Source organism: Cryptomeria japonica, chromosome 4, assembly GCF_030272615.1.
Source record: "Cryptomeria japonica chromosome 4, Sugi_1.0, whole genome shotgun sequence".
NCBI classification, from domain to species: Eukaryota; Viridiplantae; Streptophyta; class Pinopsida; order Cupressales; family Cupressaceae; genus Cryptomeria; species Cryptomeria japonica.
In genome coordinates this window covers 325,224,847-325,296,935 of record NC_081408.1, presented here as the reverse complement: position 1 = coordinate 325,296,935, position 72,089 = coordinate 325,224,847, and the positions used below count along the sequence as shown (strand labels likewise).

The window sequence follows — 72,089 nt, the reverse complement described above, 5'->3', positions numbered from 1 at the left end:
AAGAAGTTGGGATTAATCTTTCCTCCTTGATTTTTGTGATAACTCAGAGCTCTATATTGCATAAAAGCTCTACGGTTCAATGATTCTGAATCAAACTCGTTTGTTTTACCTTGAAGGTAGAGATGCATGCGATGCAGAAAGACTCTATGTGAGACAAAAATTTGTCTATTGAGATAGAAGAATTTCCTCCTTTTGATCAAAGCCTTTGAGCTTAATGGTCTCCTTTTCAAGTTGATATTCTGATGATACTTCTTCTTTCACAAGATGTGAAGAATGGTCATAAAATTTGACTCTTTGTTGTTTGCACTTTGTTTTTGGTATTTTTGGTTGTTTTTGAGAAATGTTGGATGAATACTTTGTTTTTGGGATTGATCTTCTGACTTTTCTTTGACAAGAAAACAAAGCAAGCACACAAACACAAGAATGTTGCCGAAAAGGCACAAATGAGTTATGGGTCTAGATCAACCCAATCCTTGGACTTGCATATGACACTTCCTTTAGATGTGTTTTAAGGTGTATTTCCAAAGCCTGAAGTCGGCTCAATTTGCACTTGGTCTTTAAAATGAACACACTTCAAACACTTTTTATCCCTAAGGTCAAATGGCCAGTTGTGATAAATTTAGCCCACATCTTGATATTTCTTCGACTTTGGTACTACATACCTTATGAATCCCGCCGTGGCAAGTAAGGATGTGATATACTAAGTCTTGCACGAGTATAACAAATAGATGATCCCTATGATGGGGGAGTCACCACTTTTATCAAGCCACAAGTGACTTTTCAAAAAGCTATGTTTCTACTCAAGGAAATATGTATGGTGAGTATCTTGGGAGCAAAACGATCTATGCTCTTGCACTAAATTATATCTCAAATATCCTCAATCAATGGAATGGGTGGGCTACTACTTCAAGGTGTTTAGTCATGTTCGATGTTTTTGGACATAAGTTCATTCTACAGTGACTCACTTAAGAGCCTTGTAACTGGTGGTGGGGCCCATTTGTCCTTTCAGCCAGTTACACTATAGGAACAGCTATACCCAAGGCTATAGCTTTCGCTCTCACCTGATTTCTATAGTGACTCGAAGGATTTACCGCTCGAGGTCGTTCCCAAGAGTATCGATCCCTTGGCAGGCCTCTCTTAAAAAGATAAAATTTGAGTGTTACTAACACTTTTCTCTTGCACCTAGGACCACGAAAGCCAAGGGAGAGGATAGTGTGTGTTAGAGGTATGACCACTCGACTGACTTTTTGCACAAGTGTGCCAAGCACAAAAGACACTTGTTCTTTTTAATCCATCATGGCAATGTGATCTAACTATTTGGAGATGTTGCTCCAACAGTCATGGTGTTCTTTTTAACTTCAAAAGCAAAATATTTTGTAAACTAGGAACTTTTGAAATCCTAGTCAACTGAATTGAAAACACGTCTTGCTTGAAGTAAAATTGTTTTTGAGCTTGAAAAAAAAAAATGGCTTGTTCTTTTTAGATTGCCCAAAACAAAGTGTTGATTGTAAATTTCTTTTAAGTTGATGCAAGAAAATAAATTTTGTTTTGTTGATTTTAAGCACCAAAACGAAGTTTGTTTCCTAATTTGCAAGAAATAAAGTTGTTTTGTATAAGTTTGTGGTTCTTTTTACCTTGGAACAATGAAATTCTTTTTAAGAGCCCCAGCCAAATGTGTGATTCTTTTTAAAAAGCCCAAATTTGAAATGTGAAGTTAATTTTAAACCAAAATAAAAAGTGAATTCATTTTTAAAACCAACTTCAAAAACAAGTTAGTAAAAAATATAAATCTACTTTTTAATCTAATTTATATCTACACAAAAGAGAAAAATAGTTAGTAAAATCCACCTATTTGGTGGGCTTCTACAAGCCTAAATTTTTATTTTTTTTTGGTTTTTTTTTTTTGGTTACAAGGTGATTTGTACAACGTTCTGTTACAATAGTGCTAGTCTGCGTTTGAACAGAGGCGCTATTTAACACAAACGCGCTAAAAGAAAGGGAAAGACAGAGAAGGCAAAAGCACTGAAACAGGGTGAATAGCGCCAAAACAGTGTCAAAAGTGCAACCTGTGTGACATTTTCAACATTCAAACATGTTATTGGTTTAAAAAAAAGGTTGATCTTTTTGGTGTTTGGATTCACGTCGGGTTCACCAAATGATGCTCTGCAAAAAGGATTAGAAAATTTGTTTGATGGCAACACACACAAGAGCACAAGAAACAAACGTTAGTGTTAGCAACAAAAGATTATCCTAAACAGGCATATCAAGAGAGATATTAAGCATGAAATAGAAAGCATATAAACATAGAATAAAATAGCTAATCAAGATGCTTATAGTTGCTCCTCCCTTGTTCCTCTCCTCTCCAAGTTCCAAATGAGTGTAGCTCTCAGCTTTTAGCACTAGCCATGGATGCCATATGGAGATTCAAGGTGGTTGAATATGATAAGCAAATGCTATGCAAGTGTAGATAGTGATGCTATGAGAAAGCTCTATGCTAATGTCAGTATAACAACAATACTCTAATGCTTCCTCCTTTTGCTTGAGGAGAAGGGTTCTATTTATAGAAGAAATGGGGGAATGAAGGGTTAAGATTGAGCAATCTTAACAAGGGTTAGGATTGAAAGATATTTAATCCATGTGAGACTTTCAACCCAATCCCATGTTGACAAGTGTCACCATGAGGAGGCTTGAGAGGAGAGATAAGGAGCATTAAATGCTTGAGGGGACATGATGGTTACCCTAGTCAAAGAAATAAATGCTTTGAAGAGACACATGGGTTACATGAGGGTTAAGTTAGGGGTCAAAGTCCTTAACCATGGGTGCAAGTGGAATTAACCATTAATGGTCATGTAAGAGCCATAAGTGGTTTGGAAGACTTTAGAGGTTAATTTGTTGAACACACAAAGCATTAATTGCTTTTCAAAGACTTTGGAGTCTTTGAGAAGTGACTCCAAATTGCTTAGGAATGTGACAATATTTAGGGGATGTATTAGGTTAATTAGGAAAGGTTTAGAAGAATCTAGAAGGGGTTTAGGCATGCAAGTGGATTTTGTAGGAAAATGCAAGTGGGAGGAATTTTTGTATTTTCAATTAAAATAAAATCATTTATTTCAATTAAATGGTGTAATTTGCATTTGGATAAATATTCAAATAAATATTAATTTATTTAAATGAGAAAAAAGGAAGATAAAGCATTAAAATGCTTGAAGACTTGCAGGGAAACCATTAAAAGCTTGAAGACTTTAAGGAAAACCATTAAAGTCTTAAGAAGACTTTAAGGGAAGCCATTAAGTTTGAAGACTTTAAAGCCATCAAGTTTGAAGACTTTAAGGGAAACCATTAAAGGCTTAAGAAGACTATAGAAGGAAGCCATCAAGTTTGAAGACTTTAAAGCCATCAAGTTTGAAGACTTTAAGGGAAACCATTAAAGGTTTCAAGTGGGTGAGGATAAATAGGATTTTAAATAAATAATTTATTTAAAATAGTTGTGCAACTTGCTTTTGTAGGAAAATACAAGTGGGTGGAGGATAAAGGTGATTTAAATAAATTATTTATTTAAAATAATTGTGCAACTTGCATTTGTAGGAAAATACAAGTGGGTGGAGGATAAAGGTGATTTAAATAAATGTTAATTTGTTTAAATGTGAGAGGTGGGATTTTGGGGGATTTAAATAAATATTTATTTATTTAAATGTGAGAGAATATTTAATTAAATAAATATGATTTATTTATTTAATTAATGGTCTGAATTTGTTAAGTGAATTAAATCAAATAAATTGAATAATTTATTTAATTAATAGTAGAAGAGGGTTAAGATGAATTAATTAAATATTAATTTAATTAGTTATTAATTGATGGTTAAATAATCAAATAAATACTAAGTATTTATTTAATTAAGTGGACAGATTTATGTGACTACAGGAAACACCTATAATTTATAAACCGATATCAAGTATGACATTGGAAGTCATGGGGACAAAGTGGATTGCAATTAGTGACTAGACATATATTAAATGTCCGGCATTATCGATTGAGACATTTGATACGTGTCTATTGAATCCAATTCCATTCTAGGCATTTTCTCCTAAACTACATTCTCTTTAGAAATTTGGGCCGAAATAAAACTTTAGCCATTGATCTATGATCATCGAACAGTTTTAAATCATTAATGGATTTTAGGTACGTGTCAAAGAGGCTGCGCTTATCGATACATCGTGCAGAGTCTGGACTTAATGTGATGTATTGATGTGATGTGATGTATCATGTGCCTTGTCTATTAATGGCAATAAATTCATGAAATCGCCAATAAAATATATATTTTTTCATAAATAACAAAATATTAGTTAAATAATTTTCAAGCGGTGGATAAAAATCACCAATACGTTTAAATAATTTTTCTTTCGGACTAAAATTTTTCGCCCATACAATTATATATTTGTTCCTTTAAACAAAAAAATATTCACCTCCTACAATATATATTTTACCCACAGAACAAGGTATTATTCACCAAAATTTTATGTAATTTTTCGTACCTTAGGGAAAAATTGTCAATACAAAATAATTATTTTGACTACTTTGAAACAAAAATTCTCCATATCAATATGAAAATTTCCCCCAAAAAATAATGTTTGATTCGCTAGGATTTTACACTTTTAACCAGGGAGTGGTTTCTCAAAGTTATCCCTGCTATGGGGAGCCATCCCCACTGTCGTGGGGTTGGGAATCCCCATGGCACCCCGTGTCAACGTCATGGCATATACCCTGCATCGGTCGTTGTGTGATAGTTTTGTCTTGATTAGCTCGATCAAAATATATGTTTAATGATTTCAGTTTTGCATATTGTATAATAAGTGTGTGTGTTTGTGTGTGTGTGTTTATATACAAAAGATTTTCATTTATGTCTTATGGTAGATTTTAGTAAACTGAGATTAAAATCTAGATTGTTTGGTTATATATATATATACACATACATATATATGTATATACATATATACATACATATACATACACACACACACACATATACACACACACACACATGTATATATACATGTATATACATATACATATGTATATACATGTATATACATATATATATATAGACACACATATATACATATATATGCATGCACAGAAACACACACACACAGACACACACACACATATATATCTATACATATATATATGTATACACACACACACACACATATATATATGTATATATATACATATACATATACATATACATATAGACACATATACATATATATATATATACACATATACATATATATACATATATGTGTGTATGTATATGTATATGTATATGTATATGTATATGTATATATATATATATATATGTATATGTATATGTATATGTATATGAATATGTATATGTATATGTTTATCTTTATGTATATGTATATATGTATGGATAAGTGCAAAAAGATGGTGGTCAGAAAAGTGGACAAACCAAAGAAATAACATTAAAAAACACAAAACGTGCACGGGGTATTTCAAATTTAAAAAACCACATATGCATTTAGGCTCGTTTTGCGAAGCCTAACTGAAGCTAAACCGCATATGCGGTTTTAAAACTAAAACCCCGTACGGGGTTTAGAAACTAAAAACCCCATAAGCGGTTTTAGTTTGTAAACCACATAGGTGTTTGTCTATCAATAAAATGCAATTCATTTATCATTCCATTAGGTTTTTTGGTAGGATATATACATAAAATATAACATTTTAGTATAAGTGGCATAGACGAAAGAGAGAAAGAGGGCGAAGGAGATGAGAAAGAGAGGGAGAGATACCCAAGAGAGGGAAGAAAGTAGAGAGGGAGATGCCTAAGAGACAAAAAGGTAGGAATTAAGGAAGAGAGAGGGGGAATGTAGGGAAGAGACAAGAGAGATAACGCTGATATGAGCATGTTGATTACTGAAATTTGACTGTCTGAAATTTATAAGAATACTCAAAAAACTAGAATCTGCATTATAACTCTTAGAGATCTGGAACCACTCTCAAACATCCTGACAATATATACATAAAATATAACTTAAAGTATAAGAAAGATAAAAGACAAAGAGAAATTCCAGGATGTTTGAGAGTGGTTCCAGATCTCTAAGAGTTATAATGCAGATTCTAGTTTTTTGAGTATTCTTATAAATTTCAGACAGTCAAATTTCAATAATCAACATGCTCATATCAACAGTATCTTTCATCTCTTCCCTACATTACCCCTCTCTCTTCCTTAACCCCTAGATTTTTGTCTCTTAGGCATCTCCCTCTCTACTTTCTTCCCTCTCTCGGGTATATCTCCATCTCTTTCTCATCTCCCTCACCCTCTTTCTCTCTTTCATCCATCCCTCTCTTTATCTCCCTCTCTCAAATATCTCTATCTCTTACTCTCTCTCCCTCTCTTCACTTTCTCTCTCTCTCTTCATTCTCTCCCTCTCCCTCCCCCTACCTTTCTCTTCCTTTGTCAAATATTTATTTCCCTCTAACTCTCTTTCTCTCTCCCCCTCTCGCTCCATTTCTCTTTCTCTCAAGTCTCTCTCCTTCTCTCTATCGAGTCTCTATCTATCAACCTTTATTTATCTCTCTATCCTCTTCTATCAACTCTCTCTCTCTCTCTCTCTCTCTCTCTCTCTCTCTTAAGTCTATCTCTTTCTCTACCTCTATTTCTCTATATCCCTCTCCTCCTTTATCAAGTGTATCTCTTTCCCACTATCTCCCTACCTCCCCCACCCCTCTCTCTCTCTCCCATTAATTATCTATGAAGTCTCTCCCTCTCACCCTCTATCTCTGTATCTCACCCTCCCCTTCTCTCAAGTGTATCTCTCTCTTATTCTCTCCCTCTCTCCTCCCCCTCCCTCTCTTCCTTTCTCATTACCTCTCTTTCTCACTATCTCTCTCTCTCCCTCTCTTTGCACCTCTCTCTATCTACTCTCTTCTACTCTAATTCCATCCCTTCCTCCCTCTTACTTAGACTCTCTCTATCTCTCACCCTCTCTTTCTCTCTCTCTCACCTTCCCTTCCTCCACCTCTTAGGTCTCTCTTTCTCTCCCAATACCTCTATCCACCTCTTAGATCTCTCTATATCTCCCCCACTCCCTATCTCTCTCTCCCCCTCTATTAGGTCTCTCTCTCTCATTTATCTCTTGTCTCTCCCTCTCAGTCTCTATGTCTCTATCTCACTCTCATCCTCTCTTATGTGTATCTTTCTCCCATTACCTCCCTCTCCCCCCCCTCTCTCCATCTCTAGGGTCATATGGTATTCTTAGGGATCATGTGGTATCCTAGGGATCCATGCATGTGTCCTAAGGGGTCAAAGGACACCATATAACTCCTTAGGACACCATATGACCCATAGCAACACATAAGAGGTTATATAAAGTCCTAAGGGGTCATAGGACACCATATGAACCCTTAGCACACCATACAACCCATAATGACACCAAATGGTGTTATAAGGGGTCATAGAATACTATATGACCTCTTAGGACACCATACGACCCATAACAACACAATATGGAGTCCTAAGGGGTCAAATGGTGTCCTAAGGGGTCATTGGAGAACATTTGACCCCATAGGACACCATACGACCCCTAACGACACTATATGGTGTCCTAAGGGGTCATTAGGTGTCATAGTGGTCATAGGACACCATAAGACATATAACGACACCATATGGTGTCCTAAGGGGTCATAGGACACCATATGACCCTTAGGACATGTGCTATCCCACATTAATGGTTCTCACTTTTGCCAACAAAGAAAATTGGCAAAGGCGGGGAATTTTTTTTTTGCTGGGGGGGGGGGGAGGGATTCGAACGAACTAGGGGTGTTCAAGTGAACCCCCCCTCAGGGCTTGATCGAACCCACCATCGAACATGGGTTCAATCGAACCCCGGGTGGGTTTAGGGGTTCAATCTAACCCATTAAAATATTTATTTTTAATGGGTTCGATCTAACCCCGAGTTCGATCAAACCCATTTTAAAATTATTTTTATTAAAACTTCTATAAAAATAGAAAATGACAGTTTAACTGTCATTTTCAATTTTGTAGTTTTCTGTATCCAGAGGGGGTTAGAGAGAACCTGATGTCAGCACCACGTCACAGTGCCCTGTCAGCGACAACCAGTGCATCTCACCTTTCAACTTTCGACTTACATTATTTCAGGTGCACAAAATAACTTTTTTTTTTAATAATGTTTTTTTTATTAAATTTAGTTAAAAATTAATAAATAATTTGTTTGTTAATTTATTTTTTAATTAAATAATTGTATATTTATTATTTTTTAGCATTTTAGAAAAATGTTTGAAAATTTAATGTTTTCATTTAACATCAATTTGTTTTTAAAATCAAATAACTGTAAATGTATTTTTTTCAGCTTAAAAAAAAAATGTTATGAAAAACTTAGAAAACTTAGGTAGTAAATTAAAAATTAGAAAAATGTTAAGAAAAACATTAGCAAAATAAAAAATTAGAAAAATGTTACAAATCTAAATATAATAAATTAAAAAGTTAGAAAAATTAATAAATTTAAATTTTAAATAAATATTATAAAACTTAGATAACAAATTTAAACAAAATAGACAAAACAAATCCTCTACATGACACCTTTTCACATCTTATTACACACACAACATGACCCCTTAGGATCCCTTAAGACCACATATGCCCCTGATGACTATATACATCCCCTTAGGACCATAAAGGATCACATAGTGGACCCTAAGGGGTCACATGTGGTCCTAAGGGGTCACACGTGTGACCCCTTAGGATTGCATGTGACCCCTTATAAAATCCTAGTGTGTACAACATACCCCTTAGTCAATCACATAGTGTCCTAAGGGGTCATATGTGGTCCTAAGGAGTCACACATGTGTTAACAAATGCGTGACCCCTTAGAACCACATATGACCCTTTATAACATCCTAGTGTGTATGACATACCCCTTAGGATCACATAGTGTCCTAAGGGGTCATATGTGGTCCTAAGGGATCACCCATGTGTTCTAACACATGTGTGACCCCTTAGGACCGCATATGACCCCTTATAAAATCCTAGTGTGAACGACATACCCCTTAGTCCATCACATAGTGTCCTAAGGGGTCACGCATGTGTTAACACATGTGACCCGTTAGGACCACATATGACCCCTTATAACATCCTATTGTATACAACATGTACCCCTTCGGCATGTGTTAACACATGTGACCCATTAGGACCACATATGACCCCTTATAACATCCTATTGTATACAACATGTACCCCTTAGGATCACATAGTGTCCTAGAAGGGGTCATATGTGGTCATAAGGGGTTATGCATGTGTGTTCTAATATTGTACATGTGTGACCCCTTAGGACCACATATGACCCCTTATAACATCCTAGTGTCTACGAAATACGATCCCTTAAGATCAAATGGACAATGTCCTAAGGGTTGAATATATGGTCCTAAAGGGTCACACATGTTTTCTAACAAATGTGTGACTCCTTAGGACCACATATGACCCCTTATAACATCCTAGTGTACATATGACATTCCCCTTAGGATCAAATCTAGTGTCCTAAGGGGTCATATGTGGTCCTAAGAGGTCATGTATGTGTTAGAACACACGCGTGACTTCTTAGGACCACATATAACCCCTTATAACATCCTAGTGTACATATGACATTCCCCTTAGGATCACATAGTGTCTTAATGCACGACCCCTTAGAACCACATATGACCCCTTATAAAATCCTAGTGTGTATGACATATCGGTCCCTTAAGATCACATGCATTAGTGTCCTAAGGGGTCAAGAATATGTGCTCCTAAGGGGTGTTCTAACACATGTGTGACCCCTTAGAACCGCATATGACCCCTTATAAAATTCTAACTTGTGAATGACATACCCCTTAGTACATCACATAGTGTCTTAGAAGGGGTCATATGTGGTCCTAAGGGGTCACACATATGTGTCCTAACACTATACATGTGTGACCCCTTAGGACCACATATGACCCCTTATAACATCCTAGTGCCTATGACATACGATCCCTTAAGATCACATGTACAATGTCCTAAGGGGTTGAATATGTGTTCCTAAGAGGTCATGCATGCATTCTAACACATGTGTGATCCCTTAGGACCACATATGACCCGTTATAACATCCTAGTGTACATATGAGATTCCCCTTTGGATCACATAGTGTCCTAAGGGGTCATATGTGGTCTTAAGAGGTCACGCGTGTGTTCTAACACATGCATAACCCCTTAGAACCACATATGACCCCTTATAAAATCCTAGTGTATACGACATATCGGTCCCTTAAGATCACATACATTAGTATCCTATGGGGTCAAGAACATGTGCTCCTAAGGGGTCATGCATATCTCCCTCCCTCTCTCATTAATGCTTTAATAATTTAAAATGTATGTATGCAATCTATATATGATAAATTTATATATGTTTTAATTTAGTACATGATGTATATATCTCTTTAATGATCTCTCTCTCTTTGAAATTAATGCTCTCTCTCTCTCTCTCTCTCTCTCTCTCTCTCTCTCTTTGTCATGAAAATGATCTCCCTCTCTCTCTCTCATTAATGTTTTAATAGTATAAAATGTACATGTATATATATCTATTAATTATGCGAGAACTTCACATTTGTCCATTTTAATTTTTAATGTTTTAAATTGAATGCACTTCATGTGTGTGTTATTTGTTAGGTCCCGGAGACAACTAAGAGGGGGGGGGGGGTGATTCAGTTGTCCAATAAATTCAACCAAAATTAACTTAACCAGAACTTAATGCTTAATACCGATAAACCAAACTTTATGCCGGTAGATAGTTTTATCAATTAATTGCAGTAGCGGTAAAGATTAATGCATGAAACAGAAAGACAACAACATCCACAATACATAACAAAAAAAATTGTACGTGGAAACCCTGTAAGGGGAAAAACCATGGTGGGAAGCCTTACCCACAATCAAATGATGCTACTGTAGATAGTATGTGTGTACAATATGGATTCTGCACATGCAGAAAGGCCAGCTACCTAGAGCTCACTGCTCAATCACAAAATGAGAGTCACACTGACTACAATTGGATGGTTAAATCCAATGATAATGTACTACATAAAATATCATCTTCATATGCTGGATTCAGTACCAGTTGAGTTCTAGTTGCCTTCACAAAAACCTTCCTTCAACCTTCAAATGATGTCTGCGTGTATAGCTCTACTTATTTTCACATATACCTTATTACAATTCCCTTTTTCTAATCGCATATCAATCTCACAAATGAGATCTTACATTTATACCATAACCTAAGACCAATTGAATAGGTCAGCTCACTAAAAGATATTACAATAAAATCAATATCCAACGCATGATGTCGGCTCAATGCATTTACAATAATAATAAATTATCTCCATAATGTGTCGTGTTGATCTGGAATAGATATGCTTGCTAGTACTTATCCTGGACCTATTTGCCAGTAACAACAAATATGCAAACCTGAATAAACAAATAACCAAATCTCCAAAACCAAGTGATCGAATAATGTCTTCAACATAAACAAGTAGTCTCCAAGTCATTCCAAGTGCCGGTGAACAATATAATCTTCTGATGAACCAAATACCGATGACTATGCATAAGTCTCTGACTTGCCAGTGAACATAACCAAAATCTCCAAGTGCTGATAAGTGTTGACAAGTGATGACAGGTGTTCACATCAATGACAAAACCATATCAACATATCCAACATACCAACAATCTCCCCCTTTGGCATTGATGGCAACACAAGATGGAGAAACCATCAAAGTGCCAAAATAGAAATACCAAAAACCAATAATCTCCCAAAGAGATCATTAACCAGAAATGAAAATACAGATACAGAGAGTAAACAATCTCTCCAACAATCTCTCCCAAAAGTAACAATCTCTCCCCCAAGGGATAATGTGTTTTTCCATATCAATCTCTCCCCCTTTGACATCAAATGCCAAAGCATTACAAAAACCAGTTTCAAATACAAAATACCAACTTATTATACCAACTACCCCCCCTGAGAAGTAGCTCTCCTCATCAAAGCCAGAATAAAAGATTTCTCTGTTAATTATGCTGGTTGATGACAAACATCAACTGTCTAAGTCTCTACCAGTGGGGGTAGGACTCCAAGTTTCTCTCTGAGATTTTCAAAAGTCTCCTTAGGCAAAGGTTGTAAAAATATCTGCAATCTGCTCTTTAGTATTCACATAAACCAATTTCACTGCTTTTCTTCAACATTCTCTTTTACAAAATTGAATTTGATAGAAACATGTTTATTCTTAGAGTGAAATACCAGGTTCTTTGATATATCAATTGCTGCCATATTATCATAGTAAATAGTTATAGGTTCCTTGCATTTTACCTTTATGTCCTTCAACATTTGTTTGATCCATAATACCTGTGTACAGTTAGTTGCTGCTGCAATATATTTTGATTCTGCTATTGATAGACTTGTACAACTCTATTTCTTGCTTAGCCATGAAATGAGTCTGCTACCCAAAAAAATGCTCCACTAGTGGTGCTTTTTCTATCATCCACATCTCCTACCTAATTAGCATTTGTGTATGCACATAAGTCAAAATTTTTATCTCTAGGATACCATAAACCAAGATTTGTAGTGCCTTGTAGGTACCGGAAAATCCTTTTCACTACCGATTCATGATTTTCTTTAGGATTACTCTAAAATCTTGAAACAATACATACTGCATTCATAATATCAGGTCTTGTTTGTGTCAAATACAATAAACCTCCTATCATAGACTTGTATCTAGTCAGATTAATAGGTGTTGATTCATCCTTCAAAGATAATTTATCAGTTGTAGTCATAGGTGTGCTTATTGGTTTGCAGTTTTCCATGCCAAATTTCTTTAGTAATTCCTTCAAGTGCTTAGATTGACATAGGAATATACCTTTATCAGTTTGTGAAATCTACAATCCTAAAAAGAATTTAATCTCTCCAATCATAGACATTTCAAATTCTTGCTGCATTTTGTTAGAAAAGTCTTTACACAAACCATCTTCTCCTCCAAAGATTATATCGTCAACAAAAACTTCAATAACCAAGATGTCATCATTAGTCACTTTGTACTATAGATTGGTGTCAGCATTACCTTTAGTGTAACCAAGCTTCAAAAGATATTTGTCCAATCTAGCATACCAAGCTTTAGGAGCTTGTTTCAATCCATATAAATCTTTCCTTAACCTGCAAACCATGTCTTTGTTATCTGTCAAATAAAATCCATCAGGTTGTTCAATATAAACTTCTTCTTCAACATCTCCATTTAGAAATGCACATTTAACATCCATTTGATATACTTTGTAGTTCTTGTGTGCTACAAAAGACAATAAAAGTCTGATTGCCTCAATTCTAGCTGCCGGTGCAAAGGTTTCATTATAATCAATTCCTTCTTTTTGTGAATATCCCTTACACACTAATCTTGCTTTGTCTCTGATTACTTTACCATGTTCATTAAGTTTATTTCTGAAAACCCCTTTAGTTCCAATTACATTTTTGTCTTTAGGCCGGGGAACTAATGACCAAGTGTTATTCCTTTCAATTTGTTCCAATTCATCTTCCATAGCTTTAATCCAATATTTATCTTCACATACCTCATTAATTGATGTAGGTTCAATTTGAGAAATAAGACATACCTCTTCATTTGCCAATCTTCCTCTAGTCATAACTCCTTGAAATTTGTTTCCAATTATCTGATCTTCAGAATGATTCAATCTTACATACCAGGGTGTTTTTACTTGTTGTTGTTCTTCAGTGACTATTGAATCTCCAGATGATACCAGTGTAACTGGATCACAATTCTATACTGGTGTATTCATTGTAGGTTCATTTGTGATTATCACTATTGCCGGTTTAGAGTCTGTGTACCTTGAATTTCCTCTAAACTATTCATTAATCTTCACATTTGCACTCTCAACAATTTTCTGCAATCTCTTGTTAAAACATCTATATCCCTTGCTCTTAGATGAATAACCAAGAAATATTATTTCATCACTTCTAGGATCAAATTTGCCAATATACTCATCTCTTCTAATATAGCATTTACTTCCAAATATTCTAAAATATTTAAGAGTAGGGGTAGTACCAAACCATAGTTCATGTGGGGTCTTACCGGTTTCACCTTTGATGTGAACTCTATTGAATGTATAAACTACTATATTGACCACTTCTCTATAGTATATATGAGGTAGATTTGCTTCTGATATCATACTTTTGGCTGCATCCAAGATAGTTATGTTTTTCCTTTCCACAACTCCATTCTACTGGGGTGTTCCGGGTGCTGATAACTGTCTTCTGATCCCATTCACTTCACAGAGTATTAAATTCCTTAGATGTGAATTCTCCTCCTTGATCTGATCTCAAACATTTGATTTTCTTTCCGGTTTCATTTTCTACCATCACCTTGAATAGTTTGAATTTCCAAAATGCTTCAGATTTCTCCCTGAGAAAAGTAACCCAACACATTCTAGAATAGTGATCAATGATTAGCATAAAATACCTATCTCGTTGTATACTTCTAGTTCTTGCTGGACCACATAAATCAGTATGAATTAAATCAAGAACATTGTTAGACTTTTCTGAAATACTCTTGAAAGTTTCTCTAACTTGCTTTCCAAATTGACATTCCTTACATACTAGATTGTGAGGTTTAACAATCTTAGGTAAATCTCTTATCGCCTTAGTAGTACTGATTTTCATAATGCAATCAAAATTTACATGACAGAGTCTCTTATGTCATAACCAACTTTCATCAATATGTGCAATCAAGCATGCTTTCTCATTGTTGTTCAAATGAAAGATATTACCTCTAGTCTGATTACTGGTTGCAATTTCCAAACCAATTCTATTTAAGATTTTGCATTTACCATTCTTGAATTGTAATTGAAATCCTTTCTCAACTAATTGACCAACACTCAAAAGATTATGCTTCAAACCTTCAACATAGTAAACATTATCAGTATTGTTCTTACCATCAAAAGATATAGTGCCTTTTCCTTTGATCAAACAAGCTTTATCATCTTCAATCTTACTAGACCTCCATTGTATTCCTGAAAGGTTAAGAATTTACTCTTATCACCAGTCATGTGATGTGATCATCCTGAATCAATGATCCATTCATCCTTATCTTCAACTTTAGCTACTAGGGCCTGCTCTATCAGTTGAATAGTAGGTGTCGGTTGATCTTCTATTAAAGAAACAAAATCCCATCCATTGTCTGCCAGATCTTCATCAGAATCATCAATAACTCCTTCATCAGCATAATAACAAGATTTTTCTCTATTCTTCTTAAACTTGTATTTCTGATAATCAAGGTTAGGCTTATATGTTCTTTTATCTTCTTCTCTTAATCTTGCATGTCTATCAGGACATCTAGAAGCCATATGACCAATATTATTATAGTTAAAACATTTAAAGGGTGTTTTACCTTCATACTTACTTCCAATTGGACCTTTAGGAATTTTCCTTGCAAATAGTGCTTCAAGTTCTTCATTCTCCTTCCTGATTTCTTCAAGTTCTCTTGCATAGAAGGCTTTCCAATCAGATTTATAAGATGATGATGATGATGATGGTGCAAATGATGATGATGATGATGATGTAGATGATGATGATTCCTTGAAAGCTAGATCTGTCTTGATAGTAGTAACAGGACCAAATTCCTCAAGTTCAAAAGCTGAAAGTTTTCCAACCAAAGTGTCTCTAGATATTGATGAATTAGGCATTGTTCTCAATTCATTTATAGCAATAACTTTCATTTTATATGTTGGTGGCAAAGATCTTAAAACTTTAGAAACAATCTCATCTTCACTTAAGGTTCCTCCACAACATTGTATACCGAAAACAATTTCATTTACTCTTTTCATAAAAACAGAAATTCTTTCTTCTTCTTCCATTTTCAAACTTTCATACCTGACCCGGAAGAATTCAAGTTTTGCAATTTTGACTGTGGAATCTCCTTCATTCAATGTTTCCAGTTTGTCCCAAATAGATTTAGCAGTAGATATGTCTGATAATCCCATGACTTGCTGATCTGATAATGCACTCAAAAGTGCCTATCTTGCTTTGCAATCATTTTCATCATCTTTAGCCAAGGTAGGTGGATTAGGTTGACCTTGAGTAGGAGCAGTATAGCCATTCTTTGTAACATCCCATATGTCCTTTCCAATGCAATTCAGATGTGTCTCCATCCTGATCTTACATATGCCATAGTTAGTTCCATCAAATTGTCCTTCCTGAAATAGTTAGAAGACATTGGATCTCCTCAAGCTGTTAAACTTATGCAAAAAGAGGACTATGCTCTGATACCAATTGTTAGGTCCCAGAGACAACTAAGAGGGGGGGGGTGAATCAGTTGTCCAATAAATTCAACCAAAATTAACTTAACCAAAACTTAATTCTTAATACCAGTAAACCAAACTTTATGCCAGTAGACAGTTTTATTAGTTAATTGCAGTACCGGTAAAGATTAATGCATGAAACAGAAAGACAATAACATCAACAATACATAACACAAATATTTGTATGTGGAAACCCTGTAAGGGGAAAAACCATGGTGGGAAGCCTTACCCACAATCAAATGATACTACTGCAGATAGTATGTGTTTACAATATGGATTCTGCACGTGCAGAAAGGCCAGCTACCTAGAGCTCACTTCTCAATCACAAAATGAAAGTCACACTAACTACAATTGGATGGTTAAATCCAATGATAATGTACTACATAAAATAGCATCTTCATATGCTGGATTCAGTACTGGTTTAGTTCTGATTGCCTTCACAAAAACCTTCCTTCAACCTTCAAATGATGTCTGCGTGTATAGCTCTGCTTATTTTCGCATATACCTTATTACAATTCCGTTTTTTTAATTGCATATCAATCTCACAAATGAGGTCTTACATTTATACCATAACCTAAGACCAATTGAATAGTTTGGCTAACTAAAAGATATTACAATAAAATCAATTACAAATAAATCAATATCCAATGCATGATGTCGACTCAATGCATTTATGATAATAATAAATTATCTCCATAACTTGTCATGTTGATCTAGAATAGATATGTCTGTTGGTGCTTATCCTGGACCTATTTGCCGGTAACAACAAATATGCAAACCCGAATAAAAAAAAAACCAAATCACCAAAACCAAGTGATCGAATAATGTCTTCAACATAACCAAGTCATTCCAAGTGTCGGTGAACAATATAATCTGCTGATTAACCAAATACTGGTGACTGTGCATAAGTCTCTAACTTGCCAATGAATATAACCAAACTCTCCAAGTGCTGATAAGTGTTGACAAGTGATGACAGGTGTTGACATCAATGACAAAACCATATCAACATATCCAAAATACCAACATGCTTACGTATTTATTTTAACTTTAGGACCTACCTAGATAGGTTGCGTCTCAGGATCCACCTGCATAGGCTCCTGATCAGGATCCACCTGTACAAGCTCTTGATCAGGAGCTACATGATGATATAGATGCTCCACACCAGGATCCCCCATTGCCTGATATTGCTACCATTTTCCAGTACAGTGATCGTGAGCTACAGAGGTTGAGGAACATATTAGATGACCCATAGATTGATGGCATGTACAAGAGTAAATGCAAATCCATTTTTGATAGTTTGCAGACATTGAGGGACCGCTTAGTTTCTCACTCCTAATTTTCACCTGAGGTTATAGATGATATTTATAGATAGTTGAGGAGTGAGTTGAGGGGTCCTGATTCTTTTGCTGATGTGGTGAGGGTGGTTTCGAAGGAGACCATCAAGGAGAGATGTTTTCCATAGTATCAAGAGAAGAGTAAGGTGAGAGGATATCAGGTCACAAGATGTATCGATCCATGAGTTGCATCATTGATTTACCCATGCTTCTTAGCTGCCCATGATCGTTATCCTAATAACGACCAGATACCATTATACTTTGCACAACAAGTATTTATTGAGGTTCATTATTAGATGAAACCAAACTACCTTGATATTCTATCATATTATGGACAAGGGAGGGGCAAGATTACTGATAGAGATGCATATCGTAGGTGTGATAGAGCTCTGCCTAGACACGGGGACCTTATTAGCAATAGATTTCTAGCAGTAGTCCCAACCCTCACCCCCATATCGGATCACATTGTGATTTCTTCTCAGAGAGAAGCAATTGATAGGATTGGATAGATTGCATCAACAACATCCACCATATCATCTAATAGGCTAGGATGATATATGATGAGCCGACCACGTTCAAGATCATCCACAAATCATGCATCTTCTAGTCATGGGGTGGCTTCAGATTTAGATGATCAGTATATTACTATTGGCATCCCCTCCCCAGATGAGGTAGTGCCTATAGTAGGAGGTGGTAGACATGTACAGATTTCATAGTATTTAGCCGAGGACCTGGTACATTGTTGCCATTTTATTTCATCTCGACTTGGGATACCATTGGCTGCTGTTAGAGAGGAGATTCTTAGAGATGAACATGATATCCCTACATCAACGCATACCCCAAGGCAGTCACAACATTCTCATCACTCTACCCATGCTCTAGGCACTGACCCACCTACTGATCACTCTGATGTTGCACAGGAGGAGATACGAGCTGATCAAGTCCATATCACATACGAGGGCTTGGATTCATTTGAGGGGCAACTATGAGGTTTGAGCCATACTAGGTTTATAGATATGCTACTACAGTCAGACACTTCATCCATGATGCCTAGTCATCTAGTTAGCCCCTTACACTCCTCAGTCATACGTACAACTAGAGAGAGATGTATAGGAACAAGTGATGTGGTTGATATGATAACATGACATGATCAGAATATATAGCCTACTCCTGATACACAGGTATGTACATGTGCATTTAAATTTTTACAAGATGTATATGTTGTAATTTATGATAATTCTATATATAGATAATTTAATAAATAATAGAAGTTAACTTGTATCATTTAAATTGATCTTGGACTAATCCTTAAATACATGTATATATGTATATGTATAACAGTTAGCTCATGTCACTCCTAGCTTGAGCTCTGAGCATGTGCGTAGGAGAGATTCTTTCGATGCTACACAAGTTGTTAGTGGACATGTTAGTTATGGTTTTTTGTATATATGTACATGTATGTATGTGCGTTACAATTTATATTTTAATTTAAATTTAACTACTCGGATTTGATTATATTTAAAAATATGCAAGTATGTATATATGTGCACTAGAGATCTATATTTAATATTTAAATAAATTCTACTTCTGCAGGGGTCTATTGGACATCCATACTCTCACCAAGACTCTCCCTCAGATGGTCGCTTTGTTCGTGGCTGACATGATGCATGTTGATTTGCTGGACTTTATAGCTCATTTGTTTATTTTTTTTTATATGTACATTTTAGACTTTCATATTATATATTCATGCATGTATGAAGTTTCTAGATTATACTTTATACAGTTTGTGTTTGATCCTGGATTATATATATCATGTGCATGTATGGTTAGATTATACTTTATATGTATAGTTTGTATATTTGATCCTGGATTATATATCGCATCATTTGTATTCAAATTACATATGATCATGCAAATGTTAGATTAGTTACACACTATATATATCTGTGTGTGTGTGTGTATACAGTTCAAGTGTTTGATCATATTTGCACATTTGATATATATACTTCAAATATTTATTTAAGTTAAATGATGTGTTTGATTATATGTAACTTATTAGATCACATGTGTATATATGTATGTGCATGTTGGATTATTCTTAGAAATTATATTATATAGGATCATCTAGATTGAATTGGTGTAAATGTTTAATTTAAAAAATATTTTTAAGAGTTCTCTAAAAATTTCAAATTTATATATATCTGTGATTGAATTTGTGTACATGTAGATAGATTAAAAAATTATTGATATGTTTATAATTTAAATTTTAAATTTTAAATTTTACTACATGTAACATGTATATGTAAATATGCATTGAATTAAAATGAATTTGTGAATAATATATCCACTCCACTGTGCAAGCCATGAACAATATAAAAATCACACTTGTTCATATCAAATGAACAAACTCAAGTTAATGAACATATTCAATAATTTAAATTGTAGGTGTACTAAATAGTTCACACCATGTACTTCTAGGTAGATACTAAATAGTTCACAACACATCAAGTGGTTCAGACTGCTCTACAGTTATTACACACATGTCCTAATTTAATATCAAATTTACACATACATCCTAATTTAATATGCATTTTTAATTAAATTTGTACATGTGCATTTTTAATTAAATAAATACGTGTCCTAATTTACTTTATATACATGCTAAATTATTTTAACAACTTACAAATTGCATATGCATGCATGAATGCATTTATAATTAGATAGACTACACATCCTAATCAAGTGCATACATCGAGCCTTAACACATTTTCAACTCATCCACATGTCCCAATTTACTTTACATACGTGTACGTAAGTATTATTTAACACATGTACATTAACTTGATACATCCTATTTTAATATAATTAAAAATTTCATATTTAACTAAACAATATATGGTCCACACAAGCCATACGTAACTTGATATATATATATATATATATATATATATATATATATATATATATATATATATATATAATTAAAACACTTTAATTTATAAATAATAATTTATCCAAGTTTCAAAACTAGTTAAGTTCTAATTTATCAAGTATTAATTCAATTCATGTGTTGAAACACATGTACTTTGGTTTACTAAATAGTTCATACCACATCAAGTGGTTCAGACCACTCTTCAATAACACTTAATATTTTCTCATGATCTTCACTATCTAGTCTCCACTTATGAGACCGTCTACGATGTGGAACTACATGAAGAATTAGGCCAACAACAATGACCAAGTGGCTATACTGATATACCTTGTTGTCAATTTGGTATTCAGTGAAATGAATCCCATATTGAACAATTTTAACTTATTTGAAATATGTCCCTTGCACTACAACTGAGCCTACATGTACATGTATATAAGAAATGAGAAATTAAAAATTTGGACGTAAGCGAGATGTGTACATATAAAAAAATTAAAACATGTGCAGATGTGTGCATGTTTAAAATAAATTTATTTAAAATAATTTAAATGTTCAAATCAATTCAAATCTGTGGGAAAGGACATTCCATCACTCATTTCAGATTTTGTTAACTTCTTTCTCTTTTCTGTGCAACACAATAAATAATAACTAACACCTTCTGATGTCATGGAAATGGGGACAAGGCAACAACAAAGTTCAATGTTAATAAGTTAGTTTCAACCATAAAAACAAAACAAAGAACTAAAAACCATTCCAAACATATCAAGAGAGATTTCAAAAAGCATGAAAGAAGTTTAACAAAATAAAAGAAAGGAGAAGAGCCTCCCTAAGATGCTTCCATGATGCCTTTTGATGCTTCTCCCTTGTTTCTCTCCTCTCCAAGTCCCAAATGAGTGTAGCTCTCAGCTTTTAGCACTAGCCATGGATGCCATATGGAGATTCAAGATGGTTGAATATGATAAGCAAATACTATGCAAGAGTAGATAGTGATGCTATGAAAAAGCTCTATGCTAATGCCAGTATAACAACAATACTCTAAAATGCTTCTCTCTTGCTTGAGGAGAAGGGTTCTATTTATAGAAGAAATGGGGAAATGAAGGGTTAAGATTGAATGGTTTAATCAAGGGCCAAGTTTGAAAGTTGGGGATCCATGTGCACAATTGGCACCAATAAAATGGTGACAAGTGTCAACATAGGATTGGGTTGAGAGAAGAGGTTGGAGGCATTAAAGGCCTAAGAAGACCTCATGGTTATCTAGAAGGTAAGGGTCAAGTCTAAATTAAGATTACCCATTGGATTAAGAGTTAATCCAAGGATAAACCTTTGTGCAAATGTTTAAGAGATAATCATGGTCAAAGCATTAATGGCCTGATGAGACCTTTGGGTTGGGTAGAGGTTGAGTCAAAACAAATGTTTTAACCATGTGGGAGGGTTTGAGGTAACCATTAATGGTTATTGGAGACTTTGGGGATTAAGTGGTTGAAGGTTGAAAGCCTTCAATGGTTATCAAAGACTTTGAGCCATTTAGTGGTTGAAGGTTGAAAGCTTTCAAAGGTTATCCAAGACTTTGAGACACTTAGTGGTTGAAGGTTGAAAGCCTTTAATGGTTATCAAAGACTTTGAGGGTTAATTTGTTGAACACACAAAGCATTAATTGCTTTTCAAAGACTTTGGAGTCTTTGAGAAGTGACTCCAATTTGCTTAGGAATGTGACAATATTTAGGGGATGGATTAGGCTAATTAGGAAGGGTTTAGAAGAATCTAGAAGGGGTTTAGGCATACAAGTGGATTTTGTAGGAAAATGCAAGTTGGAGAAATTTTGGTATTTTCAATTAAAATAAAATCATTTATTTCAATTAAATGGTGTAATTTGCATTTGGATAAATATTCAAATAAATATTAATTTATTTAAATGAGAAAAATGAAAATAAAGCATTAAAATGCTTGAAGACTTTGAGGGAAACCATTAAAGGCTTGAAGACTTTAAGGAAAACCATTAAAGTCTTAAGAAGACTATAGAAGGAAGCCATCAAGTTTGAAGACTTTAAAGCCATCAAGTTTGACTACTTTAAGGGAAACCATTAAAGGTTTCAAGTGGGTGAGGATAAATAGGATTTTAAATAAATAATTTATTTAAAATAGTTGTGCAACTTGCTTTTGTAGGAAAATACAAGTGGGTGGAGGATAAAGGTGATTTAAATAAATTATTTATTTAAAATAATTGTGCAACTTGCATTTGTAGGAAAATGCAAGTGGGTGGAGGATAAAGGTGATTTAAATAAATGATTTATTTATTTAAATGTGAGAGGCGGGATTTTGGGGGTTTTAAATAAATATTAATTTATTTAAATGTGAGAGAAGATTTAATTAAATAAATATGATTTATTTATTTAATTAATGGTCTAAATTTGGTTAAGTGAATTAAATCAAATAAATTGAATAATTTATTTAATTAATAGGAGAAGAGGGTTAAGATGAATTAATTAAATATTAATTTAATTAATTATTAATTGATGGTTAAATAATCAAATAAATATTAAATATTCATTTAATTAAGTGGACAGATTTATGTGACTACACCTTCTATATTTCCATTTTCTACTATGATTGCAAAAATATCTCTTGCAATTTGAAACAAGTTAAATAAATTTAAAAAACGTAGGTACTCGATTTAAAACTTATATAATTTATTTACACATTGTATGCAACATTTTTAAGGGAAATATGTGTGTGTGTGTGTGTGTGTGTGTATGTCATATACCTTTTTTAATCAATCTTGAAATATGGTCATAATCACCAGAAATCAAATGAATGTCTTCAAAGATTTCATCCTCATATGAATCCTAATATGTGTCAGAAACATCTAGTGATACCAATTTTCATTCACTAACATATCCAAGATCTTGGTTTTTGCAATCAACATAGTTTTCCAAAATGCAATCAGAATGAAAACATGAATAATCCCTAATGTACAATGTCCATGCATGATTATCTGTACTCATGACACAATGCAAAGATCTTGTCCTCTCCATGCTCTTGCATCCATGCATTGATCTTATATCCACATCTGCAAAATATACATGTGTACACGAACATACATGTAGATCAAGTTGTTAAATTAAAACATTTGAACTAGGAACATTTTAAAAAATTAAAAAAACATTTAAGTAAAACACTAAAAGAGAACATGTACTGGTTATCTCCCAAAACACTCTATATGGAATGGGTCTGTATGTTCTCGATGATGATTCACCGGGATAATTAGGTTGCACAAAGTGTTTCTTACACCATTCAACAACATCATGTACATCATCTATACGATCTCTTGTATAATTTATTTGATGCTTTCTTAGAGCATGTTTGATATAAGCTCCTACACCATCATGTTTACCCTTTCCATGACCACTCTAAAAAAAAATCCAAACATGTGGTATTTTGTCGTTTCGATGATATCTACATAGTGCATAAAATGGCCTCGAATATTTGAATTGTGCCACACATCCATCAGACCAAACAAAATGTTTAACTATTTTTATGCCTCTCTCTTTCAAATATTCAAAAAACTTCTTAAAGCAATGTTGTACAAAAAGTGTGTCATGCTCCTTATCATCAGTGATATAGAAGTGGTACTCTTTCTTAATAACATAATTTTCAAATGTACTATCAACACCATCCAAAACCATTTGTGCATGTCGATAACACACATGCACCAATGAGTGGATAATATAGAGGTAAACTTCCTTTGAAATGTTTTTCCTGCAACAAGATAGGACATATAGCTGTTAATTGTCCTAACAATGACAATAAGAATAAACTAGAGAGGTTTAGAAAGTATAAAGGAGGAAACAGAAGAAATTGTCTAGTTGTTGTAGATGAAGGTGTCACTGGTGAAGAATCAAAAGATGAAGAAAATGAAGACATAGTGTTTGTAGCAGTAAAGGAAGAAGTGTCTGACAAGAAAGCTCTTGTCTCTTGCATTGACAACTCCAATGAGTGGATAATTGATAGTAGTTGTTCTTACCACATGACTGGTGACCAGAGAAAGTTTGTCTCTGGAGGAATATGATGGAGGTGTTGTCAGATTTGGTAATGATGCACCATGCTTGGTGAAAGGTAAAGGATCCATCTCACTGAATGGAAAAAGCAGTGCAGATGATGTCTGCTAGGTACAAGGTCTTAAGCATAACCTGTTGAGTGTTGCTCAACTAAATGAAAAAGGACTCATTTTGGAATTCAAAGGCGGAGTCTACAGTATAATTGGGAAGAGTGGTGAACTTATTGCCAACGGTAAGCAGACCAGAGGTAACCTATTTTAGTTAAATGCCAAGATAAGTCGGTGTCTAATGGCTAAGTTTGATGATAGTTGGATATGGCATAAGAGACTCTGTCATATGAATTTTGACAACATTGTTAAAGCCAGTAAGAGCAAGGTGGTAAGAGGATTACCTTTGCTGAACAAACCTGAGAATTCTTTGTGCAGATAATGTCAAGTTGGGAAGATGTCTTCCTCAACTTTTAAAGGTAAGTTTTTCTCAGTAGAAAATTTACTTGATCTTGTGCATACAGATTTGTGTGGTCCTATGAAAACTAGAAGTATTCAGGGAGATAGGTATTTTATGATTCTTACTTATGATTTCTCAAGAATGATGTGGGTTACATTCTTGAAAGACAAGTCTGAAGCATTTGGAAAGTTCAAAGCCTTCAGAGCATTAGTAGAGAAAGCAATTGGTAAAAGGATAAAATGCCTGAGAACTGATCAAGGAGGAGAATTCACTTCTAATGAATTTAATAAGTACTATGAAGATAATGGTATCAAGAGGTAGTTGTCTGCCCCAAGGACACCACAACAGAATGGCATAGCAGAAAGAAATAACATGACTATAGTTGAAGCGGCTAGAACAATGCTGATACAAGGAAAGGTTGCTCACACTTTTAGGAGAGAAGCGGTGAGCATTGCAGTCTATACTATGAATCGGGTACTCATCAAGAAAGGCAAAGATATAACTCCTTATGAGTATTGGACTGGGAAAAATCCCACTGTGAGTTACTTTAAAGTGTTTGGTAGTAAGTTCTATATCAAGAGAGGTGAGCATTTGAGCAAATTTGATGCAAAATGTGATGAAGGAATATTTCTGGGATATTCCACTAAGAGCAAAGCTCTCAAGTGTTACAACAATAGAACTTAGAAAATTGTTGAAAGTGTCAACGTTAGGGTTGATGAATCCCCTGAGGAACCTGAGGAAACATGTAGCGAAGAAGTAGAAGATGAACCGGGTATAGCCTTCTGGGAACCATTTAAGAAAGAAACTTGTAAAGATCTCAGTGTTCCTGTATCAGTAGAAGCTATAGTAAGAGAAGAAGAAGAAGTAAGTGAAGAAGAAGTAAGTGAAGAAGAAGTAAGTGAAGAAGAAGAAGAAAAGCTAGCAGATCAAGCTAGAGTCATTCCTAGATATGTAAAGCTACATCATGATCCAAAGCAAATCATAGGAGATAAAGATGTAGGGATACTCACAAGAAGAAAAGTGAAGGAGAACTCTTGCATGATTTCTGAATTTGAACCCAAGACTTTCAGAGAAGCTCTTATAGATGAAGACTAAATTAAAGCAATGGAAGAGAAGCTAGACTAGATAGAAAAGAATGCAACATGGTCTTTGGTGCCCAGACCAGAACATAAAAATGTCATAGATACCAAATGGGTTTTGCAAGAATAAGCTGAATGAAGAAGGCACAATTGTAAGGAACAAGGCTAGGCTTGTCTGCAAGGGATATGCTCAGGAGGAGGGAGAAGAATATGGAGAAACCTTTGCTCCTATGGCTAGACTAGAAGGTGTTTGTATGCTACTTGCATTTACAACATTTAAGGGATTTAAGTTTTATCAGATGGATGTGAAGTCTTCTTTTCTGAATGGAATCCTTGAAGAGGAAGTGTATATAGAGAAACCAGAAGGGTTTGCCTTATCAGAAGATAGTAACATGGTGTGTAGATTACACAAAGCCCTGTATGGATTGAAACAAACACCTAGGGCATGGTATGAAAGATTACACTCTCATCTTGTGAAGATTGTATTTCAAAGAACAAGTGAAGATAGCAACATCTACTTGAAATCAGAAGGTGATTAGATTCGGATCTGTGAAGTGTTTGTGGATGACATAATCTTTGGAGGAGATGATAAATGAGTCATGCGTTTGCAGATGAAATGAAGAAAGAGTTTGAGATGTCTTTGATAGGAGAAATAAAGTTATTCATTGGTTTACAGATTCAACAAATGAAAGAGGGTATCTTTATTACCCAGTCCAAGTATGTCAAAGAGGTATTGAAGACTTTTGGCATGAGGAAAGAAAACTGGTTGGTACACCAGTGGTGACTGGCTATAAATTGACTAAGGAAGATTATTCAGCATTGGTAAATGAGGAGTACCGATCAATGATCGGTCAGCTATACTATGTGGTGCACAACATACCATATATTGCTCATGCAGTAGGCATAGTAGCTCATTTTTAGAAATGTCCAAGAGAATCCCACTTGGTAGCTGTCAAAAGGATTCCTAGATATTTGAAAGGAACAGTTGATTATGGATTGTGGTATTAATATAATGGTGAATATAATCTCAAGGTATATACTAATGCTAATTGGGGAGGTAATATGGACAATCGGAAAAGCACAACCAGTGGAGTGTTCTTTCTTAGAGGAAGATTAGTATCATGGACAAGTAAGAAGAAGAGATGTATTTCCCAATCTACATCTGAAGCAGAATATGTGGCAGCATTTATGAACTGCACTCAAGCAATTTGGATGAAGCATGTATTGGAAGGTTTCAAAGTACCTGTATTTGAACCAGTGAATATATTTTGTGACAACACAAGTGCAATAAATATTTCCAAGAATCCAGTATTGCATGCTAGAACTAAGCACATTGAGCTTAAATATCACTTGTTGAGAGAGAAAGTTCAGAATAAGGAGGTTGTACTACAACATGTTTCCAGTAAGGAGTAGCTAGTAGATATATTAACTAAGCCCTTACCAAAGACTACATTTACCTATTTGAGAGGTGAATTAGGGGTTCTGCCCCTTCATGAAGTCAACTAAAGTTGTGTGCTCCACATCAGCCAAGTACTACAGTGGCAAATCCTTCAGGATTGATGTGTTGAAGGATGCTACTCCTTAGGGGGAGCAACATAGTAGATTTTGGAAGCTTGTGCCTCCACTTTGGCATTGTTGTCAAAGGGGGAGAAGATATCTGATGTATGGGGAGAAGATATCTTATGTTGAAGATACACCGGTCTATGATGTTTTCAGTTGCAATGCTACATTGAGTATTGCCATCAATGCCAAAGGGGGAGATTGTTGGATATTGTTGGCATATGATGAACCGGCATGTTGATATGATGATAATATATGTTATCATTGATATCAATAGATTCAATTGAACCAGTATGAGGAGGTATGAGGAGATGTAGTGAACCAGTGTCAGGGCTTCACTAAGTGTGACTACCGGTTGGAAGTCTCAGCTCTAGGGTTATCAGTTTGGCGATCCAGCTTGTGTGATGCAACCGGTGATACTCTGTGATGAGTTATCTAAGAGATATGAGTGAGATCGAGGTGCCATGTCATCCTTGTGTGCATGAAGGATATCCTTGAGGATCAAAGTCTACCTCGAGAATGATCATTCTTCTTGGCGGTATAAGAAGAGAGCGTGATGGGTTACTGATTCCCATGTGCGGTGAAGAATGAATGATGCAAATTGTCTTGTGATCTATTTGAAATTATAATACTCTATGCAATATGTTTGGATGGTCAGGATTGGATCGCCTGTGTTGTAAACCTAAGATGCTTAGGGTTTAGGGTTTATGCTACCGACCTAACTGATGTCTATAAGGTCGATGATGTTTATTATTGTAAAGTTGTTGGCAAATGTTGTATGTGTGTATCCAAGTGATGAGATACTTACCAAACCAATAAGAGGAAAACTACAGAGTGTGATTGCAGAGTAGAGGAAATGAAAAGGATTTTCCTTGGCATGTAGTGTTGTTATTAGATCAGAAGTTTTACCTGTTGTCTTCTAATCATTTCAACAGTTGGAAAATCTGTTTACCGGGTAGGTTTAACAGGCTTATTGTAAAACCTTTAACCAGGTGACTCAAGATCATTGAGTTCTTTAAATCCTCTAGTGAGGTAATCTCTAACAAGGTTTCAACCTTTAACAGGGTATATAGCCATCCCTTAACCGGGTGATCTCTAACAGGATCGGTTCCTAACAGAACCTTATTGTATAGTCTTTAACCGGACTAGGCTCTTAATAGGGCGAGCTTCAAAAGAGTTCAAAAAAAAGCTTGTGGGTATCCATCCCCACCATGGTTTTTCCCATTTGGGTTTCCACGTGAAAAATTTGTGTGTTATGTGTTATGCATTTTTCATGTGATGTTTATGAATTATTTGGTTGAAAGATTATGCATGCAGAGTTAATAGGTTATGGTATTACTGGTATACCACATGTATATGTTTATGGGTGAAGTTGATATCAAGTATTGATCGTAATTAAAGTGTTTAGACTTATCAGTTTATGGTGTCTGATGTCCTACTATATTTAACTGGTATTGTCATGGTTAAGTTCAGTGATGGTGACAACCAGTTGGTATTGCTTTAACCAAATAAGTTGTTGAGAAAGTTTTTGCCTGTACTGATTTACCCCCCCCCCCCTCTCAGTACCGGTTGGGGTATTTGTTGTTCATCATTATTCATCATTTTGTTGTGTCTAACCAATGTTTTACATGGAGATCATAACAATCAGGGCCAATCCTTTGCTTGATAACATCTCTACTGTTTGATGAAGGACGAGTATTCTCATTCCAAAAACTTGTCACGAAGCTCCTAATAACATCTTCAATTCTATCAGAATGAGGATTTCTACACATAATTGCCCAATTCCCTTATGAGGTAGTATCATCCAAACTCTTTCTCCTTTTCACATATTTTGATATTGTCCTTATACTAAAACAAAACTCAGATGACAGTGAAGAGATTTGTCTTTTTTAAGGAAATCTTTCATTTACTAAAGATGTCAACATCACTCTTCTTGAAATGGTCTTATCTACTATTCGAGATTTTTTACCAATGTTCACCAAACCTTTCTTAACATTATCAACAATAAATTTTTGTAGCTGAGAAGCTTTCCTCTTTTGACTTGTTGTATCTATACCCAATAATTTCAGTGGATCTATTAAGTCTTTACGAGTAAGTACAATTGATAACAATTGAGCTTTCTCTAGTGTAGTATCAAGATTGTAGAAATGAGACATTATTTCTTTTGCACTTTTATTCATTGACCTTCTTTTAGTATGTCTAGGTTCTTCCCTGAGATGTTTCAACTCATCCACATCCATTTCAAGTAAATGATCTAAATTTTTATAAGAAATATTTCTCTTCATTTGTTTAGCTAGATCCACAATATGCTTATCCATATCGGTGGTAGGAGGTAAGGAGCCTGAACCCTCTCCTTCAACCTCCATTGGTTCAAGTTCAACTTGGGCAAGCTCCTCCCTATGTTCATCAACTATATTGTGCTCTTTAATAGGTCTATTTGCCTCAACTCCCACTTCGAAACTCCCTTCTTCTCGAGCCCGTTCTGCACATAATTTAAGATGACAAAGAATATTTTTAATGCAATGAAATTCCAAGTTTAATTTGAAACCAAATTTTCAAGAATTTAGTAAGACCTAAAAATTATGTCATAACAGGTGGACTATTATGTCATATTTAAGACCTATTATTTCATAATAGACCTCCTAATATCACATGTAATAGGTCCTAATATGATCTGCATAATATAGGTCTTAAGGGGACTCTTGAGTATAATGTGAAATATTTTTGCATACGTCCAGTCATATAAATAGAACCTATTATGACATAATAGGTTCTAAATTTATGTCATATTTAAGACCTATAATCACATAATAAGTCCTAATATCACATAATAGGCCTTATTATTACTTAATATGACCATGTATGCACAAACATTTCACATTAATATACTTGACTCCCCTTAAGACATATATATTATCTAATATTAAAGGACTTATCACATGAAATTAAGGAGGTCTTAAATATGATATAAGTTAGAACCTATTATGACATAATAGATCTTATTAATTATGACTTAATACATGACCACATATGAAAAAACATTTCACTTTATACTTTCAACTCCCCTTAAGACCTATATTATGCAAATATTAGGACCTATTATGTATGTGATATTAGGACCTAAATTATGCGATAATAGGTCATTAATTTATCACATGTACATAATAGGCCCTAATATATCATAAATATAGGTCTTAAGGCTCGGGCTCAAGTATATAATGTGAAATGTTTTTGCATACATGGTCATGTTATTAAGTCACAATAAGACCTATTATATGTCATAATAGGTTCTATTATGTCATATTTAAGATAGGTATTATCACAGATAATAGGTCTTAATATCACATAATAGGTCCTAGTATCACATAATATAGGTTTTAAGGGGACTCAAGAATATATGAAATATTTTTGCATACACTTGAAAACAAAGAAGACACAATGTTTGTTTGTTTGAAAGTGTTTAATTGTTTTGATCATGCAAGCACAAATCCTAGGGCTGGATGAGACAGTAGTTGTTGAATCTCACTTGGGGGGTTACCCCGAGCTACGCAATTCAAAGAAGATACTTAGGTGGTTGACCCCACTGGCTCCCCTCCACAACACTCACTTCTCTAGGGCAGCCAAGCACCAGTCCCCACGAAAACTCCATGTGGTGAGCTTTGTATCTCTACTAAGAACCATAAGAATGTGAGCCGCTTCAGAGGTCCGACCTCTTGTGCCAACAACTAGAAGGTTTTTGGCTTCTAACACAAGGTGTCTAGTAAGGGCATCCATTCAGGTGGCTATAATCAGGAGCATGTTACACTCTGTTAAATGGAAGGCCTCCCAGCCTATAGAGGTTGCACTCTATAGGGTTTATGGGGAGTCATAACATCGTTATAACAACATGTAACACTCGTTGCTTGCAACTTTTGTCACAAACACATTTATTTATAGTGGCTTGGAAGAGCTTGGCTTTAGGTTGTTACCACTTTGGGTCATTCCCTCTCACCAAGCCTTAAGGGCTACTTGGGAGGCAGGCCCCTTTCTAAGGATAAAATAAAAAGAGCCTATTGTTGAAGACACAAAAGGCAAGTTTATTAATTTTAGATCACCAATTGAAGTGTTTGCTAAATATAAAGACACATGGTTTCAAAATCTAAATTAAATTATATATTTATGGACTATCTAAATTAAATTATAAATTATAAATAATAAATGGGAAAGAGAGGGGTCCTAAATATCTAAATTTTAAATTAAAACCATGATCTATTATAAATGGACTTAAGGGGGTAGATAAAATGTCAATTACACAACAAGCAAGTTAATGGAATTTGAAATTTGCAAATACACATATTATTTCAAATTAAAGCATAATTATTTTTAATTAAAATGAGATTAATTTTAATCCTACTAAATTTCCAATTAATTTAATAAAAATAACATCATTTAGAATTAATTAAGATACAATTATTATATAAATTAAATTAATTTAATTTAATTAATATTATTTAAAATAATTTCAATAAAAATATTAGATTAAAAATATTTAACTAATACTAAAAAAGAAACAATATTTTTGGTACGTAATACATATAAAATTAAATAGAAATAAAATCAAAAAATGCATACTTGCGTCATGATATCTTTGCCTTCTTTTTTCTTGATATCTTTGTTTCGTTTCGGGAGAATAATTCCTTGAAGTCTTATTTTGCCTTCTCTTCTTGTTCCCCATGCTTTTAAAATAATCTTCAAATATCTTCAAATTATTGCCCTCAAAATAATTTTCAAATTATTCTTTCATCCAAAAATGTGAATTGTTTTAATCATTTGTGCGTAAAAAAAAGAAAAAAATTATGTATATTTATATGACTTTGCTAAAATGTAAAAAAAAAGAAAAATTGGGTTGGTCAAGGTTTGAACGAACACTGATAGTTACAAACGGTTGGGTTTGTTCGAACCCGACCGTTACATGAAAGTAGGTGTCATAAATTTGCCCCAGGGGTTCGAGCGAAGGGGGGTTCGATCAGAAACCCCTTCACTCAAACCAGTGTTCGTTTGAACCCGCTTGTTAGAGGTCTCTCCCCAAATTTTTTAGAGTTCTGAGAAATTTTTTCCTTTGAACCTCTGGTACAAGGCACAAATGAAATAATATTTGATAATCCAAAAATATAAGATGGTAGTGCTTGGAGAAATCTTTCCAACGAGTATAATTTTATTACATTGTGATTTTATTATGTTCTTATTTTTTTAATTTTATGGAATATTGGTTTTTCACCAAACATGAACTTCTCTATTCAATACATTGGGAAAAATAGGAAACAAATTCAAAAAAATATCTATGCCCTAGGTATTGATGTCTTCTTTCTAACAAAATAAAATAAAATTGAATTTCGATATATATAGAAGTTATGTGTTCAAACTTAAACCTATGTCTGAATTATGACTAGTCGGACTTCAAAACTTAATAAAATGAAAAATATTCAACATATCACGATCAAACCAACAAGCTCTAGATATTGATGTTACAAACCAAAATTTAAAATAATTGAGTTTTTATCATTTATAGAAAAAAAAATTTATGCATTTCGAGAGGCACATCACTTTAAAAAAATGTAGTTTGTTGTAAAAAACTACTTTTCGAAAGAGATGGATTTTTTTTTTTAAAAGTCTTAAAAAAAAATGAAAAAAATATATCTAGAATCTACAGACAAAATGACACAAATCACTAATTTTCATCATCTTCAAATTATTAATAGTCTAAAAGTTATAGTTGTCGGAAGTTCAAGATTATTTTAAAAATGTTCATCTCATTGTCAAAAGTGGCAAAAAAGTGGGAACCATTATTGTGAGTTCACCCACCATGCATCCCTCATATAGAGCCTAGGGAGAGAAGATGGATTGTGTGTTTGACTTGTGTGTAATATGCATTAGTTCAACAAATGTATTTCTAAAATTTTAACTTGTGTTCAATTTTATCTTTCCTGAATTTGAGAATGGCCATGAAAATGTTTACTTCTGGGGGTATAGGAGAGTCTAGTTGTGTCTCTCTTGTGTATCATTTTTTTGTTTTGGGGGTTTGTGGTGATGTTCTTATTTTAAAGGATTTGGTAGAAACTTAATGACTCAGTGATGCCAAAAAGGCTGGGTGGAGAGCATCCTCTCAATGACTCTTGGTTTGTTGGAGTTATGTTATGCAATTGATATATCCATTCTCTTAAAAGTTGTTGTTGGGTGATGTGAATGGTGAAGAAAATACTCTTCAAAATTTTATTACATTATCTTAGAGAATTTGATGGAATTTTATTTAAGAGAATAGATATATATCTCTTTTTTTAAATTCTCAGAGAAATTAAGAATAATTTATTAAAAGGGAGGGGGGAGTAGTCCCTAGATACTATCATATTCAATAAATGGATACTCAACAAATGAATCTGTATATCCTTTTTAGTTTCTATATTATGTAAAATAGATTCAAGTTGAATATAAATATATATCTAGCAATCCCTAAACCTGCTACACACAAGAAGAGAAAGCAAGCTATACTACAGTAGTATTTTACAATAAAGGAATGGCAGTCCCCTAGACTTTTGCCTATGTGGCATACTAGATGCACCTTTGATCATATGTCTTAATTAATTTAAAATTATAATACAATAATTTTTTACTTTTGATTAATTAATAATCATGGTCCAAGGTACATCCTATATGTTGCATAGACATTGCATCCCCTAGTAGTCCTTGAATCTTGCTACTACTCATCAAACTCTTTTAGTGAAATCATTGATATATTATTTCCTTAATGGCTAATGCACATTATTAGTAATATTGGGAGTAAAATAGTAAGCAAGTAATTGGATCAACGTGAATTTAAAAATAAAGCATATTTGTCCATCATTGCAAAAAGAAAATAGAAATTACCCATCTCGTTCACTCTCTATGAATACCAGCCCTTATTTCCTTTGTCAATGTAGAGAACTTGAAGGTTCAAATAGAAGTAAAATACAATAAACTAATAAAATAAAATCACAACGCCCTAAGACTTCCACAAGAAAGCCATTTATTGAATGCACCTTAACCCAACTATCTACAAATCATTTTTATCATATTGGGAAATACCCTTGCTATCCCTTAATATATTTGTGACCTCTTACCCATGTAGCCACATTCGTATGATAGGCATGGTCTTGTTGGGGTTCTTGTTACTCATTTTATCCATGCTACATCATACGATATAGAGGAAATATAACACAAGAGAACAAAAGAGGCATAGTCCAAATTTGGACTATTTACCATCTAATAAATCCATAACCTCTAGATTTTGTTTATTATTTTCAATATAAATTACTTGTTTAAACCGTCCTAATGTGTTTATACATAAATTTATATATATTTTAGTTTTCTTCTATAGATCAATAATTTATTTTAATTTTTTGGTTCTTTTCTTTATTTAGGTTATAGTCAGTTAAATACTAATTCCTATTAAGGAAGTGAATGGGTAATTATATGTAAATTTGAAGGTGGCTCTTGATCATAACTTGTAGTATTATATTTTGGCTTTGAGAGAAGGATCCATAACATTTTTTAAACTAATTTCATAATTATTTTTTGTGTATTTAAAACTCTATATTAGCCTAAATATTATACCTTTTTAAATTTAAGAATAGGGTTCGAGGAGAGACTCAATTTTAGTATAGTTGATTTAAAATATATATTTCTCTAAAAAATTCTAAAACATAAAGGTTGCCATTCTAAACTCGAGAATAGTCATAATCTCAATCCTAGCCATCTAGGCCTCAAATAGAATTTCTATAATGTTTAGTAGAAGGTTGCCAAAATTTCTACTAGTGGGGATGCATTAAAAACCATTAAAATAATACTCTAGTTAGCACTATAGTAAAAAATATTAATATCATAGAATCATGTTGTTCTATAATGTCAAATTTACTATCATATGAGCCAAAGATTGGTAGGCAAGATTTCAATATTACATGAAGTGGTTCTTAAAAAAATTGCAAATCCTTAGTAGGATTTTTCATCATGAGTTTTGGGCACTACAATAACATAATTCCTTTTTCATATATTAGATTATAAAGTCAGTTCAATAAATATAACAACAATTTATTTGTACCATATACTCAACCATGAGCATACAATGGCCTAGAAACAATTATTGTGAGGAATCTCAAGGTGGAAAAAGTAATCAATGAAATAATATCTCTTTCCCTCAAAGAAGCCCATGCAATTCTTGGCGGTGGATATTTTGGTTGTAGATCCTTAGTGAAATGACTTTTTAGAATGGGCTACTATTGAAAAATAATAAAGCGAAAATCCTTTTTCTTTGTCAAGAAGTGCCCTCCATGCTTACATGTGAAATCAATATAAGATTCATCTCAATAACTTCATGCCCAATCCTTTGGCCATTTTTCATGTGGGGTTTGGACATTATTGTAAAAATCTCTTCACCTTCTTCTAAAGATCATACTTTTATTATCATTACAACTGATTGTTTCAAGAAGTGGGTTGAATCTATTTTTCTTTGATCTACTACAACTAAAGTAGTCTATCTAGGTTCCTTCTTGATATACTCAACATCATTTTTCTACTCCTTACTATCCTTGGTCTTATGGTCAAGTTAAGGATTCCATTAAAATAATTGAACAAATTCTTTGTAAAATGATTATACAACATGATAAATATTGAATACTCAATTGTCATACACATTATGGGCCTATTGCATGATTATTCGTACAATCATTGGTACTACTCTATGCAATCTCATGTATGGTGTTGATGTTATTTTGTCCTTAGAGTTGAAAATTCCTTCATTTCAAGTTTCCCTCCAAGGTCTTATTAATGACAATACATATCATCAGAAACATCCTCATAAACTTGAAATGCTTAATGAGGATCATCTTAATGTTCTTGAACACCTTCAAACTTATCAATAATCTCTTGTTAATCATATAATCAATATTTACTCTCTCATTCTTTCAAATTATATGATTTCGTTCTCTATGCTAATTAGCATAATGTAAATGTATCTATTATTAATAAATAAAAAATCATCTCTAACTAGTTCATTCTATAGAAACTAAACATTAGCTCATACTCAAGGATCATGTGCAAAACAAAGGAAACCTTCCACAATAAAGTATAATAATTGTGTTTGTTTGGTTTCTCACTTGTTAGTATATTCTCATATGTTGCTTAGATAATACCGTTGTGATAAGTTGTTGCCCAAGATTACATTAAAATTGCATGTTAACTAAAACATTGTAATACATTATTGTAAAACTAGTAGTGGGCTCAAAAAAACTACTTGGGTATTATGCCATATTTTCCATTATTTAATATATTACTTTTGAGACCATGAATATTGTAAGGGTATTCCTTCTAGAGACCATGAATATAACAATGCATGACTATTCCTTCTATTTTGCATCAATGTGTTAAAAATGTATACATGAAGGAAATATTTTCAAAATTCAATGAGCTCATTATATTTGAAGCAAGTGATTTTTTAATAGATAAATTTCTAAAAACATCAAACAATATACTATATGAGAAGGATAGCCTCATACATTATTTATACAAGATTCATCTAGATAAGAAAGTAAGATTTCAATGTTAATAGAAAAAGAAGCTTATACTCTAAAATATAAAGAGACTTACATTAAAATACATAAAAATCCAATAAACAAATTATTTATGAAAGTAACACATAAAAGGTGTAATGAACAAATTATTTATGAAAGAAAGACATATAAAGCATATGCAAAGATAGCACAAAAGCTAGAGTTTTATGTAGAAATAAGCCTACATGAGTCCTAAGTGTGGTGTTGTACATATCAAATGAAAAATATTTCTATGCAAGCTATAATTGAATGACCAAAAGGGAGTTACTTGAGATTAGCTTATAAAATATTTACATTATATTTCAATTTTGAAATAGTGAAAACATAAAACATATAATGACATAGAAGATACATCTATATGAAAAAATGAGAATTCAAAATTTGTTGGACAAAGAAGCTTATCCTCCAAAATTCAAAGAGCCTCAAATTAAAACCATAAAGGTAGTAAATAAAGACTACTTATGAAAGTAAGAAGGATATAAGGGCAACTCCAAAGGTAGTATAAAAAATAATATTTATTTACAAATAAGATTACATTGATCTTAGTCCAACGGGTTGAGCTTAACTGGTTAAAACGTTGGGTTCTCACTGTGGAGACCCAAGTTCAATTCCCAATAGGTACATCTGAAGTGGAATTCTAAGTTGTGACTCTTGGCCTTCCATAGGATGGGGAAGGTCTTGGGGTCAATCTAATCAAACATAATAATAATAATAATAATTCAAAGATATGTAATGGGGATGGGGCCCCCTACTGTGTCCCCACTGGTTCATAGCTCTAGTCAAAAGCTATTCAAGCTTTGGCCAATTAGCGATAAATTTTTTTTTAAAAAAATATTACATTGATCTTATGTTGTCCTACAGCCAATTGGAATTTTGGTATTCTGGTCTTGTAAAAATGATATTTCTATCATTTCACTAATGTAGTTGCATTAGGTTAGCATTAGTTTTTAGGGGATTTCTTTTGAAATTGTAGCTATAACTGGAGGTTTTCTTTTTTTTGGTTCTTTCCCATAGATATGCTCGTCGAACCAGATTTTGTACCCTATTATTATATTAATATATATGTGGCTTGCCACCTTGCTTTAAAAAAAAAAGATTACACTGATCTTACAGCCAAGTGTGGTGGTGCATCAAATGTCAAGTATTTCTATACAACCACAATTAAAGAGATAAGAATTGGATCAAAAGAGAATCACTTGGAATTAATGCATAAAATATTTCTATTATATTTCAATTTGAAACAATGAACATACCAAATACACTAATTTTTTTGTATATTATCAAATTGATTATATAAATATCCAATATCCAAATTTCATCATTAATTTTAGAACTAGAAATCTTAATCCATAACATTTAATTTTCTTAAAATAAAAATTTTAACTATTAATTTTCACTTCTTTCAAATTAATTAAACCTTTATTGAACACATCAAATATTAAACTAAATTTATATAAAAAGGATTTTATTCCCTAATTAATATTAAAGGCATTTTACAATAGGAACAAGGTGTGTCGAGTGTAATGATGTGAATGTGTTGACAATTGTTTTTACCTTTTATCTTAAATTTGTCATTCTTTTCACATCATAATATTAATATTTAATCATAAATATAATATTTATAAAACAAGTAATACATAAAAAACAAAATAAAAATATTATAATTAGTAGACTTATAAAAATAATCTTATGAAAAAAATGACAATCATTTTTTTCATTTTTAATAAATATTTAAAACAATAAAAAAAATATAGATTTAAATATAAAAAATTAGATGCAACAAAATATTTTTTTTCAAAAATTATTAAAATAATAAATAATGCTTTTTGAGAAAGAAGTAAAATTAAAAGTAAATGTATTAAAAAATAATAATGATGTATAAACATTGTTTATTTATTATACTAGTAATGAAAAATTACTAGGAATTTAAAATTTTAAACATAAAAAAGCTAAATAATGTCAATCTATATCAATCTAATCTAATAGCTAAATGGGGATTGATGGCTTTGATTGTACGCCAATATGCTCCGCCTTCCTTCAATGTCTCCTTTAATTCAGCGGTTCCTGATTCGCGACAATCGAAGAGCTTGAGTCTTTTCAACGGCTCCAATGCCACTCTCTTCACTTTCTTATAATCGAATAGACGTAACTCCTCAAGACATGCCATCTCCCCCTCCACCAATTCTGGAAACTCCTCTAATTCATCAAAGTCACCAATTTCTAAGAATCTGAGGCATGGAAACCCTCCAGCCTTTCCAAACACCTTTGGCAATTCCTCACGCCCATTATTCTTTGTACGCCACAACACCAACCTCACTAGGTTGGGCATTTTTTGCAACTCCAGACAATCAATACAATCACATCTACCTAATTCGAGGTCCCTCAGATTTGCCAAATCACATATCCAACTTGGCACTGCACAGTTCCATAGTCCAAGACTTTCTAGATGTTTCATGGCTTTCATCTTCTCCGGAAGCTCCCCTGCATTTGATGATGTCGAGTTTTGAATTACTAGACGACGCATCTTCACCAGCTTCACAAGGATCCCTTCTTCTATCCCTTTCCACTCCATTTCATCATTAACAATTAACTGTAGTTCCTGAAGTTGAGTCATATTGGCAAAATCCTGTAACCTCATGAATTCGTCCTCTTCAACGGATAGATCCAACCTTGCTGATCGCAGTGTTCTCAAATAGACCAGCATTGACAATCCCTTTGGCATTCGACGAACCAGCTCGCACTCTAAATGTTGAAGACATTTAACTTCATTTATCCATACTGGTAACTTCTCACATCTCCAAGGTAGATATAAAAACAAGAGACTTTTCAGATGCCTCACACACTCTGGTACCTCCTCAATATATGTATCTCTTAAATTCAATAGTTTGAGGAGTTTCATCTTTCCAATGCTCTCAGGCAATGTGGAGATGAATGTCCCACTCAAATCGAGAACTCGCAGTCCTCTCATGGCGGTAAACAAATTTGTCGGAATGCCTTCAATCCTCTCATTCTGAGACAGTGAGAATGTGCGGAGACAAACAGGACGACTCTTTGAAATGTCATCGTCATTTATATTTTTCTCGGCCAGTATGATCCGACAACAGTCAGCACTTGCATCTTTGGAGGCTTCCTCAAGAGAAAACACACATTTACTTTCTCTGGATACCTGTATGGCCAAATCAAGCAAAAGATCGTGAATTCTACAATATTTGGTTAGTCTTTCATCGAGCAATTGTTGATATCCCACTTGTTCCCATAATTGAAGCAGACATAGATTGTCAAGTTGATATAAACAGTCCCATGCCGCATCCCACTGGCCATCTCCTGCTGGAATAAGACCTTCCCCTATCCACAAATTTATCAGATACTCACAATCTATCTCCTCGTCCTCTGGAAAGAAAGAAAGATAAGCAAAGCACGCTTTAAGACGTGCAGGCAATGAGTCATAACTCAACCTAAGAATAGGCATGATCCGATCAACATCGGTAGCAACAACTCCTTCAAGCTCATGAAGCTTCGACTCCCACTCCGTTGGCAATCTGGTCTTTGCCAGAGATGCGGCTACTGTTTTGGTAGCAAGTGGTAAATTTCCACATTGCTTTACAATCTTACGACCCAAGTCTTCCAGATGCTGCTGTGACTCAGATCCCCCAAATGCATAAAAACAAAACAGCCTCCAGCTATCTTCATCAGACAAATGTTGCATCAAATAAATTTCAGCATTTAAATTACTGCAAACCTCCCTACTTCTTGTGGTAACAACAATTTTGCATGGGTTATTGTTTCCACTTAGCAGGCCAAGTCTGGCTAACAAATCATCTTCTCTGCTGGCCCTCCACACATCATCTAACACCACAAGGCATCTTTTCCCTTGCAACGTTTCATAAATCAACTTTGCTGCTACCTGCTCACTTACTCCACTATCCTTGATCTTCTTATGTAAATTTTCATCTAACTGAAAGGCTAAATCATTTTGCAACTTGGAAATAGAATAGGACTGAGAGACAGAGAGCCATATAGATATCTCATACCTTTCTCTGATCACATTGCAAACTTGCTGAAGAAGATAGGTCTTGCCCAGGCCCCCCATCCCAACCACACCAACAACGGGAGAGGCATTGTTGTCCAACAAGCTGAGAATGTCATCAATTTTGGATTGTATTCCCACAGGGTGTGAATCGCTGGGCAGAAGATTAGATTTCTTCCGGTCTCCACTTTGAGATGTAGTAGTGGGTGATGCTTCATTCGCAGACCAAACTTCATGCAATAGATTCAGCTCGTTGCCATCTTCAATAATAGATCTCATGCGGTTCTTCATGCCCCTAATTTTCCGCCCCATACTCCAGCGAAAAATCAATTGATTACGACTCAACCCACAAGATTGAGCATTATCTCCATACATGGATTGTACAGCACATTCCTCAAAGATGTCCTCTGCATGCAATACAAAACCGCGAATGCTTTCCAGCCATTCTTTGACACCCTCGTTATGGCGAGACTGTTGATCAGCATCTCTCAGAAAACCCCTCACATATGTGAGTTTCTTGTTTAACCATCTGAAGTCTTGTCTGAAATTCCTCACAAGATTTGCCTCATCACTTAGTTTCTGAACAGCCATCTCAACGGCTATCTCAAAAACTTTTCCTACAACAGCTTCCCCAATTACAGATGCCATCCAACAGAAATGAGATTGAATGTAAAATTACTTTCTTAAGTTTCTATGCAGACAAAATAAAGTCGCCAAAAAAGACTTGAGAAAATAGAGTTGCTAAGCGCACACTTAAAAGTTAACACAGACTTGATGTGGTTGGATTCGATCTGAGAATGGGTATTAAAGTCTACATCTCACCAATTCTCACTTTCGTATCTTTCGGTCTTATTACAGCCGGGTGATGCAGACAGCATATGTACCAAAAGTGAAGGTAAAAATAAAGTATCCCTCCCGCGGCCCGCCGACCATTCAATTGCGTCCTTAGCACTCGGACATAAATTAATTGTGTAGGGCCCAGCGGCTCAACAGAGAGATGCCATAACAATCTTCACATAAAATGATATTCTAATAATAGAGATGTAGAACATAATATTTGTTAGTGTGATTTTTTTGTGGTTTAACAATAATAGAGATGTAGAACATAAAGATTTCATTCCTGATATTTTTTGCAAAATTTATTCTATTATTATAACTTTTAAAAACTGAAACAGAATATTATTGTATAGAATTTAGCTGCTTCCAAACAAATAGAAGTTGGTTCTCCGAATGCATTCAATTGATTTCAATATGGTGTTTGTATTCAATGAGATGAGATTTTTTAAAAAATAAAAAATAGATTTTTACAGATTTTCTTAAATTTATATTTATTTATAGAATTGGTGATTTTATCAGAAAAAAATTAAAAAATAGATTTTTACAGATTTTTTTAAAATTTATATTTATTTATAGAATTAGCGACTTTATGAGATTAACTCAATCTCCTCATTTGATGCACACGTAAATGTTTGTATATAGCAACTATTATTCATGAAATAAATGCAATCAATTTAAAAACCAACTATATTATGGTGCATTCTCATTCAAACTCATTATAATTCATTAAACTTGTTAGTTCTTGCCATAGGCATACCAAAAAATTTATTAATCTTTATTAAAGTATAAATACAAATTTTTTAATTAAAAAAATTAATTATCTTCAATTTAATTGGTTCTTGAATTTTAGGCGATATGAGAGAACTTTCTATTTTGAATCTTTTTTAAAGATTGTGGTTTTATGCTTTCTTCCCTTAAAATGTTTTTGATTAACGGAAAACAGGTTTTGATGGGTCCCTGAAACCAGGTTAGAAGGAAGATCAAAAGATAAGCATTAACACAGCTAAACAAAAGACAACAACTAAAGGAAAGACAGTTGGCGAACAAAATGCCAACAAGCAAGAGAACAAAACAGAGTAAAAACCAAAAAGGACCGACAGAAGCTCGGACTTAGGTCAAATTTTGAAGCATTTCTGCCGCTTCTAGCTCCAACTAATCCATAGTGTCCGCAACCCGGGCTTTGTTGAATATTGTTGTAGAACAAACTACATGCATGAGCTGATTTTTGCCAAAAAAAATTGGAGGTTTAGCTGCACCTAATGGTCTAATTTTGTTTATTTTCATTTCCACTACACAATTTACTTTTGCACTTTTCAACTATTTATTATGGCAAGAACTAAAATTGGAAATTATTCAATTTAGCCACAAAAAGATCCTCCGATCTTTAAAAAAGATTCAAAATAGAAAGTTCTCTCCTATCACCTAAAGTTTAAAAACCAATAAAATTGAAGATAATTAATTTTCTTAATATTTTAATTAAAAAATTTGCATCTATACTTTAATAAAAATTAAATGTTTTTTTGGAAGAAAAAATTCTTTATTTTGATTTGTTAATTTATTTTTTTAATTAATAATTAGTTAAAGAATAAGCCTTACCAATAGTTCTATGCCTATCGCAAGAACTGATAATTAGTTTTATAGCTTGGAAAATATTAATGGATTTTTTCCACTTATGTTAATATTTAAATACATATTTTTGTAATATTTCATAGTAAGATATTTTATATGTATTGTCAATCACTCATCATTTGATTCATGATAGAAAACCACAATGAATTGAATCCGATCAATTTATTTTACCGGGCGAACGATGGGGATAGAACCTGCGCATGGTGGATTCACAATCCACTGCCTTGGAACCACTTGGCTACGTCCGCCCCAAACTAATTGACAGTCTCAGTCTACAGTCATTCCATTTCAAGAAGAATGGTTCTAAGCCCCGAAAATGAACTAATAATGAAATTGATATATTATTAGTTAGTTATGAACTCTTCAGTTTTGTTGGCAAGCTCTGTCCGGACATCAAAGTGATGCATTGCAAGATAAATAACCTTCAATACAACTCTTGAACAAGTTTGTTACATTTCTTTATTTGTTTGTTGAAAATAATAGTTTTGGGTATCCAATTTAAGATCTGAGCCGATACTTATTATTATTATTATGCATCCATGGTTGAATGGTTAAAGCACCTAACTCATAATTGGGAAGTCGCAGGTTCAATTCCCGCTGGATGCACAATAAACAATTATTGTGCTCTGCTCGCAAAAAAAATTAGGTTTATGATGGAAAAATTAGACGAAAAAAATAGTACCAGTCTTTGTCTACGGTCATTCCATTTCAAGAAGAATGGTTATAAGCCTCGAAAATGAACTAATAATGAAACTGATATATTATTAGTTAGTTATGAACTCTTCAGTTTTGTTGGAAAGCTCTGGCTGGACATCAAAGTGATGCATTGCAAGATAAATAACCTTAAATACAACTCTTGAACGAGTTCGTTACATTTCTTTATTTGTTTGTTGAAAACAATTGTTTTGGGTATCCAATTTAAGATCTAAGCCGATACTTATTATTATTATTATGCATCCATGGTTGAATGGTTAAAGCACCCAGCTCATAATTGGGAAGTCGCGAGTTCAATTCCTGCTGGATGCACAATAAACAATTATTGTGCTCTGCTCGCAAAAAAAAAAGTTTTATGACGGAAAAATTAGACGAAAAAAATAGTACCAAACCTTTTGGTTTTGGCACTGCTTTCTTTTTTGCTTTTCAAGGAATAAAAGACATTAACAATTCATCAGATTGAGTAATTATCCGTCTATAGAATTACCTTCAATAATAGATAGATCTAGAGGGAATTTGTGAGCGTTACGCTTGTGCATCACTTCCATACCAAGGTTAGCACGATTAATGATATCGGCCCAAGTGTTAATTAAACTACATTGACTGTCAACAACAGATTGGTTGAAATTGAATCCATTTAAGTTGAAAGCCATAGTGTTGATGCCCAAAGCAGTAAACCAGATACCTACTACTGGCCAAGCAGCTAAAAAGAAATGTAGAGAAGGAGAGTTGTTGAAACTAGCATATTGAAAGATCAATCAACCGAAATAATTGTGAGCAGCTACAATATTGTAGGTTTCTTCTTCCTAACCAAATTTGTAACCTGCATTAGCAGACTCATTTTCAGTAGTTTCCCTAATCAAACTTGAAGTTCCTAAGGAACCATGCATAGCACTAAATAGAGAGCCATCGAATACACCAGCTACACCTAACATGTGAAATGGATGCATAAGAATATTATGTTCAGCCTGGAATACGATCATGAAATTGAAAGTACCAGAGATTCCTAGAGGCATACCATAAGAGAAACTTCCTTGACCAATAGGGTAAATCAAGAAAACAACAGTAGTTGCTGCTTCTAGAGCTGAATACAACAACAATCCAAGGATGCATACCTAGACAGAAGCTAATGTTAGTTTGTTAGTTTATTAGCTTGGACAATTGTTTGTCCATTTGCTAAATAATTAGTAAATAATTGTTTGCTAACAAATGTAGTTAGAGTTCAAACAATTTTTATTAATTATTTGACTCTTTCTAGAAACTTCTAGCAACCAATTTGGTTAGGGTTGTTTAGTTGTTTATAATCTCAGCCGTTGATTGAGAATTAATCTCAGTCGTTGGTTTTCCAACGAGAGTAGTATATAAGGGGGTCAAGGGGCATTTGGAAAACAATGAATTGTGTGAAGAACTTGCAGTGTTAGCAAGTAGTCTTGCAGTGTTAGCAAGGGCACAGTGATAGCATTGGGATAGTAGCGGGGTGGAATATCAGTAGGAGGATTAGGAGATCGTCAGAGCTCTGCCAGTAATAGGGAAGCAGTATTTGTATCTCTTAATTTGCTGAAGTTTAATATATTTCTCATCTGCAGTACTGGTTTTCCCTTCGGGGTTTTTCTAGGGACAATTGTCCGAAAATATTGTGTTCATTGTGTTGCGCATTTTTTGTGAGTTTGTGAAATTGCAGTTGTGTTATTTTCCAATATTTGTTGCTCAAATAGTCTATCAAAGATAGGAGGATAATAATCAGTAACTATAATAGATTTTCTACAGCTAAGTTCCCTCTCATGACCCATATAGGAAGCTACACCAAGTAGGAAGTGTAGAACGATTAGCTCATAGGGACCACCATTGTATAGCCATTCATCAAAAAAAGATGCTTCCCAGATGGGATAGAAATGCAGACAAATGGTTGCAGAGGTAGGAATAATAGCACCAGAAATAGTATTGTTTTTAGAAAGAAGAGAACTGGAAACAAGTTCACGAATACCATCAATATCTACTGGAGGAGTTGCAATGAAAGTGATAATGAATACAAAGGTTGCAAACAATAGGGAAGGAATCATGAAGACATTGAACCATCCAATGTAAAGGCGGTTTTTCAGTGCTAGTTATCCAATCGCAAAAATGATTTCATAGGCTTGTGCTTTCGCGTCTTTCTAAAATTGTGGTCACGGTTATAACTTGGTTTATTTAATCACTAGAAGCTCCCAAGCATACACATAAGGCTTGTTATTCAACAGTATAATATAATTCATATCTGTATGTCAACCAATATTTATTTTGACATCTTTATGAATACTATAGAAATTCATGGTATCTTCCTCCATAAACTATATGCACATATATTGAAGTACTTTTGAATAGTATAATATTTGTGGGTATTAATACCGATATTAATGTGATCTATAAGCATTCCTTCTTTCTTTATGATTCAAGGTAATAAATAATAGTATTTATTACCTTGAATAAATGTTATTGGAGAAAACTGGGTAAGAAAGACCTTATCATTTCTCAGATGATTCCCGAATAATGGGATGCTGCCTCTCTTGCTTATTAAGAGCAATGAATAACATACATTGGATTGGATCATAAGTAAAAATACCTTTAGGTACTAGATTCTAGTACTCTAGGTTGCCCAAGACTTGAACCCAGAACTCATCGAATGGAGTGGATTATTCGCTCTTTTTATAAGAGCAAAAAATCTCTCCCGAAACCATGCTTGCAATTTTCATTGCACACGGTTTTCTCCATGTAGTAATTTAGTAATCATTTGGTGGGATTTCCGGGTGGAAAAGATCTATAGGATCATAAATTGATCTTGGCAATTGCTCAATAAGCTTCTCGCGGACATGACTATGAAAGTGACCCAACTCAATTCCCTGCCCCATTAGAATAGTAGGCAACTTGAGAAGCTTTCGTATGCAAGCAGAGTGCACGTGATCGGAATTCTAAGTTTGGAACTACTTCAATCAATCAAAGTCAGGGCATTAAGATACCAGGTTGAATCAATTGGGTCTTCCATCTGATCTGAAAGAGTGTGATACCAGGAAGCAAGCCACTTTGTTGTTCCATTATGGTCTTGGTGAACTAGAACATAGTGCATAAAGAGGGCCACATGCTTGCTGAGATTCTAGAACCCGAGAGATATGCAACCTTTCTTTATGGATGGGCTAGGGATGGGGTAAAGATGGGATAATTTGTGTTTCGTTGTGATAGGTGGGGACAACTTGCTCCCAAGGAGGCTCTTACTTCTGTGAGAACACTTACTAAACATAAAGCCATGTAGCATGCTATGGTCTCAACACCCTCTACCTACGAGTGAGTAGGAGATCATTCTACTATTGGGTCCACTTCGTCATCACCCTACTATCCTATGGGCATGCATATGGAGATGAATGAGAATGAATTTCCTTGAGGGCTTTCTGGACCAGCTCGATAAGAAATCCTAGTCGATCAATCTGCCTACAGGGGAACTAGAGAACTATAGTTGATCATTCTATGTGGCTAGATACCATATGTAACATGCTCTCCCTTACTTGTCTTACCAGGTAAGGTGAAGTGCTAAAGTGTAGGTTGTTAGGGTAGGGGCAAGGGTAGGTTGTTAGGAAAGGTTGTTAGGGTAGGTTGTTAGGTCTTTTCTCAAATCCATTTCCCTTGGCAATAGGCTCTAGGTAGGGATAGGTTCAATTTCCAATATTAAAGAAGATTTTTTGATTGCTTAATCTAGCAAGCGTATTAATCTAGCTTTCCTTTCAATTTATTTCCAGCTTGTTTTCTCACTTGCCTAGAAAATAGTAGGCCCTTTCGGTTCCCTACAATTCTATGGGGCCAACTTGAACCAGCCTCCCTACAATTCTATGGTCCATTATTTCATTCATTTTCATTCCTGGCCTTACAATTCAATGGGGTGGACTGGAACCGGAGGATTCAAACCTCTGCTCTGATATCCTGAGAACCTTCCTTTAACCTAGGTACATTTCATTATTTATGGGCATGTTCTAGAGATGACTCCATTTCCATTGATTCCATACACCCTTAGGTAGTGGGCATATTTCTCCTGAAGCAAAGTGAGGTAACTTTGATCTATCATCGGTGCTACACCCTTTTATTCCTACTGGTACCTAAATGATCAGAAATTATTTATGAAGTCTTGGGTAGAGCTAGAGCTAGTCATTGATACTGAGAATGAGCAAGAAACTAAACAAACTCGTGCTTCTATCATGAGAAAGGTTGGGCATCTCTTGCTAGCCATTAGGCTAGGTAATCACCCCAAGAACTATAGTGATCCAGTTAAAGTTGTTACCGAAACATACCCATCACTAGCTAACGAACCATCCAAATGATCTAACTAGAAAAGCTGTGCAAGAAAATTGGTCTAAGCCATACAACCTATGATGAAACTCATCTACCAACCACTACCATAGAATAGTAGGCCCCCCCACCCTACATGAGGACAAAGTGGCGAAACAGAACCATTCAAAGCTGAACCCCTACTATTATAAGGGGGCTACGGGAAGAAACATTGTCACTGAATCAAGAGCTAATCACGGGAATAAACATACATGTGCTCTTGATGCAAACTGGGCTACCCAAAACAGACTCTCTCTTTCTATTACTCCTCCCCCCACCCCTAGGTGGGGGGTATAGTTCGGGTGGGAGGGCCCCTATGATTCAACCACCCACCCTATCTTCATGGGAACAAATAAATGGTACCCATGCATGCCCCCCTATTATTTGAAGGGCTAGACCCCTACTAGTCTAAAGGGCTATCCCCCTACTATTCTAAAGGGCTATCCCCCTGCTATTCTAAAGGCCCCCCTACCCCCATAGAATCATAGGGGGCTGGGGGTTTCAATCAAGCCCTAAAATTCCATGGGTGGCCCCTACTATTCTAAAGGGTTTGTAAAGAGCTCTCTACAATTCTATGGACTTATCACCCTACAATTCTATGGGAGTGGGAACTTAAAAGAAAATAATAGCTATTCCTGTTATCACAAACCATCAAGGAAATCAATCTCACTGCATACCTAGACTGATCAACCCCACCCCCAAGCAATCTCAACAAGAAATCAAACCTTTTCTCTCGAACTGATCTCTTCTTGAGCCATCGAACCAAGCAATCTCACCTTTCACCTTCTCTCGTCCACCACTACCTCGTATTACACCTACCCCCAAGAAATGGAACAAACAATAGTGCAAGAAACCGTCACCTGCCTACCTCTCTCTACTAATTGATTCACTGAACCATGAGTCTCGATCAGAGTGAATAAGTCAAGTTGAATAGCTATCCAATGAACTGAGGTATCTCAAGGTGAACCTAGCTAATGAACTGAGACAAAATGTTGAGTCCCGATCAGAATTCAAATACAACATCAAGGTGAATGAAAGCTCAGGTAGGTGGGACTGACTCCCATTCAAAAATAATCTTAACTAAACAATACAACCCACCTTGTTACTTCCAGCTAGTTCCTTCCATATGCATGGTTCCATCTAGCCACCACCTTCACATTGGGTGGGAGGGAATCTATAGTAGTCCATCCTGCCCAGGGAAACTAATTTGGATCGACCTTCCTTCTCAAAATAAAGCTACTTCCTTCTGGTTGGAGACCAGAGATAGTTTTCTCTCTCAACTTCTCAGAGCAAGCAAATAAACTATTTTGTTTAGCCAGGATGGAAGGAAAGAAAGCAGTCCGAGTACCCAGTCCGAGTACCCTAATCAACTATCGGGTAATGGCCCATCCTCACCCCCGGAGCTATATTAGTTACTGGGTAATGGAAGGAGGAGCTAGATGATGTTGGAAGCTAGTTGAGGCATGTTACTCACTATAGGAGGTGAAGGATGGGATATAGTAGATGGTAGGGCCCAACTTGATTTCTTGGGGGTGAAGTTGTTAGTAGGAAAGAAAGAACAATTGTTAGTAGGAAAGAATGACAGATAGAAACAAAGCATCGATCGGGTTAGCTAAGTTGATTGGGGGCCCTAACAGATGGAGACCGATGGACAACATGCACCACCTCCTAAATGGAAGGAAGGCAAGGATGTTTAGATGGAGTTGAACTAGTTGAATTCTTGATAGTTCTTCATTACCCCCAAGTGAAGGTGGAAAGAAAGAATGCTCGACCAGGGGCACGGTATAATATAAAGGATGGGAAAATTTTCTCTTAAAGTAACAAAGGATGGGACTTGCCTCTCACTTGAAGAGTGAGGAGAGAGAACTAGTTTGGAAGGGCACCAACTCCTTCATCTAGCTTCAATCCTGCCAACAGAGAACTATAGTGAGATTGGTAGATGAGAAAGCCGATAGAGCATTTCAGATTGGCTTCAATCCCACCCGATAGCTGACTTCATCCTTCAGATTGTTGAACTCTATCTCCTGGGGCCCTAACTTCCTACTGAGGGTGAACTCTAGCACTACTCGATAGGAAATAAAGCTAGATAGAGGTGATGGTTAGTTTGTTGATTGAACATTTATTTGGATCTTTCTCGAACAAAAGCAGTGAGAACCAAAGCCCTCGGTTGCTGCCCTCAGGAAGGCAACTTGTTAATTAGCTTCCTGCCTCACCCGCGGTAGCTCCACATATCGATTAGGATGGGGCCAGAGCCGGGGAAGGGCTCATGTTGTTCCATCCTGTATCTCATGGTGTTCCAGTGTAAAGATATAGTTTGTGGGCTGGCCTAACTCATCAGTGGGAGGCTATAGAAATATAGATGGAAGTGAAGGATGGATAACAATAGAGGAGGTGTTCAGGCCTTCATTATAGTTATTTGTTTTACTTTCTTGAACTCTCTATAGGGCCACTTAAATCAATCCAAGGAAGGATCCACTGAAATCGATCCATCCTGCATGAGAATACTTTCTTGAACTCATTATTTCTTGAGCTACCGATGGGTGAAAATGACTAATATCTTAATGGCTTTTCAGATTTTTTTTTTATTAAATAAAATAAGTTTTTGAGATATCATTAATAATTTGAAAAATTTAATTCATATGAAATATAAAATAAATGCTCTGCTTAAACATGGATTATCAACAAGCTTTAATCAGGAATATCTGAATTCCTCTACAAATATCAAATAATACATTCAAACCAAGGACAAATGCATACTCCCCAAGTTTCGTAGAGGGTGTAAATAGGATTCCCCTAAGGGGATACCCTAAATAGCTGAAAGGAAGATGACACAAAAACATAGACAAATTCACAACGAAGCAATCACCGAAGGAAAAAAACAATGGCTTAAAAGGATTCCAACAATTTGGAAAATCGAACCAAGCAAAAGTAAGGGTACACACCTAGCCTAGTAGAAATTAATTTAGAAAAATTGTTGAAGGAGAGGCACGATTTCTTGATAATCATACAATAATAGGGAAAGTAATGGGGCTAAACCCTACCAGAGAAGCCCTGAGGAAGTGTATTTGTAATAAATGGGGCAATAACATGGAAATAAAATTCATAGACAAACATTTCTTTATAGCAATCTTTGAAATAGGAAAACAAAGGGAAGAGGTAATGGAAAAAATTGTGTGGTGGTATGAGGGCAAACTTATTTTTATACAAAATTGGGTGAGGCACTTTGATCCCATCAAAAGAGCTCCATTAGAAAAACCAGTATGACTAAGACTGAACAATCTTCCCTTTGAATTCTGGACTAGTGAATTATTACATGAGATTGGGAAAAATATAGGTCGAATAGTGGGAATGGAGATGGGTACAGAGGAGTTGACCCTATTTTCTAGAATAAAGGCTCTCCACATAAAATAAATCCCGTCATATCTAAGACTAAATACCAAATCTGGCATCTGGGAGTAGAATATCAAAGTAGAAGAAGATTTTTTTTTTGCATATACTACTTAAGAAGGACACATTCAATTGATAAATGCCTAAAGACAAAGTGGACAAAAAAATAGAGTGGAGAAAGAAGACACAAGAGGTTCCTTCCTGGAAAGAAAACAAAATAGAGAAACCATCGAACACTGTAATGGACATTGGGAAAGAGGAATCCCCAAAATCTCAAGAAAAATGTATTAGACGCATCTTGAATCCAAAGACCACATCAACACACATGACAAAGGGAATGTATAGAAATGGAATGAAGGAAGGAACAACACCCAACTTGGCATTAGTAGTCTGTCATGGATCAGGGACTACATATAACAATGCAATGAATGGCATCATTGGAAGCAACAAATTGACTGAGATAAACAAGAATACAATAGGGGAAAATGTTGAAATGGACATAATGCCCAACAAGGAGATGCTAGGGTAGAGATTTCGAGAAATAGAGTTTGATGAATTTGAGTAAAAAACAAATGGGGAAGAATATGAAGATGAAATTGATATCTTTGAACAAAGATGCATTAGCTAGATAACAGGAAATGGCACAATCAATGGACCATATAGCTATTGGATATTGTTGGTCATTGCTGCTGCTAGGATATGTTGTTATCATTGATGTCAACATATTCCTATGATTTTCTCCTTTGTGTTTGGGAAGATCTTATAATCCGGATTTGCAATTTTGTTTTACTGATCACTATTTTATAGAGTTCGGTATTTCCTCTAATATATTCCGGTGTGATCAGATCTTGTGCTGAAATTTTGGAATATTGTTTCGGATGGTCTTGTATATATTCATTTCAGATGGATCATGATTTGGTGCTCCATAAGTTATCTTTCTTCATGACAGTTGTTGATTGGTTGTGTTCTTGAGCTTTCAAACGTTGATAGGTGAAGATTTGATAAGTGGTGTTGGTGTAACTGTTTTTGACGATTCTAGCGTGCTTTCTAGTGTTTCCTAGTCGTGTCCTATTTGTTTTGGTGATACGCATTGATCATTGTGCAATTTTTTTGTGACTTTGATGAACCGGTGATAATTTTTCATGTTATGTGATATTCTCAGTGGTGTAGTGTGTTGCGGTTGATCTTGGTGTGATTTCCGATGGATTTGAGCATTTGGGAATTTGATTTAGGTCTATGTTATGTCATGTATATCATTATATTGGTCTGGTAGTTGATCTTTGTATCATGTAATATGATTTTGTAATTGTGAGTTGAGGGTTTAGTCAGCCTTGTTGTCAAGGTTGATGATTTGTATAAATAGGTGGTGTTATTATGTAATTTGGGTGTGGATGTTGTGTCTACATTATCAGAGAGTCGTATGCATGCGAACAAGAGATTTAACCTTTGATGTTGAGATTGAGGAGACATTGGTGTTGCAGAGCAGACATTTATGCTTAACCAGAACTGTCATTAGGTATTTGTAGATGCTATTATTGTAGTTCATTTCTTCTAGATTGTAGTCCGAATCTTGTTGTAAATCAGTGAGACTTCCCTATGGGTTGTAGTCTTTTAGACCACTATCATTTGAGCAGTAAGCTCTATGCAGTGTGCCTAAATGCTTGTGCATTCCCCATTGTAATATTTTCACATACTACTAAAGAGTATCATCTTACTGTGGGTAGGCTCCCACCATGGTTTTTTCCTTAACTGGGTTTTTCACGTCAAAAATCTTGGTGTGGTGTGTTGTGTTGTTAATTTTCTTATCTTTATTATTGCTACAATTTATCACATCTGTCTTTTTGGTTGAGTTTGTTAATCCAGTGAAGAATGATTCACCCCCCTCTTAGTCTTCCCTCATTGTTGCTACCAACAATTGGTATTAGAGCTAGATCCTTCGGAAGTAGCTTGACTTTTTTAGGAGATACATGATGGCAACTCAAGGTGTTATCTTTGAGAAGGACAATCTGAGGTTTTATGGAAGTAACTATGCGAAATGGAAGAGCTAGATGGAAGTACATTTGAAAAGTCTTGGAGAAGATTACTGAAAGATCACAAAGAATACCTATACTGTTCCACAGAATGGACCAACTACTCCTGATGAGATCAAGGAAGTTGAACATAATATTAGAGCAAAGAAAGCATTGCTTAGTGCCCTGACTGATTCTGAGATGACAAATGATGGGACTCTAGATTGCACATGAGATTTAGGAAAAGCTTGAAATCCTATATGAAGGTGATAAACAAGTGAAAGTTGCTCATTTGCAGAGTTTGAAAGGAAAGTATGAGATGCTAAAGATGGGAGATGATGAGAACATACACTCTTTCATGGCTAAGGTAAATGATCTTGTCCTAGGTATCAGATGTGTCGGTGGAACCATTGAGGAAGATGAAATAGTTGCTAAGGTGTTGAGATCTTTGCCTCCTACTTATAAATATAAGGTTGCTGATCTTGATGAGATCTGGAGTGTGACTACAGTGACAAGACATATGTTGGTTGGAAAGAATGTTGCATTTGAGCTAAGTGAATTTGGAGAATCCCATGAAAATCCCAAGACAACATTCAAAGAATCAACATCTATATCTGGTAAGCAAAAGTATGATCTTGGTGAGTGTAGAATATCTAGATATGAAAGAGAGAGAAGAGAGATGGAAGAGAAAGAAAGAGAGCTAGATGAGCTTGAAGCATCGATTGCCCAGAGATTTCCTAAAGGAGCTAGTAAGTATGATGGAAAATTGCTTTTGAAATGTTTCTCTTGTAATAAGATAGTACATTTTGCTTCTAGATGCTCAAAGAGAATGGCTAAGTATGACATGCATGATAAGTTTGATAAGCATGATATAAATGATAGATATGAGAAGCATGAGAAGTATGATAAGCCTTACAAGTCTAACCGAAAGTATAGGAATCAAAAAAATTGTTATTATGTTGCTGATGAAGGTGTTACAGATGAAGAATCGGAAGGAGATGAAGTTGTGTTTATTTCCATTAAAGAATATAGACTGGTACTTGTTGATTTCACAAATTGTTATGTTGAGGAGAAACCTTTAGCTGCTAAAGTTGAAGAGAAATATGAATGGGTAATTAACAGTGGTTTTTCACATCATATGATTGGTGATAAAAGAAAATTTGTGAGCATGGAAAGGTATGATGGTGGAATAGTAAGATTTGGAGATGACAAAACCTGTATGATCCATGGGAGACATTCTATTTCTTTTCATGGTAAGCATAATACTACTGATGTCTTGTATGTTGAAGGTTCGAAGCATAATATTTTGAGTGTTGGACAGATGGTTGATAAAGGTTATGAACTACATTCAAGGATGGAAAATGCAAGATCCTAAATTCCTCTGGTATAAAAATTGCATATGGATCTAAGATAGAAGGTAACATTTTTCATTTGAATGCTAGTGAGAAAAGTTGCTTGATTGCTCAGATTGATGAGAGTTGGTTGTGGCATAGGAGAATGTGTCATGTAAATTTTGATTTAATGATTAAGATCAGTTCTACTCAAGCTATTAGAGATGTGCCTAAGATTGTTAATCCTGCTAATCCGGCATGTAAGGAATGCTAGTTGGGTAAGAAAACACAAATTTCTTTCAAGAGCAAATAGTATACATGTGATGGATTGCTAGATCTTGTGCATACTGACCTGTGTGGACCTACAAATGTTAGAAGTGTGTAGGGTGATAGATATTTTATGTTGCTTATTGATGATTATTCCAAGATGATGTGGGTTGTCTTTTTGAAGGAGAAATTAGAAGCATTGGATAGGTTCAAGATATTCCAAGCTAAGGTGGAGATTGAGTTTGGATTCAAGGTGAAATGTCTGAGATCTGACAAAGGTGGAGAATTATGTTCCAGTGAGTTGAATTCATTTTGTGAGAAACATGGAATTAGAAGATAATTATTTGCTCCTAGAACCCCTCAACAAAATGGATTTGTTGAGAGGAAGAACATAACTGTCTTGGATGTTGAAAGGACTATGTTGATTGAAGGGAATGTTTCGAAGATCTAATGGGGAGAAGCTAATAGCATTGTTGTTTACACATTCAACAATGTTCATATTAAAGGTGATGTTGGTAAGACTCCTTATGAGTTATAGTTTGGTCATGTTCCTACTATGAGATATTTCAAAGTATTTGGTAGCAAATGTTATATCAAGAGAGATGAGGATATAGGAAATTTTGATGCTAGAAGTGATGAAGGAATTTTCTTGGGATACTCTATAAAGAGAAAAGCCTATCGGTGCTACAATAAGAGACTAAGAAAGATAGTGGAAAATGCAAATGTGAAGGTGGATGAGAACCTTGAGAAGGAGATCAGATCATGTGGATATGATGATGGTCAACATATTGTTTTAGCTCCTATTCAGCCTAAAGATCCTAAGAAGAACGATATGGTAGAGACAGTTAATCCAAATGTTTTTTGCTGCCGATGAAGAGGTGTAGGAACCTGAAAATCAAAACAATCAGAAGACTCCGAGGTATGTAAGATTGAATCATTCTGAAAATCAAATTATTGGTGATAAGCATAAAGGTGTGATGAATAGAAGAAACTTAGTTGTTGAAGAAGTATGTTTGATTTCTAAACTTGAACCTAAAGATGTTGTTAAAGCTTATAAAGATAAAAATTGGATGAGAGCTATGGAAGAAGAATTGAATCAGATGGAAAAGAATAACACATGGGAACTTGTGCCTAGACCTAAGGATAAGAATTCTATAGGTACTCAATGGTTATTCAGGAATAAACTAAATGAAGCCAGTGAAGTGGTAAAAAATAAAGCTAGACTAGTTTGCAAAGGATATTCTTAGAAAGAAGGAACTAATTCTGAGTAGACTTTTGCTCCGGTGGCCAAACATGAAGCTATTAGACTACTGCTTGCATATGCTACTTATAAATATTTTAAGGTATATGAGATGGATGTCAAATTTGCCTTCTTGAATGGTGATCTTGAGGAAGAAGTCTACATTGAGAAACCTGATGGATTTTCATTATCAGATGATGGAGACATGGTATGTAAACTAAAGAAATCTCTTTATGGATTGAAACTAGCCCCTAGAGCCTGGTATGCTAGACTACTTAAATATTTATTGAAATGGGGATTTAATAAAGGTGCTACTGACAATAATTTGTACTTTAAGATTGAGAATGATAACATCCTGATTGTTCAAGTCTTTGTTGATGATATTATCTTTGGTGGAGATGATGACTTGAGTATGAAGTTTTCTAGTGATATACAAAAGGAATTTGAGATGTTTATGATTGATGAGATGAAATTCTTCTTAGGTTTGCATGTTTCATAAACTAGAAAGGGTATATTTATATCTCAAACTAAGTATGTGAAGGAACTACTAAAGAAGTTTGGGTTAGATGACTCCAAATTGGTTGGGACTCCTATGGTGACTGGTTGTAAATTTTCTAAGAATGATGAATCTCCTAAAGCTAATTAGAGCTTGTACAGGTCTATGGTTGGTGGACTGTTGTATCTTACTCAATCTAGGCCAGATATTATGCATATTGTCTGTATGTCTTCTAGATATCAAGCTGATCTGAAAGAGAGTCATGTCACTATTGTGAAGATGATATTTATATAATTGAAGGGGACTATAGACTATGGCTTGTGGTATCTGAGGAATGATGATTTCATGTTATGTGCTTACACTGATGCTCATTGGGTTGGTGATGTAGATGACCAGATGAGAACTATCGATGGAGAATTATTATTCGGTAAGAAGTTGCTTTCATGGGCTAGTAAGAAACAAGATTTAGTGTTCTTATCTACTATTGAAGTTGAGTATATTGTTGCTGCTAGTAATTGCAATCTGGTAGTTTGGATGAAACAAATGTTGAAGGATATCATAATTGTGTATGATGAGCCTATTGTCATATACTATGATAATTCTAGTGCTATTAACATATCAAAGAATCTGATGCAACATTCAAAGACTAAGCATGTGTCAATCAAATATCATTACTTGAGAGAGCAAGTCAGTGAAGAGAAGGTGAAGTTGGCATATATATCTACAAAGGAACAAATAGTTGATATTTTCACTAAGTCTTTACCTGCAAATACATTTGTCTATTTGAGAGACAAATCAGGGGTATCTACCCCTCCTGATGAGAAGTAGATGCATTAAGTTGCATCAATCCGGTGGAATTTAGAACCTTATCTCTTTATCTGGGTTGATGAGTTGGTGTTTCTCCTTTGATGGAGTAGTTTGTGTTCTAGGGGGGTAGATTCTTGAGATTCATGTTTCTGTTTTGGGGAGTGAGAGTTTTTCTCTTAGATCTTTGGCATTGTTGTCAAAGGGGGAGAGAGATCATGTGAAAAACTATTTTATCTATCTTGATCTTAGTGGGAGTTTGCTAGAGATATCTTCTTTCTTTTCATTGATTGTTTTTCACATTCTTATGTTTCCATCAATGCCAAAGGGGGAGATTGTTGGATATTGTTGGTCATTGCTACTGCTAGGATATGCTATTATCATTGATGTCAACATATTCATGTGGTTTGTTTTGGTGTGTTTGGGAAGATCTTATGATCTAGTTTTGTAATTTTGTTTTATTGATCATTGTTTTGCAGGGTTCGGTATTTCCTCTGATATATTCTGGTGTGATCAAATCTTGTGCTGAGATTTTTGAATATTATTTTGGATGATCTTGTGTATCTTCATTTTAGATGGATCATGATTTGGTGCTCTGCAAGTTATCTTTCTTCGTGACAGTTGTTGATTGGTTGTGTTCTTGAGCTTTCAAATGTTGATAGATGAATATTTGATAAGTGGTGTTGGTGCAACTATTTCTGATGATTCTAACATGCTTTGTGGTGTTTCCTAGTTGTGTTCTATTGTTTTTTGTGACCCACATTGATCATTGTTTGAGTTTTTGGTGACTTTGATTAAATGGTGATAATTTTTCATGTTATGGGGTAAACTTGTTGATGTGGCGTGTTGCGATTGATCTGGGCGTCAATTCAAGTGGAGTTGAGCATTTGGGAGATTGATTTAGTTCCATGTTATTGTAAAGTGGAAAGTTGGATCCTAGTGACTCCCCACCTAGGAGAGAGAAAGGAAGCCACTAGGATGATTTTCACTTGGAGAAACTTTACATTCAAAAGAGGGGCTTGAATCCACTAGATCCAAATCCAAGGGAAACAAGGATGTGAATTCCAAGTGGATTTCAAAGGTTGAAGTGTGATTTATCCTCTTTTATAAATGAGAAAGTTGACTTGTTGACTATGTGCAAAAGAGAGAAAATCAGCAAAATGAGGAGCTACCAGTTCGGGATCGCATTGTAACTTCAGATCTGAGCTAATTAGACTGATACAGATTTTCCTTGTAAATTTGGAGAAAAGTCATCGATACTATGGCGGGAATGTACATGGTCCTCCACAAAATATATGAAATGAAAAAGGTTCTTTCATCTTTGCAAATGAAGCCCAAACCTGTAGTTACAACTATGCACCTACAACCTACACACATAAAAGAGAGGAAAAGGGGTTGTGGATAGGGGTTTACCTCAGTAAAACCCTAGTTGAGGAATCAACCTTGAAAGAAAGTAATTACAAATTCTTGAATGTAAACAATAGAAATGTATACCTTGTAGATCCGCAACTTGTTGATGATGATTGATTTGCTTCTTGAATGTAATCACAAGTGTTGCATGAAGTGGCATGTAACATGACAAAACCCCAACACACATACATGCTTGCAAATGAATGTTGTGATGTTGCTCCAATGGATGAATGAAGAATACTTGAATGCTTGATGATGTATATCTCCGCCTATGGTTTATTATCAGTCCTTCGCTTGAAATCTACCTCCCATCCCTCCTTATACAAATGAGAAAACTAACTCCCTTTTATACATTCCTCTTGAAGATTAATTCATCTCATAAAAGGCTGACATCGGGGAGATTTAGGATCCCAAAGTGCAGATGGGCCCGAGGGGACCTATCTTGGGGCCACCCTAAGAGGGTGGGACAAGGGCGCCACACCCCTGTCCTGTCCTATCTTGGGGCCCAGACAAGGTCTTGAGGCTATCTTAGGGCTCAAACAAAAGGGGTCAAGGGGTGAAAATGCAGAAAGCGGCCTTGACTAGGAAGAAGGATGTCATCGTCAAGGTGAGGACCTAAAATGTGGTTAAAATTATAGGAGGCGCAATTTTATGACACTATATTTAGCCCCCACTTTAGTGGGAGTATGACCTATGCCACTACTGTCGGTAAAGTAGAAGAGAGAGAGAGATGAAGATGAGAGATGCGGAGCAAGATCACAAGGAGTATAAGATGTCACTAATCTCGAGGAACCAAGCCCCCAATCTTAGGATCTTAACTAACTCAGACATATGCAAGAGCACATAAAAAACAAAAAGGAACAAGACACATAAAACAAAACAAAGCGCAAAATACATACAAGATGACAAACCAACTAGTTGAAGAGACCTTGATACTCAGATGTCTCAACAATGAATCAGGACACAAAGACCAATGCCATCACATAAAAATAAGAAATCACATAAAAGAGAAAAGATGACATCATCCATGAACCATCAATAGTAAAACTATGAGTTCATGAGAGGAAGAAGAGAGAGAACATGAATACACACTTTGGTGATCAATGAGAAAAAAGGCGAACAAGAGAGAAACCATGGACATCTCACCCCTAAAACTAGGTGATCCATGGAGAGAAGGACATGGAAATCTAGCCCCTAGAGCCTGTCTAGGTGATCCGTGCAAGGGAGGAGAGTGAGAACACCGTTAGTTCTACTGAACCTCAAATACATGTGTATGAGGTTTGAAGCACCTCATGGGATTCTATGCCCGAGTACACTATAACCTATAGAGAATATATAGTACACATGTTAAGAAAGGCGTGATATCTCTCTCTAAGAGTTTGTGCTTTAGATCTAAGAATAATCACCCTACATAAGAGAATAATGGCATCATCTTGCTTTAAGAGTACATGCTCTTGTTTCGAGAATGACCCACTGCATAAGAAAAGAAGAAGTGAAGACATCTCACTCTAAGAGTCTATGCTCTAGTTCCGAGAATGACCCACTGTAAAAGAGAAAAGTGATGACATCTTTCTCTAAGATGCTTCCCTTTGGTTCCAAGAATGTCCCACTGTACAAGAAAAGTGACGACATCTTGCTTTAAGAAGCTTCCCTCTGGATACAAGAATGTCCCACTCTACAATGCATGAGAGAAGTATAGTACAAAGGAGCAGTGTGGGTGCCCCCCCCTTAAGATGTCAACATAGTTTGATGTTGATATCTTAAGGAAAGTATAACAAGGATACCTACCTTCATCACAAAGAAGATATTAGTTATGCAACAATGTCATAAATCCAAGCAAGAGAGAGAATACTCTTCAAGAAAGGATAAGATAGTTGAAAAGAGATATATTATTTTAAGTGTAAAGGTGATCCTTGGAGAAGAAGAGATCTTTGTTCAAAATACATCTATCCCCAAGAGGAGTTGTCTTAGACAAATATAACATCTTCTATAATGAAGCATAGAAGAGAACAAGAATGCAATCCTTCCTCCTATTGCTAGGTGAAAGGGATTCTTAATGAAGGATGACTCACGTTTATCCCCAAGAGGGATGGGTGAATTTATCATAGATGTACATTACCAAGTGTGAAAAGAGGTTGTAATCAAGGACATACACCTCTTGTACAAGAGAGAATCCTTGAGCAAACAACCAACAATTTTGCACAAGGAATGACATCAAGTAATTAAGCTCACACCATCCACACAATAAGGAAAAGTGGATCCTTAGAGAAAGAGAGAGAGAGAGAGAGAGAGAGAGAGAGAGAGAGAGAGAGAGAGAGATCATTTCCCCCCAAGTGTAGGACAATGAGAAGAATTACACAACTTCTAGAGAGATATTGCTCATAAAAGATGTACCATTTCAAGCAAGGAATACATCCTAACCAAAGAATAGACATGTGCTCGCATGAAGGACAACTCCATTCAAGAAAGGACATCAAGTTATGAATAACATAGTAGAAGAGGTAATTTTCAAAGGGAGAAAAAAGAAGAAGGTTCACAAAGGTTCTCTAAATAGAGATTATTCATAATAGACGTACTATTTCAAGCAACTTGAGAAGATCCCACTCACAGAATAGACATGTGCTTGCATGAAGGAATAATCCATGCTAGAAAGGACATCAAGTTTATGAATAATGTACTCCACAAAGAAAATAATGAAACCTTAGGAAGAAAAAAAAAAGGAATATTCTTGCCCCCCAAGCATAGAAGAAAGAACAAATAGACTATTATGTTTCTCACTAAGTATGATTGCACCTGAAATTGTACCACCACGAATGACAAAGAGCCCCCAATAAGTAGGCTAACTATGTCACATAGTGAGGAGCAACATAATACGAAGTTGAATGTTATTTTAAATTATCATGATGAATAGTCCATTCATTGTTAGATGTTATTTGTAACATTCCTGAATCAATGTAATGTTGTATTTGTGTTTTCAAAGCTTAACACTCATTAGTAGAATGGCCATGGATTTGATAATATTTACAAAAATAAGAATTTTGAGAATGTTGTTTATGTTTTCTTCTTCGTTTAGGATGAAGAGAAGATATGAATTTGGATTTTAGAAGAGTGGTCAACACATGTTCTTGTTGTAATTCAAAATTAGAATGAGAAGGTGTGGATTTATAAGACAGTGGAGAAGAAGATGTTAACCAAGGAAAGTGTAATTTCTCATGACTTGGTTGCTCACATTCAAACATTTTTCCATTGATTCCATGTGTATGTTCAAAAGAAGGTTCACTCTTAGGGGGAATTGGATTGAATTTCAAAGAGGCCCAAACAATTTCAAGATTTGTGTGAGGAGAAAAATGTAAAATATGAGATTTAGGAATCTTAGACTTTCTAGAAAAGGTAGGAGTAAAATCTAAATACCCCTAATAACCCTCTAAGAGTTCTTCTTTAGGAAATTTGTTGGTAGGAGATGGGGTATTTGGGTGAATAGGAGAGACGATAATAGGAACTAAGAAAGCATATGATGCTTCACTTATGGTCTCATCAATTACCTCATTAGTATATGTGTAAGGCACAACATGACAATCAAAAATAATTTTTGGTTTCCTAGGAACATGAATGGAATTGATTTGATTTTTGTTAGGCTCTTGATTTTTGGGAGAGGGAGAATTATGATGAGAAATAATATCATCCTCTTGTTCTAGGGTATCTTTATGTTCAAGACACTCATTAGAAAAAGGACTATCATATGTAATTAATGCTTCATCTTTAGAGGGAAGATCATGAAAAGAATGTATGGTATCACTAGGATAAATAGTCATAATATCATCCTCTTGCACGAAATAATCCTTATGAGAGAGTTACTTTGTAGGATAAGAAGGAACACAATTATCCAAATATTCATCTTTAGGAGGGAGATCTTTGAAGGAAGTATCCACATTCCCTTTTTGCACCAATGTGCCCTCATTAATGAGATTAATGTTGGGAGAGGGTAAATCATAACTATGAATGAAAGGGAGAACTAAATTATCATCTTATGCATGAAAGGGAACATCATGAACATATTTAATCTAAGTCAAAATTGAATTAGAAAAATAAGATAAGAACTCCATGTTCATTGATGATGAAACAAGAATAATGTTTACCCCATACACGCATAGAAAATTTAATAAAGGAGGGAAAATGGAATTTGAACTGCAAATTTGAAATTTGAATTTGAATTTGTGAAATTTGAATTTGTGTTCGACCTTAGAGGTTGTTAAAATTGATAAAGTACGCCAATTTTCAAGATTTAAGCATAAAAACATAGTCAATTCTGTCTCCTAAAATTTTGGGAAAAAGTTGAGGACCATGGAGAAAGCACACACGGTCTGACCAAATTTTTTCAAATTTTTTAGGGATGATAGGTATTATGATATTATTGTGGAATCCAAAAAAATAGCTGATTTGGAGATGTCTAGATCGGTCAAATTTGCAGTCAAAGGTCAAAAATAGAAAGATCTTAAAAATTAGGGTTTTATGATTTAACGACTAAATTTTCAGAATAAAGAGATAGATTTGAATTGAAATTTTGAAATATAAATTAGATTTGAAACAAGCAATTAAAATGTTGCACGTTACAAGCTTAATTTCCTCAAAATGAAAAATTAGGGTTATTATGCAATTAACCTCTAAAATTTGCAAAAAGATCAAACTTGGAAATGAAAATTTGAAATTCAAATTGCAATTAATCAGATCTAATAATAAGAGATCGGAATTAATGTGTAAGACGTCGAGTTCACCAAAATGTAAAGTGGAAAGTTGGATCCTAGTGACTCCCCACCTAGGAGAGAGAAAGGAAGCCACTAGGATTATTTTCACTTGGAAGAACTTTACATTCAAAAGTGGGGCTTGAATCCACTAGATCCAAATCCAATGGAAACAAGGATGTGAATTCCAAGTGGATTGCAAGGGCTGAAGTGTGATTTACCCTTTTTTGTAAATGAGAAAGTTGACTTGTTGAGTATGTGGAAAAGAGAGAAAATGAGTGAAATGAGGAGCTACTAGTTCAGGATCGTGTTGTAACTTCGGATCTAAGCTAATTAGACTGATACAAATCTTCCCTGCAAATTTGGAGAAAATTCATTGGGACCGTGGCAGGGATGTACATGGTCGTCCACAAAATCCGTGAAACGAAAAGGGTTCTTCTGTCTCTGCAAATGAAGCTCAAACTTGCAATTACAGATGTGCACCTACAACCTACACATAGAAAAGAGAGGAAAAGGGATTGTGGATAGGGGTTTGCCTCAATCAAACACCGGTTGAGGAATCAACCTTGAAAGAAAGTAATTGCAAATTCTTGAATGTAAACAATAAAAATGTATACCTTGTAGATCTGCAACTTGTTGATGATGATTGCTTTGCTTCTTGAATGTAATCACAAGTGTTGCATGAAATGGCATGTAACATGACAAAACCCTAACACACATACTATGATACTAAAAATATGTTAAATAGAAGCAAGCATACACATATAACGAGACAACATAAATGGAATTACAAAGCAAATTGAAAGCTAAACAAAAGCAAACCAGAAGCTCCTTTGAGATGTCCCATTTTCCTCTATTCTTGAGGACCTTGAAGGTGTTGGATTGTTTGGCTCTCAAAGGAGCAATGACCTCCATAGTGGCAACTCAAGAGTTGAGTAGCTACTTCATGATTGATTGTGCAAATGATATGAAATGCATGATCTAAGAAACTAGATTAACATGCTATGCTTAATCCAAAATGCTAATTACTAGATAATTGAAATGCAAATTGCCCATAGTAATGATGCTAAAACTATGAATGCAAGGATCCTTCTTGCTCCAAAATGAGTAGTATTTATAGGAATTCCAAGGTCGAAGCTAAGGTGGTAGGAATCGATGGTCCAGATTTGATCTGAAGATATCAAGGGTCAAGATTGAGGAAGTTGGAGAAGAGGTTGGAAGAAGGGAAACTTGTCATCTCTATGGTGACAAGTGTCAAGGAGCCTTGCTCATGAGAGGGAAAGTATCCAAGGGAGGAGACATGTGGGAAAAGTGCCATGTGTCTCAAGGGGAGAGTATCCAACCCATAAGAGGTTAGGATAAAAGAGGTTAGGATGTGCAAGAGGATAGGGTTAGTTAGACCCTAGGATTAGATAGAATGGGTTAGGTTAGGGGATGGTTAGGTTAGGTGATTAAAAGTTAGGAGCCATGTGCTCATTTGAATTTAGAAATTCAAATATTTGAAAAATGGTAATTAATCTCAACAAACTTGAGTTTGTTAATCTTAATTAGGAATTAGAAGAATTGACAAAAATGAGGAGAGTCAATCAATTTAGAATTACTTAATCAAAGGGGGATATGAAATGAACTATATAAATAAATCATGTAGATTTATTTACTAGTAGATGAATAGAGAAATTAATCAAATTGCTTGTGAAGTCAATTAATTGGGAAGGAGGATTAATCAAATAACTGCGTATTTAATTAACTATTTTCAGACCATTTTTAGGTGTATACATTTTGCCCCACTTTGAAGCGATGTGTGATGATGCTTTGGTTCAAAGAAAACTCAATTGATGATGTTGTTGATATTGATTTTGATAGGATGCAGATTTGATCTTGATTTTAATGCAGATTCAGTTTCGATATGATACTGATTCGATTTGAGATGATAAATCTCGATATGATGCTCCAGACACTGATTGATAGATTTTGATGCGAGGATCCCCCCTTGGGAGATGAATCAGATAATTTTTTCAATGTTTTTGAATTTTTCACGATGGTTTAATTTTTTGATATTTTTGAAAATTTTAGATTTTTAATGATTTGCTGATGTTTAGATATTTTTAGAGTTGATTCAATTCATTTCCCTATAAGAAATTTGAAAACCTTGCCCTGCCAGGTTGATTAGTTGATTAGATGATTGAAAATAAGGAATAAAAATCCCACCAAAATGCCCCACTTTGAGTTTAAAAAGGTGAATTTCTTGTACCACTCTTCATGTGTGCAATTGAATTATTTGAAAAATTTGCTCTGGAGGAAGGAATGGTGATCCTGTACCACCAGCATAGGTTCGAGCGAGTTCAAAGACATGAGCATCCTCCGATACGTACTTCGAGAAAAAATCAGCTTTGTCAATTTTTAGTTGATTTGTTCTTCTAAAAAAATTAGCTAGTTTTAGAAAAAAATTGTTTTCCTCAATTTTTGCCATGTGGGTTTTAAAATTTTTTACATTTTTTGAGATGGGTTTTTTGCATTACAAAATGAGTTTGCTAGGTTTTTGAAAAAAAAAAAAATTTAAAATTTTTACCATTTATTTAAAAAAAAAAAAATTAAATTGTGCACTTTGTTTTGAAAAAAATCAATGCATTTTGGGGGGAGGAAATGCCTCGGCGACACCACCACAGCCACCATCAATGCGACTGTGGGCGTCACTGTCGGCGCGATTATGGGCGTTGCCATCGACGCGACCATGGGCGTTGCGGGCGGCATCAACGCCACCACAAGCGTCATGGCTAGTGCCACTGCAAGCGCCCTAGGTACTGCGGTTGGCATCACTGCGAGCGCCCTGGGCATCGCGATCAATGCCGTGTGAGGCTGCAAAATTATTATTATTATTATTATTATTATTATTATTATTATTATTATTATTATTTCAATCGTTGCAAATGATTTTCTCGATTTTGCAAATAATTTTTGACATAATTTCTCGATTTCGCATTATTGAGTTAATTTTTTCAATTTTAGATTATTTAGTTGATTTTTTCAATTTCAGATTATTTAGTTGATTTTTTTATTTTTGATGAATTGATTTGATTTTTTTGATTTCGGATTATTTAGTTTATTTTTTGATTTTTTATGAATTGATTTGATTTCTCTGATTTTAGATTATTTAGTTGATTTTTTTATTTTTTGATGAATTGATTTGATTTTTTCAATTTTAGATTATTTAATTGATTTTTTGATAAATTGATTTGATTTTCGCGAGGTTCTGTTCAATTTTTGACATGATTTTGTGATTTTTGACAAATTTTTATGATCTGATTTAATGTCAGATGATTGATTTGGATGATTTTGATAAAAATTTTGCTACTCCTCTGATCCCCAAATGTCACAATTATCGATTAAAGATGTTGAAATGTTGTCAATTTGATTAGCTATCTAATTGATAAAATTAGATACTCTTGATTTATGAAATTTAATGATTACTTTTGATTATCTTGATGTACGTGCCAGATGAGATAGGATTGATAATGACCTCATGATAGATGAGCGTCATTGATAGGGGCTCAACAAGATTTGATAGAAATCTCAAGTGAGCAAGATATACTGATAGATAGATAAATCGAGATACTGATATGATGAGATGATTTGATTGCAGGAGCACTTTAGTGTCCTCTAGTCTTGAGAGCGCTTCCCAAAGACATGGATGTTGATACCTCGCTTTAGCCAGGAAGAGCAAGATCACATTGACAGGTGTGGTTTATTTTCCCTTCTTGACATGCCTCGGCCTTTGATTAATTGGGGATTATTGATAGCCTTAGCATATCATTGGAATAATGAGCACAATACTTTTCCCTTACCGACAGGCGAGATGATAGTGACACTCGAGGATGTATATCGGATACTGCGCATCCCTATGATGGGCGAGCTAGTGTATTACAATCTTATTGAGGAGGGTGGGACATATGCACTTTGCCAAGTTTTGGATGATGATGAGATTGGTGGATATGACATTGTGTGGAAGGACTAGATGTTAGAGCTAGGTTATGCCACTTTACCCACTGTTCTTGCCAAATTCATTGGGGTTTTCCTTTGTCCTGAACACAGGTCAAAGGGATTATCTATTGGATGGAGTTGCCTTCTTGAGCAGTTGGTGACACAGGAGACTCGATTTGCATGGGGGTCATGCATGCTGGCTTATTTGTATTAAGACTTGCATCGAGTAGTGTACTAAAGATCGACTGGATTATCAGCAGGGGTGACAATTCTCCAAATTTGGGCCTGGGAGCACCTACCTATCACCCAACCATTGGCTGATAGAGATAGACCTGTAGGTAGGCCCTATGCTGATGGGTATCCAGACACCATTGTCTAGCGGAAGCTAGGTAAATTGGAGTATTGGCGACATACACTAGATGATATAGATACTATGATATGGAGATCGTACAAAGATTGTGAGATCTAGCCTGTGGATGTAGTGGAGATGTCATATGTATTCTCGACACGATAATTGATCGGATTGACACCCTATGTTATGGAGTGATTCCTTTGTATGAGGGTGTTGAGACAGTATGTCAGGATATAAGGGATACCATAGGGTACAACTCATTATGCTCGCAGGAGACTAGATGTGGTTACTTGGGGCCCTCCATTTCATATGACTAGGCGTGTGTAGAGTATCGATCATTGGGGCCATTGGATTGGGATTATCTATCAAGTATGATAGAAAGCAGGATGACAGATGAGTACGTCATATATTTTACTGTACACAGGTTTCCTAGGCTGACATGTTTGGATGAGCTAGAGCTAGTTCTAGATGAGGATGATGAGAGGCTATGACGCAAAGCTCCTAGATGACCGAGGGATGGTGGAGGTGGAGATGATGGCAAAGATGGAGGAGATGATAGAGATGGATACAGAGGAGACGCAAAAGATCATGGTGTTGGAGATGACGATGGAAGAGCTGATGATGGGGGAGATGGTCAAGCAGTGGCAATGGCAGTGGGAGGCGCACCAGGAGCCAGCAGTTCTAGATCTGCTAGAGACATATATATGGATTGGATGACTTGGGTTGTTAGATGGAGGAGATCAGGTCTAGTGGATCAGTGGCATCAGGTCCCAAAGCAGGAGGTTCCTCAGGTTGAGAAGGTACCTATAGGAGTATCATAGGTTGAGCAGCCATAGGTAGAGGCACCTCGACGGATCCTCATTAGGATTTCATTTCATCAACAACAAGCTCACATTACTGACTTACAGGGTCAGGTGCAATAGCTAGAGAGTTAACTAGCAGAGAGGTATTCTCAGATAGCCCATTTAGAGGTCCAGATGACACAATTATATGTATAGGCATAGGCACAAAAGTCCCAGGTAGAGGCCTAGATGGCCTCTATCATGGTCAAGAGAGATGCAACTAGGGATAGGTGTTGGCAGGCTGAGACACAGGTACAAATGTCAAGAGAGTCTAGTTCAGGGAAGGTTGCCTTGAAGATGATGCGCCAGGTGGTCCGAGAGGCTGAGTATTATAAGACCTTATACTATACTATTGTGCCTACTAATTGGAGGGCTCCGAGCTTCTCATAGCTGAGTAAGAGATAGGGACAGTGCCAATCGAAGATTCGAGGAGTGATAGGGCCACTTCAGAGAGATCCCCCAGGTGGGGACCTAGGTATAGGGATACGACTAGTGCTACCAGACCTACCACATCAAGACAGAGTTCTGCTCCGTGTCCTAGTGGTCACACTGATATGGGACATTGATCCATTCATGTACATACCTTTTGTGATGAGATATTGATGATTTCCATGGTGTATATTTGTGATGTATCTCATATATTTTTGTGATATAATTGTACCTTAGAAATTGATATTTTTGATGATATGATATGCAGTCGATCCTATTTTCTCTACATGACCTATGAGATGATGGATGCATTATATTTGTTATATGATTATGTTGTGCAGTTATTTTCATGATATATGCTTTATTTTTTATTTTCTATGGATTCTAGATGATGGATGTATGCTTTTGGCATGTTGATGCAGTATTTACATGATATTATGTAAATGTGAATATGTATGGTAATTAAGCAATATGTGATGTATGTGTAGTGCAATGCTTTCTATTTTCATGATGTTTTTATGATTATTTTATACATGTTAATATGAGTTGGATGCAATGCAATGCAATGATGCTACTTTATATGATTGATATGAGATGGATGCAATGCAATGATCTAACTAAATGAATGAATGATTGGATGTTTTATATGAATCATGTCTTAGTATGTAATGGTTACATGAGATGAACTAACTTATCATGTAGGATGAATGAATTGATTATTTTTATTAATGTCCAATGTACTCAATCACGTAATAAAAGAGATAACATCATGTTGAAGACTTTGGCCTTAGAAAAGATGATCTTTTGTGATCCCATGCAAAATGAAATGCAAATCTACTTTAAAAATGCAAATGCAAAATGAAATGCAATGCTGCTATCGGGTCGGTCATTTGGTCATTACTTTGTTTCATCATTGAGCCTTTAAAATGTGGGAAGTGAGTGCAAACATCAATGGTATAATTGAACCATGATGACCTGAGCACTACTTTTTTGGGTTTTGATATTGCAAGTTAGTACAAGCATCGAGGTATAATTGAACCAAGATGACCTGAGTGTTTCTTGCATAAAACAGGCAGTATTAACCATTTCTATATGCAAGTCCAAAATGTCTTCGATGATACTCTGATGATCATGTCCTGAGAAAACTTTGCACATATTAACAATTAATTTAAAAACAACAGACAAGAAAATATCTCGTTCCTTCCTTGTTCCTCTAGTCAAAGACATCCTTGAGTCGCTCAGAAATCATGATAGTGAAGAATCAAGATAAAATAGTTGAACCATTATTGTCAAAGTGTTAAAATTATTAGTCACAAGATATCATCCATTGATATATGTTTGAAATGTGTAGACTAATATTTGATAGTTGATAGTTGACAATTTGATGTTGTGCTCAATGTTGGATGTGTCTCAGTTTTCACTTGAAAAGTGTTGCCTAACTATTATTCTCCCTATTTGATTAAGCTCAAAATGATGAAAATTTTGTCCCCAGCTAGGTTTAGGATTTTGCCCCCAGTCTAGAAACAAAATTTATTATTACATATACAATGATCCAAACCATGGCGAGAAATCACCTGTGATGCTTGTGTATGTACAAAGGATTTATTATGGATATGAACAATGCTGATGGAAATGAATGCAAGCGGAAGGATGCATGAGCTAATAGATGGAAGAGCTAGCTAACAGATAACGCCTGTTTGTCAGGTTTTCACCATCTATTTTTATTGCACTTTTTCTCATATTTGATTTTTTTTGTTTTTCATTGTTTTCATTGTTTTTTGTATTTTCTGCTTTTTCACTTTTTTTGGATTTTCTACTTTTTCACTGTTTTTGGATT

The 72,089-nt window shown here is 35.0% G+C and overlaps 1 protein-coding gene, 1 non-coding gene and 1 pseudogene across 2 annotated transcripts; 1 reads left to right on the top strand and 2 right to left on the bottom strand.

The window, feature by feature from the left end:
• Positions 1-39,324: 39,324 nt before the first annotated feature.
• LOC131063554 (putative disease resistance protein RGA3) lies at positions 39,325-42,282 on the bottom strand. Its single transcript, XM_057997403.2, has one exon. The coding sequence runs from the start codon at positions 42,087-42,089 to the stop codon at positions 39,384-39,386; it is 2,706 nt and encodes a 901-aa protein (XP_057853386.2). The 5' UTR covers positions 42,090-42,282; the 3' UTR covers positions 39,325-39,383.
• Positions 42,283-44,440: 2,158 nt separating this feature from the next.
• On the top strand, positions 44,441-44,513 carry TRNAM-CAU (transfer RNA methionine (anticodon CAU)). The gene has a single exon. It is a non-coding gene; the product is annotated as a tRNA-Met (tRNA).
• Positions 44,514-45,088: 575 nt separating this feature from the next.
• Positions 45,089-46,696, bottom strand: LOC131036722 (photosystem II protein D1-like; annotated as a pseudogene).
• Between the last annotated feature and the right edge of the window lie 25,393 nt (positions 46,697-72,089).

Excerpts from the sequence above, each read along its gene's own strand:
- LOC131063554 (XM_057997403.2), bottom strand. The coding sequence starts at position 42,089 with ATGGCATCTGTAATTGGGGAAGCTGTTGTAGGAAAAGTTTTTGAGATA.